The following is a 72,089-nucleotide window of genomic DNA, read 5'->3' as shown; positions in this document are numbered from 1 at the left end:
TGACTGTCCATATTCTAATCCTCCTCTATCTACTTGCAGTCATTTGCTTCTTGCTAGGTCATTTACCTTATTTGTTGTACTGAATATTTTTCTATACTGCATTCATTAATTTAATGCTATGGAGTAATTTCCTGCTGTATTACCTAGAAATATGTCCTATTATTCTCCAGCTGCTCATGTACATATTCTGTCTTATCACTTTTAATGTAAACTACATACTGGCAGAAGCCAGGGCTATCATTATATCCTTGCTACCCATTTAGTACATGAGGCTGCCATGGGCCCACTTGGAACCATTGGTCAAGCTTACCAGACAATGATAGGTGCTTTCACCTGTGCCTCCAAATTGCCCTGGGCTGTTAGCTGCTACCTGCCTTTTATTTTTTACTTCTATTTATTTATTAGACAGAGAGAGAGAGAGAGAGAGAGAGAGAGAGAGAGAGAGAGGGAGGGGGAGAGCATGGGTGTTCCAAGTCCTCCAGCCACTGCAAACAAACTCCAGATACATGCGGTACCTTGTGCATCTGGCTTACATGGGACCTGGGGAATCTAACTTGGGTTCTTTGGCTTTGTAGTCAAGTGCCCTAACTGCCACACCATCTCTCCATCCCATACCTGCCTTTTAGAATACTATTCTACTTGCACATTTTTCTTTGGAATAGAATAGAAGAATAATTCTTGTAAATTTCTATTAATTTTCAATTTAGGAGTGAATATATTAAGATTTTAGCACAATGTCAGTAGAGTGAGGGGATCCAATTAAGCATGGTACTATACAAAGTTTGTTATTCTTGAACTAATTCAATAATTAGCTACAAAGGACCTTCTACCAACATTTCTGATCACCAGTGATAATGAAATTAAGTTTTTCTAAATATTAACAACATGAACAAAAAGAAACACACTGCCTTTTACTGGAAAGCAGGTGGGAAGAATGAGGTGGTTCTCCTTGTCCTATAGCTGTAGGAGGTGATAGAAAGGAACACAGGGGTAGGGAAGCTGACCCAAAGTAAAGGAGGACTTTGTGGGAAATAATTTCACTAGAGGGTGAGTGAAGCCACCCAGAAAAAAAGGAGGGCAGGGCATTCCAGGAAGAAGAAACAAAAGAACAAAGCTGTGTTCCAGAATTATTTCTGTTTGACATGATCTATATCTGGTTTTGCCAAAATATAAGGCAAGGGCTAGGTGGGAAAACTAATTCTAGCACATATGACATTCTTATATGTTGCACTAGTGAGTTAGATCTCTGGTATGATCTAGAGACATTAAAATATATGCTAAAGATTAAAGTAGTCATTCCTAAATATATACCTTAGCTAATGTAAGTCAGCATACTGAAGACATCCTTGTATAGCCATGTTTATTATGGCACTATTCACAATATGTGAAAATGCAGATATAAGGAATCAGCCTAGATGATTAAGTAAAGAAAACATGTACAGTGAAAACAAATGAAATCACGTTCTTTGCAGGAAAATGGATGTAACTGGAAGTCATCTATTTAGCAAAATGAGCCAAACTCACAGAGACAAATATCACATGTCTTTCCTTATATGTGTAATATAGATTTAAAAATATGGAATCTAGAATATATATGAGAATAGAAAGGGAGCCAGTGGGAGAGAAATGAGGGAATGAATAAGAACATATATTTGCATGCATAAAGACATCATAATGAAACCCATAATTTTATATGTTAACTTAAGAAAAACAAAGAAAATAACAACCAGCATAGTAAACTGTAGTCAGACTAAATGCAATAGAGATAAGAACAAATACAAATGTTATCTGTAGAAAAATAGATTGTCATAAAAAGTGGTATTTTAAACACATTGGAAGTATTATCCATGCAATAAATAATGTACAAAAATTAGTTTTTACTTCAGAAAAAAAATAGTAAACTATTTTCTATCAACCATAAAAATAAATTTCAGTCAAGCTGAGCAGCTGAATACAAGAGAAACTTAAAAATGCTTTGAGATGATTTGGTGGCCATTTTTATTTTTATGAAAGTGGAAGAGAAAAGGCCTCTCTGAATAAGGCACATGTTCCTTGTAAAATTAAGAAATCATCTCTGTACAATATAAAGCAAGAAAAAGTTAAAAGATTGTTATATATGCCAAGGAAACCCTTTGCAGCATATTTAATGGATGGATGACTATTGTGTAGAGCATATATTGAGCTTCTATAAATTGTTCAAATATGTAAGTATGAGTAGAAATTATAAATACTAGGTAACATACAGGCGGAATACCAAAGGCCAATAAGCACATGAAATGATGCTTATCAAACTAAATTTGCTAGCAAAATAAAATATAAACATTAAAAATATTGCTGGGAATATTAGGAAATCACCATTTTCCCTCAGGTTTGGTGGTAGTGTAAATTAGTGCATCTTTCTATAAGGTAATTTTGGTGTTGCCCTATTGAGATAAATAGTGCATGCTGGTGGACATTCATATCAGGCATCTGTGATTTCTGTTTGGGAATCAAAGCACTTATAGGCAGGCAAGCTCTGCTCACAGCTTCTCAGGACAAGCATATAGCTGGTCAATGAGGAGAGGCCATCCCTCTGGACAGTTCTGAGAAGTGAGGAGAGTACACACAATCCCAACTCATCAAGTCTGGCCTGTCAGAGAAACCTCAGGACTTTGGATTAGAAGTCAGGGACAAAGCAATCTCTCCATCCTTGTGCATATGAATGAGATGACGTGCTACTCTAGAAGCTGTTCTCTGTGATTATTGAAACGAATTATTAGGGAAGGCAGAAGAGAAGCTGGGGAATAAAGGGCCCATTGAAGTACACCTTTCCTAAATCAAAATCCTCCCCTGAGTTTGCATCAAATTTGTCCAATTTATCTTCTCATTTACATTGGCCTGGATTAAGTGAGCAATTTTCTTACAGCCTAGAGATTCCTAATTGATATTTGTACATATGTGATTTAGTTGACTAATTTTATTTCTATGAATCTACTATAAGAAAGCACTTGTTTATATGCACACATATGTTTATTGAAGTATTGTTTATAGTAGTGAAAAACTGGACATAAACATCTGTTAACTGAGTAGTCAGTAAATAGATGAGCATAGAATCACACAGCAAACACCATAGAGCCATGTAATAGAATGAAGTTGACCTTAAATTTTAGCATATACACATTACAAGTAGATATAAGTATATATAGATATATGTAAATAAACAGAGTGCTTGCCAACTACCGACATAAGCCATCCTCAGAGAGAGGAATGAAAGCTAGATTGAGAAGGTGGACTGTTACTGTTTTTGATATATATGTGTAATAGATTATTCAAGTAATAAGCATACTGTCCAGATATTTTTATTTATTTATTTATTTGAAAGAGAAAGAGGGAGAGAATGAGAGAGAGAGATTGAGAGAGAGAGAGAGAGAGAGAGAGAGAGAGAGAGAGAGAGAGAGAGAAAACAGGCACACCAGGGGCTTCCAGTCACTGCAAATGAACTCCAGATGCATGTGCCCCCTTGTGCACCTGGATAACATGGGTCCTGGGGAATCAAACCTGGGTCCTTTGGCTCTGCAAGCAAACACTTTAACTGCTAAGCCATCCCTCCAGTTCTGCCCAAATATTTGTAAGTATATACTTTTTTTCAGAAATAGAATGCTGTGCTGCATCTGAAATTATGCTTTTATTTTTGCCAACTACTGCTTTTAAACTTTAGTCTGTGCAATGACTGTCAGCCCCATGCTGCTGGGATGAACTTCCAAACCAGATACAGTTTATAGGAGGAAGGGTTTGTTTGAAGTTTACAGATTCAGGGAAGTTCCATAATGGTGAAAGAAGGTGGCCCGCTTTACCGATCCGTGCAGAGAGAAAAGCCACCACCAGCACCACAAGCAAGCACACTCTGAGTATCCCATGCAGAGCTCAAGCACTCTTCATACCTTAGTCTGGAATTCAGATCCACCTCCAGTAACACCTTAGGGTGGGACCCCAGGATCCACCCACTCTTCCAGACAGGTGACTGGAAATACAAGTTACAATTGTAATAAAATATTTGTGGCTATTAGGGTACATAAATTCAAACTACCACAATGACCTTTCATGATTTCCTTAAAAATGAAGTTTCCTGCCCTTCCCTCAGTGCACAACATGGCTCCATATTTCCAAAGTATGACTCAGATCCTGTGTCATGATTAGTAGAGATCTGAGGGGGATGAAACCAAGATGGGAAATGAATTCAGAAATACGGTAATAGTTTAGGGAAAAGATAATGGCTTAAAGAAGGGTACTACAAGTGGAATAAGGAAATGTCCCAGCAAAGGACAGTGAATATTATCTGCCACATAGTAGACACTAAATAAATTTCATCATCCACCTTCATCATTCTGCTAGTGTTGCTTCTACAAAGCATTCCATAGACATTTGAAAATAAAATTCAGCAAATAAGAATATAGAAGACTTAATAAAATATTAAGTAGTCCTAATTACCATTCATATATTAAAGTTAATGTTGATGTAGATTTCCTTGTTTTGTATCTGCACACACACACATTTATGTAGGAATCTACAACATGAATATAGAGCACATATTTTTTTACAACTGCCCAGGAACCAGTGTGAAAAGTTGATAAACTAACAAAGACAATCATAATAAATTGAAAATGTGGGATATACTGAGGTCCAGCAAATGTATATGTGTACATACATTATACAACATTCATTGATCACAATATAGTAAAGCTAAAATTTATGCAAATGCAAAAAAACCAAAATCAAACCAACAGCCAAAGTCTTTTTCTCTTAGAAATTAAGATACTAAAAAATAATCCTTTAAACACACCTTTAATCCCAGCACTCGGGAGGCAGAGGTAGGATGATCGCCATGAGTTGAGTTCAAGGCCATCCTGAGACTACATAGTGAATTCCAGGTTGGCCTGAGCTAGAGTGAAACCCCACCTCAAAAAAAAAAAAAAAAATCCTTGGTTCAAAGAAAAGATATGAACCACAATTGCACAATGCCCAAAAATGATGTCAATGAAAACTTTATATCAATATTTATTCATAATATTTAACATTTATATGTTCTATATAAGCAGTATTTAGATATCTTTTTAGAATAGAGTGAAATAAAGTTCAATTCAACATTCAACTCAAATAGTTTCAAAAAGGTAATAAGACAAAAAGGAAGTACACACAAAAGTTCATAAATACACAAGAATTAAAGAATTAAAAACTATACAGATATAAGAATGAATAAATATAATCAAAAGCTTATTCTTTGAAATGAAAAATAAGTTAGATTTATTAAAAGCTACTTAAACTAAACAAACAAGGAAGGTACAATAGAGAAGCAAGAAATGATTAAGGAGCAAATAATTATGAAAATCAAAGTAAATTAAAAGACTTTAGAGTATGTTGTTAAAATTTGCAAATTAGAATATGAAATGACCAAGGAAAACTATGAAGTAAGTATAAATTACTTTGCATAATCCTGATATAGATTATAATTGTTTATATATGGTGTGTGTGTGTGTGTGTGTGTTCATGTGTGTGAGTGTGGCTATGTACATGCCACAGTGCATGTGTGGAAGTCATAGGACATTTAGTAGTTGATCCTCACCTTCTACTTTATGTGAGATAAGGTGTCTCATCTCATTGTTCAGTGCTGAATTAGCCAGATGAGCTAGTCCATAATCTTCTGGGAATTCTCCTGTCTTCACTTCCCTTCTTGCTCTCAGTATACTGGGATTTCAAAGCCTTTCAGCTTTTGGCTTTTATGTGGGGGCTGGAGATCTGAACTCAGATATTCGTGGTTATATGACAAATGATTTATCCACTGAGCTATCTTCCCAGCCCCTATGTTTCTTAATAGATTAATTATTATTGAAAATAGAAAAAAAAAAGAAAATAGAAAGTTGTCAAAGGGCCCTCTCTTGCAAAAACATCAAGAGAAATCAGCCATTTGAAATGTACCAGCTCAAAGAAAAACAATTGTATTAAGTACAGAAAATCTTGTCAAACAAAATTTAGGATTAGATTCATTCAAAAATATTATAACAGAATGCCACATAAGATCTCACAAAGAGAATTACACTGAATTTTAAGATAATGAGATAGCACCATGTAGTATCGCTATTTTCTATGAACTGAAACTTTCCTTTCTGCAGGAAGAGAGGGAGGCTTCTAAGGCTCGGGAGACAATTACTCAGGACATAAATCAGACTTACATTTTCAACAAGCAAACACATCTTACAAGGCACAGGAAGCTCCTGAAACAAGATTTATGAGGGGCTTCCCAAGGTTACAATTGCTGAGGAAAGGACACTTATGTTATTAGGGCTGCAGGGAGCTCCAGGGATGCAGCATTTGTGGGGCATCTCCCATCCTGGGCTGGACTTCTCAGTAATGCAGCTATCTTTGCATCATTCATGCTCCTGTAAATAACCCAAATAAGCTCCCTGGTTCATTAAGCTAGATAAGGGTAGAATTGTGTCTTTGATATGTCACAGGTGCTTTACCTTGTATAAGTAGGTGTTTGTTTACCTCTGTCCTGGAGAGGTCAGACAACACATAAGCAAATCATGCTTATTCCAGGGACATGCAAGTGGTAAACTTGAAAAAAGTCATATGATCTTTGCCATCTTTGCCTATAATGAAAAGGCATTGGACAAAATTCAACATCTATTCTGGTTTAAGAAAAATAAAATGAGTTTTACTGTGGAAAGTTCAGAAGTTGATACAAATCTATAGTAGCAAATGCTAAAGATGACATCTCAAATTAGAGAGGAACAATAAATGGTATTGAGACAATTGGAACAAAAGTACTGTTATTTAAATTATTATGTATATGAGCTATTCATTCTCTATGATATGCTCATAAACACTAGCATGCAAATTGTAGCAATCCTGCTGGAGAAGATTAAGGAGTCTTTAAGCCATTACAAAGATTCCTTTATCTTTGAATATGTGAGCTTTTATTTTAATATACAATCAATTATTTAAAAAAACTCAGGCAATCCATTAGACAGGATCCAACTGATACAAATAAGCTATTTGTGGAGGAGATGTTAACTGTTGCTGCCCATCCTTAGGCTGCAGGAGCTCAATATGGCATCTCCATGTAACTTGTCCTCCAGCACACTGGATTCCAGGAACAGAGGAAGTGAAGAGACATTCCATCTGACACATAGTGACCAAGGTTCTGAGCATCTTGTGTGCTAGCACACAGAAGAAGAACGTCTAAGAATAATATTTTTTCCGAGTCTAACAAATAAACTTTGTGTACTATGCCAATGATTAATTCTCCCTATCTGGTAATGCTGCAATAAAAGCAAGAACTCACTGCTCCCTACAGTCTGAATCCTGATTTCAGTTCCCCTGTCCTCCAGAGCTCAAACTGCAATTTAGACTCCAAGTCTTTCTTCATGTGGCTCCTAATATCAGGGAAAGGCATTCACTGCTGAAGCTGGTCAGTAGCAGTGAATGACTAGCAACTTATGAAAAATATATGTTCTTACCATTAATCAGAGAATTTAAAAATAATACAGGACTATTACTTGCTTGGCAAAGTGTAGGAAGTTATAAAACACCAAGTGCTGGTAGAGGGCGGTGTAAACAGTGAATCTTTCATTAGCCTAGAGTTCACCAAGTAGGCTAGACTGCCTGGCCAGGAAGCCCCAGGGACATGGCTGTCTCTTCAGCACTGATATTACAAGCATGTGCCACACTGGACATCTTTCCACAGGTTATGGAGATCAAACTCAGGCCTTCATTCTTATGAGGCAAGCACTTTACTGATTGAGCTATCTCTCCAGCCTTCGGCTTTTAATTTTTGGAGATTATCTATGCTATTTCCCATAATGGCTATGCAAATTACATTCCCATAAGTAGTATGGAAGGGTTACCTTTTCCTCAGTTTTTGCCAACTTTAGCTATATTTTGAGAGATATAAACTGATATGTTTTTAACATTTTATTGACAGCTTCTATAAGTATAGATAATAAACTATAAATGATAATTCCCACATCCATCCCCATTTTCCCCCTCTCAAATCTCCTCCATTCAATCCCTTCTTTCCATTTAGTCCCTTTTATAATGATATTTTCCTTCTGTTATGAGGGTCTTGTGTAGGGAGTGTCAGACACTGTGAGGTCATGGATATCAAGGTCATTTTGTGTCTGGAAGACTGTATTGTAGGCAGTCATACCATTCCTTTTGCTTTTAAATTCTTTCTGCCATCTCTTTCCCAATGGACTCTGAGCTTTGGAGGGTGGATAGAGATGTCTTAGTGCTGAACACTCCACTGTAACTTCTCAGAACTATAGTGACTTTTGACTCATCCTAGTGGTCACCACCATCTGAAAAGAGAAGCTTCTCTAACCAAAAGTAAGAGTAGCATTACTATTTGGGTATAAACAAAAAAAAAAGTGTTAGATGGTAGTTTGGTGGGCATAACAAATACATTTAGTGAGACAACAGCAGGCATTACTCTGTAGGGTTCATGATCTCCCAGCCACAGGCTTTTGACTAGGTTTTCTATACCAGTCATATATTCCCTTTCATCAAGCAGGCCTCCAGTCTGATCAGAGAGCAGTTGGATTCCCTCATAACAGACATGGCACTACTGAACCAATTAGCACATTTGTCCTGGCTGGCTAATCTTAAGGTTTGCATGGTCCGCTGTTGTTTAACACTGTTGATGACCTCTCTCCCAGAAGGGTGCATGTAACATAGCTCTTTCCAGCTTTCTGAAAGCTAGTCAACAGGGAGGAGGTTTCCAGTTCATCTTCAGTTTGATTTTTCTGTCACCTGTCACCCTAGCATTTGGACTCTTCAGCACTAGGGTTTTATCATCTAGTTCTTGCAGGCAACCAAGAATCTTGGCAGTGGCCTGTAATGGCAAGCTGATACTCCATTGTAATATGCATTTGCATTTATCTGTTGATTAGTATATGGAACATTGTTTCAAATGCCTGATGGCTATTTGTGTATCTTTTGAGAAATGTTTATCCAAGCCCTTAATTTTTTTTTGTACTATTGGGTTGAGTTCCTTTTATATTTTGGATATTAACCTCTTATTTGATGCATGGTTCATGAATATTTTATTCACTGTCAAATGGCACATATTTGGTAGGAAATAAATGACAGGAATTTGAAAAATCCAGTCTTTGGAAACAGTGAGAATGCAGACAGGCTGGTGACCATAACTGTAGCCAAAGTCACACTCTGGGTTGCTAAAGGTTCTGTTATTTCCAGCTCTATGGTCTCTGCTTCTGGTGCTATATGCACTGCCCTATGGTTGCAACTAAAACTATGTCCTGTAGTTCTGTGCACTCCTCCATGATCTCAGCTGCCTGGTCTCAGCTCCAGTGCTCTGTGCACTGCTGCATGGTGTCAGCTCCAGTGTCTGTGCAATGCTGCATGGTGTCAGCTCCAGTGTTATGTGCTCATTGTTTTCAGCTCCCATGTTCTGTGTACTCTCCATGGTGTCAGCTGCATGGTCCAGGCTCCAGTGTTCTGTGTACTCTCCATGGTGTCAGCTGCATGGTCTTAGCTCCAGTGTTCTGTGTACTCTCCCTGGTGTCAGCTGCATGGTCTTAGCTCCAGTGTTCTGTGTACTCTCCATGGTGTCAGCTGCATAGTCTCAGCTCCAGTGTTCTTTGTACTCTCCATGGTGTCAGCTGCATGGTCTTAGCTCCAGTGTTCTGTGTACTCTCCATGGTGTCAGCTGCATGGTCTCAGCTCCAGTGTTCTGTGTACTCTCCATGGTGTCAACTGCATGGTCTTAGCTCCAGTGTTCTGTGTACTCTCCATGGTGTCAGCTGCATGGTCTTAGCTCCAGTGCTCTGTGTACTCTCCATGGTGTCAACTGCATGGTCTTAGCTCCAGTGTTTTGTGTACTCTCCCTGGTGTCAGCTGCATGGTCTCAGCTCCAGTGTTCTGTGTACTCTCCCTGGTGTCAGCTGCATGGTCTCAGCTCCAGTGTTCTGTGTACTCTCCATGGTGTCAGCTGCATGGTCTTAGCTCCAGTGTTCTGTGTACTCTCCATGGTGTCAGCTGCATGGTCCAGGCTCCAGTGTTCTGTGTACTCTCCATGGTGTCAGCTGCATGGTCTCAGCTCCCATGTTCTGTGTACTCTCCATGGTGTCAGCTGCATGGTCTCAGCTCCAGTGTTCTGTGTACTCTCCATGGTGTCAGCTGCATGGTCCAGGCTCCAGTGTTCTGTGTACTCTCCATGGTGTCAGCTGCATGGTCTCAGCTCCAGTGTTCTGTGTACTCTCCATGGTGTCAGCTGCATGGTCCAGGCTCCAGTGTTCTGTGTACTCTCCATGGTGTCAGCTGCATGGTCTTAGCTCCAGTGTTCTGTGTACTCTCCCTGGTGTCAGCTGCATGGTCTCAGCTCCAGTGTTCTGTGTACTCACCATGGTGTCAGCTGCATGGTCTCAGCTCCAGTGTTCTGTGTACTCTCCATGGTGTCAGCTGCATGGTCTCAGCTCCAGTGTTCTGTGTACTCTCCCTGGTGTCAGCTGCATGGTCTCAGCTCCAGTGTTCTGTGTACTCTCCCTGGTGTCAGCTGCATGGTCTTAGCTCCAGTGTTCTGTGTACTCTCCCTGGTGTCAGCTGCATGGTCTCAGCTCCAGTGTTCTGTGTACTCTCCCTGGTGTCAGCTGCATGGTCTCAGCTCCAGTGTTCTGTGTACTCTCCCTGGTGTCAGCTGCATGGTCTCAGCTCCAGTGTTCTGTGTACTCTCCCTGGTGTCAGCTGCATGGTCTCAGCTCCAGTGTTCTGTGTACTCTCCCTGGTGTCAGCTGCATGGTCTCAGCTCCAGTGTTCTGTGTACTCTCCATGGTGTCAGCTGCATGGTCTTAGCTCCAGTGTTCTGTGTACTCTCCATGGTGTCAGCTGCATGGTCTTAGCTCCAGTGTTCTGTGTACTCTCCATGGTGTCAGCTGCATGGTCCAGGCTCCAGTGTTCTGTGTACTCTCCATGGTGTCAGCTGCATGGTCTCAGCTCCCATGTTCTGTGTACTCTCCATGGTGTCAGCTGCATGGTCTCAGCTCCAGTGTTCTGTGTACTCTCCATGGTGTCAGCTGCATGGTCCAGGCTCCAGTGTTCTGTGTACTCTCCATGGTGTCAGCTGCATGGTCTCAGCTCCAGTGTTCTGTGTACTCACCATGGTGTCAGCTGCATGGTCTCAGCTCCAGTGTTCTGTGTACTCTCCCTGGTGTCAGCTGCATGGTCTCAGCTCCAGTGTTCTGTGTACTCTCCCTGGTGTCAGCTGCATGGTCTTAGCTCCAGTGTTCTGTGTACTCTCCCTGGTGTCAGCTGCATGGTCTCAGCTCCAGTGTTCTGTGTACTCACCATGGTGTCAGCTGCATGGTCTCAGCTCCAGTGTTCTGTGTACTCTCCCTGGTGTCAGCTGCATGGTCTCAGCTCCAGTGTTCTGTGTACTCTCCCTGGTGTCAGCTGCATGGTCTTAGCTCCAGTGTTCTGTGTACTCTCCCTGGTGTCAGCTGCATGGTCTCAGCTCCAGTGTTCTGTGTACTCTCCCTGGTGTCAGCTGCATGGTCTCAGCTCCAGTGTTCTGTGTACTCTCCCTGGTGTCAGCTGCATGGTCTCAGCTCCAGTGTTCTGTGTACTCTCCATGGTGTCAGCTGCATGGTCTCAGCTCCAGTGTTCTGTGTACTCTCCCTGGTGTCAGCTGCATGGTCTCAGCTCCAGTGTTCTGTGTACTCTCCATGGTGTCAGCTGCATGGTCTCAGCTCCAGTGTTCTGTGTACTCTCCATGGTGTCAGCTGCATGGTCCAGGCTCCAGTGTTCTGTGTACTCTCCATGGTGTCAGCTGCATGGTCTCAGCTCCAGTGTTCTGTGTACTCTCCCTGGTGTCAGCTGCATGGTCTCAGCTCCAGTGTTCTGTGTACTCTCCCTGGTGTCAGCTGCATGGTCTCAGCTCCAGTGTTCTGTGTACTCTCCATGGTGTCAGCTGCATGGTCTTAGCTCCAGTGTTCTGTGTACTCTCCCTGGTGTCAGCTCCATGGTCTTAGCTCCAGTGTTCTGTGTACTCTCCATGGTGTCAGCTGCATGGTCTTAGCTCCAGTGTTCTGTGTACTCTCCATGGTGTCAGCTCCATGGTCTTAGCTCCAGTGTTCTGTGTACTCACCATGGTGTCAGCTGCATGGTCTTAGCTCCAGTGCTCTGTGTACTCTCCATGGTGTCAGCTGCATGGTCTTAGCTCCGGTGTTCTGTGTATTCTCCCTGGTGTCAGCTGCATGGTCTTAGCTCCAGTGTTCTGTGTACTCTCCATGGTGTCAGCTGCATGTTCTCAGCTCCAGTGTTCTGTGTACTCTACTCTCCATGGTGTCAGCTGCATGATTTCTGCCCAGTGGTCTGTGCAAATTTCTATGGTCTCAGCTTTAGATCTCTGCTCTGGTGTTCTATACACTTCCTTCTTCTTTGTGTAATCAGATCAATTGTTATAGACATGTTAGTAAGATGGGTAGGCATAGGAAAGACACTGTTTTAGGAATAGAAAAGACAAGATTTGAGATTGAGGCTCATATAAATTGTTCAAATGTTCTAATTGGAAGTAAGAAGTTAAATATCTGTACATGAAACCTGAGAAAGGCCATGCTTACATTTTATGCCCAAATCCTATTTGTATAAAAGCAACCTTTTGGGAGGATATTCAGCTTACCTCTTACAGTTCCTTGTCCTTCAGTTCTTGTTCTTTCCTTTATTCATCAAACAATCATATCTCCCACAGTGGTGGTTGGAAATATGCTAAAAAATTAAATAGATTGTACTCAGTACTAGATAATAGCAATGGAGATGATATGCATCCTAAGCAGGGGTTTGGTTAGCATGCAGCCTTATCTATAGGCTGTAGTCTATAACTGTCCTGGAGCCCAGGTTGGCCCTGTGTCTCTTCATCTCTCTGTCACTGAGCTGTTTCTCCTTTTTTCCTAAAAGGAGATCCTTTGCAAAATTAAACTTGTCTAGGCTAACAAGCCTAGACATATGTAGAGATCATCATACCATATGTTCTGTTCTAAGTTTCTTTTATGTCAACTATAAGTCCTCAGCTAGTCCTATAAGGAGACAGACTATTATCCAGTTTCACAGATGAGGAACTGAAGCCAAAGAGATTCACATAATGTGGTGATGTCACCCAGCCAGACAGTATGACTGCTGGGTTTGAGTGTATCACAACTGAACTCATACAAAGATCCTTGTTGCAGTTACCTTCTCATTACTGGCATAAAGCACCTGACCAAAGGAATATTATGGGAGGAAAGGATTTGCTTTGGCTTATAGACTGGAGGAATCTCCATGATGGCAGGAAATAAAAACATGGCATGAGCAGAGGGTGGATATCACCTTCTGACAACATCAGTTAGACAATAGCAGCAGCAATATGTGTCAAACACTGGCAAAGGAAAGCTTGCTATAACACCTATAAGCCCAACCCCAACACCACATACCCTGTAGCAAGGCTCCAATTCCAAAATTGCCACTGGCTGGGGACATAGCATTCAGAACACAAGTTTATGGAGATACATGAATCAAACCACCACAATCCTCATTGCAGAAGCTATCCAGAGCAGTTGGCCAGGCTGAGTTTGTAATAACGGACCTCAAATACACTGTTTTAATCCAACATTTTTCCCACAACCAAGACATTCATTACAAGGATCAATTTAATAACTATCTAATTTCATGTATCATGAGACAAGGTTTTACTTTATATTCTGAACTAGCCTTGAATTTACTATACTTCTGCCTGAGTACTGGAGTTATAGGTGTAAACCACCATACCTGGCAGGATTTAAAAAAAGATTATAACTATTCTTCACAGTAAAGGAGAAACATTGCTTACATATTTAAAAAGTAAAAGCTTCCAAGCCAATAAGCTTTCAAGGAAAAGCTTTCAAGCAAATAATACATCTCCTCCAACAGTCCCATCACCCTGCTAAGCAGCTTGAGTTTTTCTGAAAATGTTAAATACAAAAGTCTAGAACACGGGCAGCACCATTAGATGGCAATAAGTCAAGGAAGAGAAAAGACATGACCTATTTCACTAAAATTCTTTTATTTATTTGAAGGACAAATGTTTCTGTCTGACATTCTCCTTTTATGTCAGTACTGATTGCTAGAAACTTCACGCTAAAGCCCACTCATGAGCTTGCATTAAAATCATGCTCACTTTAGTGACTTATGCCTTCATAAACCAATACACGCATACAATTTATCAATTTGAAATCACCATGCTGTCTTTTCAGTATGCCATGTAGTTATATTATCAAAGTAGAGCTAGCAGGAAAAGATGTTCTTTGAGCTGGTGAAGAAAGCCAGGGAGTCGGGATAGGCAAGTTTCTCTTTTAAGCCTTTAGTGAACAGACAATGAGCTGCATGTGAGGCTGTTTAAGATTCATCATTCTGCTTAAATTGTGAGAAGAGGCTTTTCTCTTGCTCTTATCAGCCCCTCTTTGTTGATGGGTTACTTGGACCAACTCTTGCGTTGGTGTGATTGTGACCCTGGCCTCTTTGAAATCTTCTGATTATAACGTTCATGTGTGCCTGTAACTGAAAGCTTTTCAGAGGCAACAGTGGCTTCTTATTAATCCCACACAGACCCATCCCTCTCAGTCACCAGATAGTGCCTGGAGGGAGGCTGGCATTAAAGGCAGAGGTCATCACACTTCTCCAACCTGATAAGGAACTCTGAATTGCAGAGACGAGCTCGGCATCATGGTGATGACTCTTGCAGTACAGTGGCAGTAAAACAGATGAAGAGGCTGGTACTTCCTAGTAACTGGGTGTTGCAGTCCGGTTCGCATTGCTGGTAGAAATCACCCAACCAAGAGCAGCTTCTGGGAAAAAGAGATTTATTTTGGCTTACAGGCTCAAGGGGAAGCTCCATGATGGCAGGGAAAAACGATGGCATGAGCAGAGGGTGGAAATCACCCCCTGGCCAACATAAGGTGGAACACAGCAACAGGAGGGTGTGCCAAACACTGGCATGGGGAAACTGGCTATAAAGCCCATAAGCCCGCCCCCAACAATATACTCCCTCCAGGAGGCATTAATTCCCAAATATCCATCAGCTGGGAACCTAGCATTCAGAACACCTAAGTTTATGGGGGACACCTGAATCAAACCACCACACTGGGAGTGGAACTCTTCACCTTAGTGATCATACACATTATTTGTTTTGAGATGAAGGTTGTAAGTCATTGTTGATGGTGTTTTGGTGGCTCCTGGGATTAGCATTATTGGGAGGCCCTGAGTCTAATTCTGTGTTTGGAACTGGGTTCAATGCCATTAATATTCAATAAATGCTTGTGATTACTGCAGTTACTCTGAGGACTGTAAAACTGGTAGAGGTTAGCAGGATTCCCAACTTATCTTTAGGTCCCACATTGCCAAGTTCTGTGTGGGTAGCAGCAAAAGTAGAATATGAAACTTTGCAGTGGGACTGTTTGTGAGCCCTAAGGAGCTATTGGGTCCTGGTTCCATAACCTCCTCCGAGCTTCTAGAACACTTGTTTTTGGTCTCACTTTTGGAGCCAACTTTGTGCTTCCTTCTTCCCTACCCTTTATTATTGTGTTTTGGATAGGAGGAATTCTTCCACAATGGCTCAGGTGTTGAAGGTACCAAGTCTGATTCCACTGCTTGGCTATTTAGAGTAGCACCATGACATGCAGGTATCTTTAGTGTATGTTGACTTTTATTGCTTTGGAAACATGCCCAGAAGAAACACACTTATTTTTTATCTTGTTGGTATTGAATGAACAGCAACTTAGTGTGCATATTTTCAAAACCAGACACTGTTTGTAGGAATTTGTCATTTAGTGATGAAGAATTAGCCTATATTTTTCCATCATTGAAACACATGTTTTTCTATGGAGGATTCAGAATCAAATAGATTTCAAACTTTGGAATGAGGTTGCATTGATTTTAGCAGTTGAGCCCAGATAGTTCTTTCATATTTACATATGCTGATAGAAATATTTTATCATATAAAAAATATCCATGTATCTCTATTTTTTTAGGTAGTAGGCTATATAAATTAAGAATATGAATTAAGAAATCATAAGCATCAGATTTTAGGAGGATAAAAATCATAGCTTTGGCTTGTCTTTTCCTCACATTCAGTTTCATTAAATCAACCACTTATTTCACTAAACATGAAGCAGAGGGAAATTACAAGATGATCCCAGGCTGATGCACCTATACATCAGTAATGCTGTCTTTAATCTTTGGCAATGAGATGGGAAATGAGGCAGAAACTCAAGAAACATCAGAAGCTTAGGCTTACTTACTCATCAGAAATGTATCCATCTGAGAGTAGTATTGTTGAGACCTCCTAGTCACACTATCACATTAAAAACAACACATACTTTGAGATACCACATGGCCCAAACACAAAGGCCCTGAAAGAATTTTTCCACCTGTTTCCATCCCAGTGAATTTCCCCTGACATGTGTGTAAGAGCCACCTAGAATATCTCCTCACAGACAGAGGAACACATGGGGAAGTAGAGAGAATTTCCCAAAGGCCTGGGGATAGTCCCGTTCTCTATCTTAGATCTTCCTTCCCTAGAGAAGTTCCTATTCTCTTTTTTCTCTTCAGTAGCTCAGTTCCGGATAGTCTCGACAGACTGAGTCATACTGTCATGTCTTGAAATCACACCAATCCAGAGAATGATTGTCCTTCGTGAAGAGGGTGAGAATAAGAAAGTAGAGAGCTTTGGGCTTTTCCCTAAGGCCAGGCAGTTAACAGTGGAACAGAGGGTAAGAATAATGACTAATAACACTTTCTAAAAAGTCCCCACATGGTCTTGCCCAATAACTTCAAAAATATAGGCTGAAAACTATTTATGGGGTTACAGGATCAATTTAGTGGGTCATTGCCTACAATCAAAAAGAAAGATATAAAATAAAGCTGGGGGTGGTGGTACATGTCTTTAATCCCAGCACTTGGGAGGCAGAGGTAGGAGGATTGCTGTGAGTTCAAGGCTACCCTGAGAATACAGAGTGAATTCCAGGAAAGCTGAGACTAGAGTGAAACCCTACTTTGAAAAACAAAAACAAGAAAAAAAAAAAAAAGAAAAGGAAAAAGATATAAAATAAATCTCTCCTTATTGGTTGTATAAAACATGACTTGGGGGGGGGCACTGGAGAGATGGCTTAGTGGTTAAGTACTTGCCTCAGAAGCCCAAGGACCCATGTTCCACTTTCCAGATCTCACCTTAGCCAGATGCAGAAAGGTGAGGCGACCACAAAGTCACACATGCTCACTAGGTGGTGCAAGCATCTGGAGTTCAATTCAGTGGCTGAGGCCCTGGCATGCCAATTCTTTCTCTCTCTCTTTCTATCTCTTTTCTCTGAAATCAAAAAAAAAACAAAAAATTGACTTTGGGGCTGGAGAGATTGTTCAGTGGTTAAAGGTGCTTGCTTGTAAACCCTGATGACCAGGGTTCAATTCCCCAGTGCCCTCATAGACCAGATCACAAAGTGGAAGATGTATCTGGAGTTTGTTAACAGTGGCAAGAGGCCATGGCGTGCCCTTCCCTCTTTCTCTTCCTCCCCCCTCTCTGTTTCTCTCTTTCTGCATGCAATAAAATAAAATAATTAATTTGAATAAACAGCTTTGAAAATAATTATTTTCATCTATATGGGCACCTGGAAGTAGTGATAGATGTGAGCTATAGGTAAGAACCACTTTGGTTGCTGTTTCCTCTTATCTTGTTTAATATAAGTCCAAGGGAAGTGGGACCTTTCTGAAGTTGTATGACTGAAACCAAGGTTTCCATTACATGGGATCATCTCCACTTGTCTTTCTTCATTATGTTGCTAGTATTGAGGAAATCCCACCAGTCATGGTCAAATACCTCAGCCAACCCAAGAAGATAGCTGGCATGACCAAATATCAGAAGTTTTTTCACAGCTTGCACGGACTGTAAACCAAAACAAGAGTGAACATGACTCCCATACCCTGCTCCACACCAACACTGTCTGGACTGAGCCAGTTTGGGGATTAGGTTCATACCAACTGCACAACAAAACATGGCCACTGCATCTGAAGCCCCTGCCTTATTTTAATTTTTAAAAAGTTTTATTTTTATTTATTTATGAGAGAGAGAGAGAGAGAGAGAGAGAGAGAGAGAGAGAGAGAGAGAGAGAGAATGAATGAGAATGGGAATGCCAGGGCCTCTAGCCAGTGCAAACAGACTCCAGATGCATGTGCTACCATGTGTATCTGGCTTATGTGGGACCTGGAGAATAGAACCTGGGTCCTTAGGCTTTGAGGCATGCATCTTAACTGCTAAGTCTTCTTTCCAGCCCATTTTTAATTTTTTTTTTTTTGTGTATATGTCTATGTTGAGGTCAGAGAACAACTTTGGATGTCATTCCTCAGGAATGTGATCCATATTTTTTATGTTTTTATTTTTTATTAATTTATTTGAGATAGAGACAGAGGGAAAGAGTGGGGGAGAGAGAGGAGACAGAGAGAGACAATGAGAATGGGAGCACCAGGGCCTTCATCTTCTGTAAATGAACTCCAAATGTATGTCCCACCTTATGCATCTGTCTTATGTGGTTCCTGGGTAATCAAATTATGGTTCAAACTATGGCTGTGCAGGCAAGTGCCTTAACCCCTGAATCATCTTTCCAGCCCCATATTTTTTTTGAGACAGTGTCTCTGATTGGCATCCAGTTCACTAAGTAGACTGGTCTGGTTAGTCAATGAGCTCTAGGGATCCTCCGGTTTCTGTCTTCTTGGTGCTGGTAATGCAGCCATGTGCCACCACAACTTGCTTTAAAAAATTGGGGTTCTGGGGATTAAACTCAGGTTCTCATGTACTTTACAAATTGAGCTATCGGGGCTGGAGAGATGGCTTAGCGGTTAAGCACTTGCCTGTGAAGCCTAAGGACCCTGGTTCGAGGCTCGGTTCTCCAGGTCCCACGTTAGCCAGATGCACAAGGGGGCGCACGCGTCTGGAGTTCGTTTGCAGAGGCTGGAAGCCCTGGCGCACCCATTCTCTCTCTCCCTCTATCTGTCTTTCTCTCTGTGTCTGTCGCTCTCAAATAAATAAATAAATAAAATTAAAAAAAAAAAACAAATTGAGCTATCTACCCAGCCTCATTTCTATATGTAAAATTAGAGTTTAGAAGTGTTGAAATAATTATATGAACCAATTTTATCACAATTGGAATAATACATTTGTTTTTAATTTTTATTATTCTTACTTTCCTAACTTTATAAGTGAGGGAACTGGGATCTGAATGGGATGAGACAGGCAGGAAGGAAAGATTAACCTTAGCCCCAAGGAATAGCTCAGAACCTATCAGATTACTGAGGGCACTATTATAAAATCTGATACTGGCTGCTCAAAGTAGAGAAAATGGACATGAAATAAAAATCAGTTATCACTGCTTGGATTGATTGCTGGGAAGACGCTGCTATTGGTCTTGTGGTCTTTTCCTCTGTTCTCTATCCACTGCTTATTTGTGTGAGCTTTCTGACAATAAAGGGAAGGGTCATTGACTTTGTACCTCTATCCTCATACTGACTGTTTCCCATTCTGACTTCCAATCATATTCTCTTTCCACTTCTATATTTCTGAACAAAGCCTATGATCTCTTCTGTACCTTACTTTCCCTAAATTCTGAGTTGTCTTTTATTTTCCAGTTTGGGTCACTAAATTGCTATATGATTCCTAGTACCCAGGTGGTATTTTTGTCTTCTCTACACCCCTTGTGTATTAATTACGTTCCTTGTTACTGTGACCAAATACATGACAAGAAACATGTTAAGGGCAGAAGGGCTTATTTTGGCTCACAGTTTGAAGATACCATAACAGAAATACGTGGTGGAAGGAACATGAAGCAACTGGTCCCATTAACTCTGCAATCAGGAAGCTGAAAGTTAAGAATGATCTCCTGCTTACTCAGTCAGGGTCCCCAGTTGATGAAATGGCGCCACTTACAGTTAGGGTAGGTCTTTGTGAATCTAAGGTAGAAACTCTCTCACAGACAATATTTTGTCTTTCAGGTGGCTCGAGATACAATTAAGTTGACAATGTAGATTAAGCACCACATAATTGTTAGGAATTTGAGTTGAGATAGCCCCTACTGTTTTCTCAATATATTTTTCCCTACACAAAGCAGCTGAGGGAAGGTGATTTCAGATTCATGGAGCTCCTTAGTAAAGAAGTTGGGACATCAGAAGTACATACTGGATTGGCTTCTAACATTGGCAGTGGAGTATTCTGTTGTTGTAGCTGGACATATTATGATATTTAAGTCACAACAAGATATACATAACTTGAACACAGCAACCCCCATTGGTGTATGGTCATTGTATATGTTATTGGCATGAGGATATTTTCATGCAAGTATGTGATGTCCTTTGAGCACATTCTCCCACACTTCTTTCCTCAAATACAGATATTTGTCTTCTGAGACTGACAGTATGAACACTTTCATTTTCCTTTCATCCATATTCTCACAAACAATATAATTTCATTTTTCTTTATGACTGGCAAAATATCCATTATAAAGATATATATTATTTAATATATAATTGCTTATATTTAACACATATTTATTATTAATATATATTTATGTTACATGTATATTTCATTTAATATATGTGTTATTCCTATGTGTTTGGACACCAAGTTTGGTTCTATTACTTAGCTATTGTGAATAGTGATGTAACATCTCTGTGATATGTTGCTATGAAGTTCTTTGGATAAAAACTCATGAGTAACATAGCTGGTCATAGGACAGTCCTATTTTTGTTTTTTTTTTTGGTGAATCACCATCTGATTTCCATAGTGGCTCAACAAGTTTGCATTTCCTGTAGCAGTATATAAAGATTATTTCTGTCCTCCCCTTTTCCAGAATTTGTTTTCGATTATTTAAGTTTAAAAAAAATATTTAATTCATTTATTTGAGAGAAGGAGTGTGTGTGTGTGTGTGTGTGTGTGTGTGAGAGAGAGAGAGAGAGAGAGGGAGAATGGGCATGCCAGGGACTCTAGCTACTCCAGAGGTTTACATGTATACCAGGGAATTGAACCTGGGTCCTCTGACTTTTCTAGCAAGGGCCTTAACCACTAAGCATTCTCTCCAGACCATGGTTTTCCTTTTATTTATGACTGTCATTTTGACTAGAATAAGATAGAATCTCTATGTAGTATATGCAGTATTAATTTACATTTCTATGATGGCTAGTGATGTTGAACATTTTTGTCATAGGCCTATTGGCCATTTGTGCTTGATCTTTTCAATTTTACTTTATTTTTAAATTTGTGTATATGTTTGTGTATATGTGTGTGGGCATGTATAAGTACAGGCTGCATGTTGAGGTCAGAGGGAAAGTTGAAGTGTCAATTCTTGTCTTTCAACTTATTTGAGGAAAAGTCTGTTGTTATTTGCCACTGCATATGCCATGCTAACTGGCCCATGAGCTTCCAGGGATTTTCCTCTATTCACTTGCTATCTTGCTGTAAAAGGGTTGGCATGACAGGTTGGGGCGACCAAGTCTGACTTTATGTGAATTCTGAAGACCCAAACTCAGGTCCTCATGTTTGTGTGGCAAGCGCTTTGCTGGCTGAGCCATCTTCCCAGACTGTTCTTCATCTTTTGATAACCGAGTAACTTAATTATGGATTGAGTTGTTTGATTTCTTGTTATTTCATTTTTAGTTGCTTGTATAGTAGCCTTTTCTGTTTGTATTGAGACAAACATGTGATTTATGTCTTGGAATACATTTATATGATATATTATATTTATTTGCATGGACCATCCATGCATTTCTGTAATGAAGCTAACTTGATTATGGTGAATGATTTTTATGACATGTTCTTGGACTCAGTTTGTAAATATTTTATTGAGAACTTTTACATCTATAGTTACCATGGGGATTGGCCTATGAGTTTTCTTTGTTTTTGTTTCTTGTGTAACCTTTTTTTTTGTATCAAGGTAATACTGGCTTCACCCAAGAGAGATTTTTTTTATTACTTCCATTTGCATTTTGTGAAATACTTTGAGAAGCATTTGTGTTAATTTTTCTTTAAGCATCTCGTAGAATTCAATCATAAAATGAAATCATCTGGGCTTGGATATTTTTCTAGTTGGAAGATATTTTTATTACTGCTTTGACTTCATAGCTTGTTGTACACATGTTTGTTTATGTCATCTTGGCTTGATTATGATAGGTCACATGCCTCTAGAAATTAATTTATTTCTTTAGATTTTCCATTTTGTTGGGATGTAATTTTTATGGTGTGTCACAGTGACTTTTTAAAATTTCATTGGTATTTGTTCTGTCTCCAATTTTATAAACTTAGGTCCTTTTTCTCTTTTGGATAACTTGGCTAAGAGTTTTTTTGATATTGTTTATTTTTTCAAAGAACCAAGTCTTTTTTATTGATTATTTATGGTTTTTCTTTCCATTCCATTCATTTTTACCTTGTTCTTAATTATTTCTTTCTATCTATTGATTTGGGGTTTGGTATGTTTTTCTTTTCCAAGTTCTTAAGATTCTTATTAAAGGTTTTTTTTTTTTTTTGAGACATCTGTGATTTTTTTTTTAATCTAGGCACTTGTAGCTAGTTAAAGTTTGCTTCTTTATTTGTCTTTATTGAATCCTGTAGGTTATGGCATGCTGTGTTTTCATGTGTATTTGATTCTAGAAGAATTTTTATTGCTGTCATGATTTTTTTTGATGATCCATTCATCATTCTATGTGTGTGTTTCAGTTTCCAAGAGTTTTGTGTATACTTTGTAGCTTCTCTTCCTGTGCATTTCTAGCTTTATTCTCTTGGGGTCAGGGAGAATATGAAAACATTATTTAAAGTTTTGTATATGTTGATTGGTTTTTTTCCTATTATATGTTCCTTTTTTTAAAAAATTTTTATTGTTTATTTATTTGAGAGCAACAGACAGAGAGAGAAAGAGGCAAACAGAGAGAGAGAGAGAGAGAGAGAGAGAGAGAGAGAGAGAGAGAGAGAGAGAGAATGGGCGCGCCAGGGCCTCCAGCCACTGCAAACGAACTCCAGACGCGTGCACCCCCTTGTGCATCTGGCTAACATGGGTCCTGGGGAGTTGAGCCTCGAACCAGTGTCCTTAGGCTTCACAGGCAAGTGCTTAACCGCTAAGCCATCTCTCCAGCCCTATATGTTCCTTTTTAGAGTAAATTTTTGTGGGCTGCTGGGAAGAATGTATATTCTGCAGTCATTGGATGGAATTTTTTCTAGATGTCTATTCTCTGTTTGATCTATATCATTTAATTTAGATTTTTCCTAATTTTTGTTGTGATGACTTGTGTACTTGGTTAGGGTTGGGATATTGAAGCTACTCATTATCATTTTGTTGTGTCATTATATCTACTAGTGTTTTGTTTTATGGAATTGGGTACATCAGTGTTCAGTGTGTACATTCTTAGAATCTTAATGGGTTGTTCCCTTAATCGGTATGAAGTGACCTTCTTTAACTCTTCTGAAACTCTTGGCTTAAAGTCTATTTTGTCAGGTATTAACACAGGGAACCCTGCTTCATTGCTTGGAATGCCTTTTTCCTTCCTTTTAAACAAGGATTGTATTTAATGGTTAGGTATGTTTCTTGGAGGCAACAAGTAGATGGTTCCTGGTTTTAATATTCATTGTTGTTGAAAGGTGTGTATTCATCTCTCTCACTTCATTGGTTTTGTAGTTTGGTGTCTTCCTGTTCCAGTGTGGTTTGTTCTTCACTCGTGGATACATTTACTTTCTCTTTATCCTGTAGGATTCCCTAAAGTATGTTCTCTAGTTCTAGCTCCGTGGTCATGGAATATTTTGCCTTCAATTATAAATTACAGTTTTGCTGGATATAGCAGTTTGGGTTGGCTTTTATTGTCTTTCAGAGCTTGAAGAGCATCATTCTAAGCCCTCCTGACTTTTAAAAACTTGGGTGAAAAATATGTTATTCTTAGGGTTCTATATTCATGCGTGACTTCGGATTTCACTCATGCAGATTTCAATACACTTTCTCTGGTCTCTATCTTTTGTGCTTTAACTCTAATAGGATGTAGGGAGTTCTTTTTTTTGGTATCATTTGCTTGGTGTTGTAAGTGCTTCCTTTATTTTGATGGATATCTCTTCCTTTATATTTTGGAAATTCTGTTATAATTTTATTAATAATGTTTTCTATTCCTTTCACATGAAATTTCCCTTCATTATACCCATGATTTGTACATTTGATCTTTTCATTGTGTCTCACGGTTCTCCTGTGCTCTGTTCTTGCTTTCTTATGAACTTATCTTTGCCACTGTTGGATTGCTCCTATTCGTTCACCTTGTGTTCCAGCCCTGAAATTCTGTCCTCCCCTGTTCTCTTTCCATTGAGTTTTTTTTTTTTTAGCTTAACTTAATAAGTTTCTCATTAATAATGCCTCAGGATAATTTTTTCAATATTTTTATCTCTTTATTGAATTCCACTTTCAGACCACGTGCCATCCATCTGTTTGTGTTCTCTTTGAATTCATTTAAGAGTTCATTTTTGTTCTCTTTCATTTCTTTGCACATGCATGTAACCATTCTTTTCAAATCTTTGGGATTTCATCCAATGCACTGCTTTTGGAGGCTATTACTGTAGAGTTAGTAATTTTTGGAGGAGTCATTCTGCTTGACTGTCAACATGACTGGACCTAGACACGCTTTGCTTAGATTAATTGAGGAAGGAAGAACCAGCCAAACTGTGGAAGGTACGATTCCCCAGGTGCAGCTCCTGCGGCCCTGCCTTCCCTGCCATGAGGAACTGTGACCTGGAGCTGTGAGCTGAAGTAAACTCTTCCTTTCCTAAACTGATCTTTGTCAGGTATTTTGTAGTTTTTCTATTTGTTTTGCTTTGCAATAGGACTTTCATATTTGAGATTTCTTGGTTGCCCTCATGGTTTTAGTGAAAGTGTTTGCAGTGTCCAAGAGGCACTAAGTTTTAGTAAAGTTGTGCTTTCTTTTTCCTACTGGACTGGGATCGTAGCTCAGTAATTAGACACTCAGTCCATGTGCTTGCAGTATGAGGCTCAGAACCACATATGGTCCTCAGCTGCCTGTAAAATACAGTCTGAAAACAAATCATTATCCAAGGATAGGTCCACTATGAAAATACAGAAAAAGTAAATTACAAAAAATAATCATCCCTTTAGCTCTAATGGCATTAGGAAATTTAAAAAGAAAACACTGAGAGTACTGACATTAGCTTCTGGGGGTATAAGTGGAAAAGTGCAGAGTAAGACAATATTGGGAAGATACAGGAAAGATAGAGGCAGCCTCTTGTGGAAAGAGCTGCTAACATGATATTAGGGAAGCAGTGCAGAAACAAGGTGTTTTTGTTAGTAAAATATGGTGGAAACCCCAGGGAAGAGGAGTTTCCTTTGGCAAAGACTTTAGCAACAGACTCATAAAGAAGCTTGAGGACAATGTTATCAGCTTTCAAAAGAAAATCAAGGTAGTCAAGCTGTTGGGAGGAGGGAGCTGGATAATCAGAAGAAAGACAGTCATGCCACTGGAGTTAGAGCTTAGAGAGCAGCAGGATTGGCAATGGGGGCTGACAAGTAGCTGCGTGGGGGAGAGGCCGTCTTCAGAGAGAGAGTGAGAGGGTCCAGGCAGGCAGGCCTATGATTTTAGCTGGTATTCAAAGAAGTTTTAGAAAGAGGAGAAAAGGAAAAGTGATGCTTTTGAATTAGAACTCCGAACAGTGAGGAGCCTTAGCAGAGATGACCTGCAACAACTGTCCTAAGCAGCTCCACTAATGACCCCTCTGTGAGTCAGTGCACAAATCAACTAAGCACAGCTTCCATGCCACTTCTGAAAGCACTGATTAGAGCACAGCAGTCCCTGAATGAGTGAGTGTAGCAGCTCAGTCTGTTGTCATGAAGTAGGTTTTTGGAGGTTGTGAAGCTATAAATGACATATTTACCATGGTGTAAAGGAAGACAGGGCCTGAGGGCAAACCATAGTATCATGTGGAAAAAAATGATACTGAACATAATTGTAATCAGCCTCCTGCCTAGGTATATAAGATCCAGAGAGAACATTGTTTAGTAATACATGACATGCCACCATTTAAATCACATCTTTTGATATACAGAAACATCAACTAGTGAAACTTTATCAAATCATAACAATGCCCTTTCTAACCGAATTTCCTGCCTCAAGTCTCTATACTGCCAAGCCCGAGCCCTAACACTCCCACAGCAAACCAGGCTTGATCCAAGTTATAACATGGCTGGGTGGGAGGGAAAGAGAGGAAAATAGGAGGAGGGACCTCACATTTTTCAGTCTTTTTGTTTACATAAAAAACAGAGAGAGAAGTTTTGGAAGGGGATAGGGTAAGGAGAAATCTCATGGGTGCTAGATGAGATTGCAGTTGGCTTTGCATTGTTGGCAGAAAATGCACAGCAAAGGAGAAGCTGGGTATAACACCTATAAGTCCACCTCCAACAATACACTGCCCCCAGCAGGCTCTAATTCCTAATTGTCACCAGCTGGGACCTAGCATTCAGAACACATAAGTTTATGGGGGACACCTGAATCAAACCACCACATTATTCCCCTGGCCCCCATAAACTGGTAACCATCCATGATGTAAAATGCAGTGCATTCAGTACAACTTTAAAAGTCCCCATAGTTAAAAAAATATTTTTATTAATTATAAAAATAGTTTTGTGCTCAGCAAATACAGTCAATTGGGTACCATTGTTAGGCTCACCCATGTCCTACCCCTTCCCCCTGTCCCCTCCTTGTTGGGGTATATGGGTCATGCATTGTGGAGTTAGCCCACAGTTATGGGTAGGATAAATGTCTGCATATCATGACCCAACATGTGGCTCTGACATTCTTCCCACCCCCTCTTCTGCAAAATTTCCCTGAGCCATGTTGGGTTCATTTTTGGTCTGCATCAGTGATGAGGTGTTGGGAGCCTCTGGGGATCCAGATTGATTTGGTAGGAGTTGATTTTTCTCTGTGTTGATCTCCTTCACCCTTGTGCTGGTACCCAGTTCGCCAAGAAAACAGCACCCTTGCTTGTTTTGCCAATTTTTCTTAGTTTCAGCCGGGGCCCTTTTGAGGTATGATGAGGTGGCTCTCTCATTAGATCTACATCAGTCTGAAAAAGAGAAGCAGATTCTCCAATGGAGAGTAAAGTTAGCACCCAACAAATGAGATAACCCTTACTTTTTTATAGAGAATTTAATAGGTGTAGGCCCTCTTGTAGCTCACGTTTTATGGTAGCTTGATAATGGAGAGCAGGCTTATGTTTGAATATGGTTATGACTTGTTTCCCACTTCCAGCTATGGGCCCCTACCACTGAGGGGATCAGTTAGCCGAATCAAGAGCAGTTGGTTGGGCTGGATAGATGGCTTAGCGGTTAAGCACTTGCCTTTGAAGCCTAAGGATCCCAGTTCAAAGCTCAATTCTCCAGGACCCATGTTAGCCAGATGCACAGGGGGGCACACACCTCTGGAGTTTGTTTGCAGTGGCTGGAAGCCCTGGTGTGCCCATTCTCTCCCTCACTCTCTGCCTCTTTCTCTGTCACTCTCAAATAAATAAAAATAAACAAACAAAACAATTTAAAAAATACAGAATATCAATATACTAAAAAAAAAAAAAAAAAAGGAGCAGTTGGTTTCCCACCATGGCTGTGCACCACTATTGTGCTTGTGTGGGCATCACAACAGGTTATTTGCCGCTAAGTAGGTTAGACCATGAATTGCTTGGACAGATATTGGACTTTTTCCCCCAGTCGCCCATGTAGTACCTTCTAGCAGTAGATAAACTGACTGTCTGGGGTCTGACTCTCTTCCAGTTTCCAGCCATGCTATTCCATCTTACTTGTCAACTGCATAAGGCGTCTTCAGCAGTAGGGTCTTACCACTAACCTTTGGTGGGTCATCAAGTACTCTGACAAAAATCTGTGTTTCTTTTAGGAAACCTTGTAGGTCTCTCTGATCAAAAGCTCATTGTGGATGATAGTCATATGCTGGTACTGGGAGTTACAGGTCAGTGCCCACTAAGAAAGGGAAGAAAACGATAACTAATATAAAAGAGTTAGACAGGAGAGAGAGAGAGAGAGAGAAGGAGAGAGAGAGAAAGAGAGAGAGGAGCTATAGAAGATTAAGGTCAGTCTTAACATGCCCTTTCCAGTGTATTGTGGCTCAGGTATTCCCAATCCCAGTGATGTTCAAACATCCCCATAGTCCAAGGTCTTTTAACTGAGCTAAAATACAAAAAAAAAAAAAAAAAGAAAGAAAAAAAGAAAGAACCATAATGGCACAAAATAAACAATCACACAGCAAAAGATGGCATTGGGCATAGCAAATAAATATTGAACCAATACAAAATTTAAAACAAACAGGGCAAACATCAAACTCAAACTCTGTAGTTCCAAGTCTGACAAGTCTAACCAGTGCAAGTCTCCAATTGCTATAATTTTAATCAGTGACAAGTCTCTGGAGTTCCAATTCTGCCCCTTCAGCTAGCCTACCCACACTCCCAGAAAAGTTCATCCAGTGCCAGCAGATCATGTTGGTAGCCATCCCACAGTCCTGGCATCCCCACTAGGTCTCCACTGCAACCCACAGTTCATCCTCATGGCTCCACACGGGTAATTAAACAAACCTGCTTCACAATGCCCATGGACATTTCCAAAACAACAGTGACCTTCTCTTTTCTGCATTTGCTATACTCCATAGTACCAGATGGGCTATCAATTTGTTAATCCAGGGGTAAAATAAACCTGACTTTGAAGAGGAGGACATTTCTTCAGAATTCAGATTCCTTACTTCAAAAGAGTATACATTCTTCCTCTTGCCCCAATGTAGAACAGGTGGCCCAATCTCAATGGCTGTGATCTCTCAAATAATTGCAGCTGAAAGGGCAGCAATTTTGGGCCAAAGATTTTCTTTCTTTCTTTCTTTCTTTCTTTCTTTCTTTCTTTCTTTCTTTCTTTCTTTCTTTCTTTCTTTCTTTTTTTTTTCTGTTCCATATCCTTCTGCTCACACCAGTCCATTTCTATGCAGTGAAACCCTGCACATGTTCACAGGACACAGGTAGGAAGAATGCAGTAAGCCTCTCACACAAAGTACTTCTAGACTAGTGCCAACAAAGTCCTTTCTCACCCTCATAGGCCAAACTTCATAGTCCATAATTTTTACTGCATTCATGTCTTTATAGTGTGATCAGAATAGTCAATCAAGGTGTAGTTACAGCACTGCAAGGTGTGTCTTAGGCCAAGGTCTAAAATTCTCCCAATCAACTTTTGTCAATTAGCTCCAAAAGGCCAAGAGCTACACAGTTAAGTTTCTAGCATCTTATCTGAAAGTCCTCAAGAAATGAGAAGTTCCTAAGATTTAAATTGTACCAGGCCCTCAAATATTTTGAGTAATCACTTGTGACTTTGTTTTTCTTGATATCACATAAGAATCTAAAAGTAAAAGGTTTGACTCCCTCAAATTTTTGTCAAGCTGCATTGTTGCAGGGTGGAGCTCTTAATTACAAGGACAGAACAGATCTTAGGTTGTCTGTTGATAAGCGTGAGAGCAAAACCTTCCCTCTTCAGATATATCAGATAGGATTCTCAAATGATCAGGTGGCCCAAGTCACAAAACATTTCTAAAGCCTTTAAAATAGTGATGCTTAATGATATTTTTTCTTTACATTTTCCTCTGCAAAGCAAGGGAATGCTTAGAAGAAATTGGATTGTCAGCCTAACTGTTAAGTTATAGTCAGTGCAATCAATAATTATATTCAACCATATCACAACAGAAATTATTTTAAATTCTTAATCATGAATTTTTATTAATTTACTACCATTAAGTATCTATGCTTACTAAGCACCCCACATTCAATAAGTAGCAAATCCAACCCTTCTTTGTCTCTTTTCCATGAATTTTCCCTATAGTTTTACATGCACTCTTCTTCTTCCCTCACTTCTTATCTTGAGGCACAATTGGCCTTCCTTTATACTTGTTTCTACCATAACATGGATTTAGCTTTCCTATGAATCCTGTTCCAATTTTTTCCTTCAGAGGTCATGATGCTCCAAATACCCATAGTATTTTCTGCTTTAGTCTCTCACTAATGTCATTACTCATGTGAAAAGATTCCCCTGAACCTCCTCTGTCCTCATTGACAATAAGGATTATATTACATTCAGTTTACTAGAGTAATGCACAAATGTGTCCATTGTGAATATAGGGAGCATGGCTCTTTTAGTCATTTGCTCATCCAATTAATCAAATTTTATCAAGGAGATATTGTATTCTGAGCTATGTTAAGGTTTATGGGCAAAACATTATACAGCGTAAGACATAGTATAGCCAGCTAAAAGGTGATACCCTTTACCCTGGCCATGAGTTGTACATACCTTTAACCTCATGGTGTAATTTTATTTGAATTTGAATTTGAAATTAACATAAGTATCTTGAGATGAAGGCTTCCATGATTAGAGTTAATCCCAAGCTCAAAAGCTTATATCCTCATAAGAGACTGAAAGTGAGAAAATGGGCTGGAGAGATGGCTCAGCCATTAAGGTGTTTGCTTGCAAAACTTAAAAACCTGGGTTTAATATCTCAGTAGCCACATAAAGGCAGACGAATAGTGGACATGCATCTGAGGTTTGTTTGAACTAGCTGGAGGCCCTGAAATGCCTATTCTACCTCTGTCTTCTTTCTCTGCTTGCAAATAAATAGATAAAAAGAAAAGAAAAGAAAAGAAAAAGAGAAGACAAAGAAACACAGAGAAGAACACCTTCTAAAGCAAAAAATCTAAAGCAAAGATTGGATTTATGCTGCCATAAACCAAATAATACCAGAAACCACCAGGCATATCAGGAAAAATTTGCCACTCGAATTCTTTAGGCAAGCTGTGTCCTGATGATGCTATCATTTTAGGCATGGGAGTAAAGTTTTTATTGTTTAAAGCTGTCAACTTCTTGGTATTATGCAATCTTAGGAATCTAATATAGTACTTGTATGTTATGGGTGGTATAAGTTCCATAAGTAGAGATATAATAATGTTGTGAAGCCAGTGGTCATAATTGATCACAATCCATAATTGAGTGAAATTCACTGAGTGTCTATTATGTATTATGGTATTATGGCTCAGTTAAAAGATCTTGGACTATAAGGATGTATGAACATCACTGGAATTGATAAAAACTATGGAGACTTTTAAAGTTGGATGAATGCATTTTATTTTATATCAAGGATGGTTATCAGTTTATGGGGTCAGGGGCAGAATTTTGTTGCTTGATTCAGGTGTCCCCCATAAAATTAGTTGTTCTGAATGCTATGTTCCCAGCTGATGGAGATTTAGGAATTAACACCTCTAGGAGGCAGTGTTTTTTTTGAGGGCAGGCTTATGGGTGTTGTAGCCAGCTTCCTCTTGCTAGTGTTTGGCATGCTCTCCTGTTCCTGTTGTCTACCTTATATTGGCCAGGGGGTGATTTCCATCCTCATTTCATGCCATCGTTTTCTCTGCCATCATGGAGGTTCCCTCAAGCTTGTAAGCCAAAATAAATCTCTTTTTCCCACAAGCTGTTCTCGGTTGGGTGATTTCTACTAGCAGTGTGAACCTGACTGTAACAGTTGCTTTTGTCACAGTACTGAGAAAAGTAACTAAATACAGAATATGGGCACCAAGAAATTGGGTTGTTTCTGTGACAAACCCAACACTGCCTTGTAGGGTTTTGGAACTGATTTGTGAGGAATAGGGGAGAGTTTGGAGATTCAGGCTTCAGAAGCTCTAGAATGTTGTAAGGTGAGCTTGTGAATAAAGTCAGGCAGTGGAGAGCTGGCTATGAGCTTTCAGAGGAGAAGAAGTACTCTCTAGGAATTTGGCTAAAAGTCATTCATGTTATATTCTGGCAGAGAATCTGGCTTCATTCTGCTGATGTTATCATTGTTTTTTAATATTTACTTGGGGGGGAGAGAGAAAGTACATGTGCCACTTTGTGCATCTGGGTTTATGTGGGTATTGAGGAACCAAACCTGGGCTGTCAAGTTTTGCAAACAAGTGCCTTCAAGTACTGAAACGTCTCTCCAGCCACTCAGTCTGCTCTGCTGATGTTCTAAGAATTTATATGAGGTTTAATCTGAAAGTACTGGACTAGCTAGCCATCGTGGCACATACCTGTAATCCAAGCACTTAGATGATAGTGACAGGAGGATCATAAGTTCAAGGTCATCCTTGGCTACTTAGTTAGCTCAAGTCTGGGATACATGACAACCCATCTCAAAACAATAACAAAATGTAAAGGACTGTTACACTATTAACCTTCCAGGCAAAATGTACCCAGTAGTATAATATAGCATTACTCTTATAGGGTAACCAAATACTTTCTGACTGGATTTTAGGCTTACTCCACAGAAATGAATTCATGTCTGCTCCTGCATCTGTACAAAAGCCAATGTTGGGGAGGTGTTGGGCTCTACTGGGGAAACTACTACTGTTGCTTTGCTAAATAGCTATGATATGCCCATTAAATTACTTTATAAATATTAATGTTTACTGTCATAGATTAGTGCTTCTTTCAGCTTTGATCAGGGAAACTGTTTTTTCAGTAGGCCACAGTTATTGAAGACTTATAACTGGTCAAGGTACTGAGAATAAGTGACTATGAATGCTCAGTTATAATTTGGATATCTATATCACTCCCTCCAAAGTTCAATAACTGTTTCAGGAAAGGGAGTGGGAAAGAATATAAGACCTGGAGGAGGGAGTAAAGTGTTGTTGAATGTTGTCTTCTGGGTATGGCATGAACTTACAACAGCTGTGATTATCTACATAAGACCTACACAAGATTGAGTCCATCCACATTCCTTGGTGGATAAGGGAGAGGCTCATGGTGACCCACTCCTTCCTGTGTATCTACTGGAAGTTAGTGGATACTGGAAGATGGAGAAACATTTTCATCAGTAATGTAACCACCGTTCAATTGCTCATGATCCTATAAATTATACCTCACTCACGTTTCTGTAAGTAACATTAGTTGAACTTTTTGGGTTGCAAAAGAAAAGGCAATTTGTTTGGTGGAGTATTCAGATCTAGAGTGAGGGAAAGTAGCATGTAAAGCTGACAGTAAACTGTGCAGTTTAAAGGTGTGGACCAGAAGGGTGCTGAGAAAGCAGCTACAGCTGTTAAGGAGATGAGCCCTATTAATGAGAAGTCTCATCCTTTAGACACTGAGCCAATAGGAAAGGGGCCTGAGGGTAACGTCCCAAGCATTGAGTGCTCTTCCTTGTAACAGTACAAGTACATTTGAAAGGAGAGACCCAGAAGTGAGAATCCCACTGATGTGATCTTTGCTGGAAAACTGCCTAGGAGAGCATTTTCTTAGATTCAGCCACCCAGGTTTATGGAGGCCACTACAGCTGTTATGGAGGGAGGCTAGATTGTATCCTAAGCTGACAGTCATCTTGATAGTGTTGTTTGTTCACATGGTGCTGGTTTTGCATGCATATGAAAGGCAAGAATAAGGGATCTTAGGAGGTTCCAGAAATTTTCTGAAGCCAAAAAGTTTGTGGCAGGGTCAGATTCCCTGAAAGCAAAACCCAAGTTGTAATGGAGACCTCCAAGATGCTGACAATGACAGGACCACGGTGTCAGTCTCTGAGCTCCCTCTGCTTCCCAAACTGGTATGTTTAAAGGGTCTGCTCTCCACATGGGCCCAGACAACCTGGCTTCTTGAGCTCATACCTATTTTATTCTCCTCCCACTGGTCAGTTCACCAAGACCCAAAGGGCATAAACACTCTACCAGTATAAGCTTTTCTCTCTTTTCTGTCCTCTGACCCATCCTCTTCATCATAGGTGTTACATTCCCTTTCTCTTCTTGCTTTTCCCTCAACTCACAGATGTCTGTCTACCTCTGCTTTCCCCACTCACATGCATACCTCCTCTGTCTCTCACTTTTCGCTATCTTTCTCTTTCACTCTCTCTCTCCCCCATTCCACTCCTCCCTCAGCTTGTACCATGTGTGTATATTCCCTTCTCCATTCACAGCCACCTACAGTTAAAGCTCCCAGGCCTGCCTCCCACCATGTGTCAGGAAGCCCTGGAAGGAACTCTGCCACTGTCAGGCATCTCTGCTCCAGTTGTAACCATCTTAACTCATGCACACTGGCACCCACAGGTGCCTCCCAGACCATGAATCACACATGTTCACATTGTCTTCCTCTCCATCTCATCTCTCTAGACTCCTTGCCTCCACTCTTAAAGCTATAACCACCATAATCACAGCAGTTGAAATATCTCAGTATGAAATGGTTCCCTCTCACTTCTTTTCTTTGTCTCAAAGTTACAGCTGCCCCAACTTGGGCTTGATTAATAAAGTACTTTGATTAACATTCATGTTTCTTGTCTCATACTCTCCTCCTCAGTGCTTCTCTCAAAACACTTGACACAATGGGATGTCTGACAATGAAAGCTGAATACACAGATTGGATTTGGCCCAAGTGAGAGACTATCTGTGATCATGTTGCTGAGCTTGAGGTTCATGGCTTCCCAAACTCATTGAATCCTAGTAGATTCCATCTTGAATACTATATGCCAGACAGTAAGTTGTTATTTACATTACTGAGTTTGTATCTTGCTTTGGTTTGCCCTTTCCTTGCTGTCCCTGTTCTTGCCTTTTAGAAGTGTTTATCACGTATTTTCTTTGATTTTATAGGGGCTCCCTGTTAAGAAATTTCCTTGAGTCTCAGAAGAGACTTTGTACTTTTGAATAGCAATGGGACAATTAAAGACTATGGGATTTTTAGATGCATTGTATTTGAGATGAAAATCAGACTTTAGCAGAAAGGGCTGGACTATTATGATTTAAAGTGACATGTTTGGGTGTCAAGTTGACAAGGGCTGGAGTTGTGATGGTTAATATTCACTTTTAGTCTGGCAGGAATTAGAATCACCATGGAAACACATCCCTGGATTTGTAAGAAGGTGTTTCCAGACAGTTTAATGGAGGAAGGAAGACTGAATATGGGTGGTATAATATGGCTAGCCACCTCACACCCTGGCCCCCATGCCTTCGCTGTTATGGTGGAATTGTACTTTCAAACCACAAGCCAAAATAAACTTTTCCTTCCTTAAGTTACTTTTGCCAGAGATTTTTGTCACAACAATGAGAAAAGTAAGTATTCCAATGGGAAATTAAAAGGCAGTCTATTCTATTATAAAAAACCAAAAATCAAAAAAAGACAAAAGCAAGTCTGGCATAGGGGAATTGTTTTGGCAATGTATTTTGTCACAGTGGTGAAAAAAGTAACTAACACATTCAGAAAATAATTTCCCAGTATGACTGTACCTACCAATACTTAAGAGTTTCAGCTTTTCCTCATGATTGCCAAAATGAGCTATTGTCTACTGTATCTTTTTTTTTTTTTTAATATTGTGAGGGTTATGTAGTGCTTTTTCACTGAATTTTTATCTTTCACTTCCCTGATAATGAATTGTGTTTATCACTCTTTCATACACATATGGATCCCTTAAATATATTCTTTAGTGATGAGTAGTATAATTTAAAAATATATCTCTACAGACCTTGTGCTGAAATGATTTGTACTGGGCACATGTAAAAGTTAGGAGGCCGTTCTAGTAGTTAGGGTGGAATTTGAACATAGCCCCATAGTCCTAGTGCTGCCTTGCGCTCGGCTAGCAGTGGTGGAGGTTTTACATGTGGGCAGATGCAGAATATATGTGAAGGTAGAATAGACCACTAATCTTGGTGACACTCATGACCTGCCAGGGTCTTGTAATAATATGAAGATTAAGATAATAATTTTGATATCATACGATAATAAAGTAAAACACCAAGGTGATAATAGCTCATATTTCACATGCTGCAGGGAGAGGTTGAATGAGTTAGTGTCTTTATACTTACCATATAGTAAGCGCTTAATACAAATAATCTATTATTGGGCTGGAGAGATGGCTTAGCAGTTAAGCGCTTGCCTATGAAGCCTAAGGACCCCGGTTCGAGGCTCGGTTCCCCAGGTCCCACGTTAGCCAGATGCACAAGGGGGTGCACGCATCTGGAGTTCGTTTGCAGAGGCTGGAGGCCCTGGCGCGCCCATTCTCTCTCTCCCTCTATCTGTCTTTCTCTCTGTGCCTGTCGCTCTCAAATAAATAAATAAATAAATAAAATTTAAATAATCTATTATTATGATTGAACTAAGTTTGGCTTCTAAGACAAATCCTACTGGTATGTATCCACTGGTAACCACAACTCAGCCAGCTCTCATGAACATTTCTCACAGACTCCCCATATCTGAAATTATGTTGGTCTGAGCTATCAGCTACCCTGATCTCGGTTTTCTTTTCCTTGCCTAGACTAGGCTCTGTCCTAGAGATCTCTCACAGCTGCACAAACCCAGTTTTACTTTTGCCATGTTGTGGGCATGGAAATGGGTGTTTTTCTTCTTTATATTTCTGCCCCTCATTTTCACATATATGTCAATTTATCATCTCTAAGAGTTTTGTCATTACTGCCTTGTTTTCCTGCCATGCCATTTCAGTCTGTTTTTCTTTTGTTGTTGTGATAAAATACTTGAGAAAATGACTTTAAGGAGGAAGTAAGTTTTAGTCCATGTATCTTGCCTTCCATTGTTTCAGGATTATGTGACCTAGAATATCCTGTCAGAGAAAGTATGGTGGGGCAAAGCTACTTACTTCATGGTGATTGGAAGCAGGGGGTAGAAGAGGGAGAAAGGACAGAGGATTTGGGAATAAGATTTTCCTTCAAAAGCATGCCCCTTCTTCCTTCAACTAGGCCCATTTCTCTTTTTATTTATTTATTTTTATTTGCAAGTAGAGACAGGGAGAAGAGAGACAGAGGGAATGGGCATGCTAGGACCTCTAACATCTTCACACAAACTCCAGATACATGTGCCACTGTGCATCTGGCTTTATGTTGGTACTGGGGAACAGAACCTGGGTTGTTAGGCTTTGTAGGTAAGTGCCTTAGCCAGTAAACCATCTCCCCAGCCCAAATGCCCGCTTATTTTTTTTTAATTATTTATTGATTTTTACTGAAAATTAGCTTTTTAAAAATTTTATTTTATTTTTTTTTGTAGTCAGTGAATAGTCAAGTTGGTACCATTGTTAGCCTCCTCCCTGTCCTCCCTGTTCCACAGGGACCCTCCTTGTTGGGGTATATGGGTCATGCATTGTGGGGTTAGCCTTTAGTTTCAGGAAGGAGGAAATGTCTCTGCATGTCATGACCCAATGTGTGGCTCTGACATTCTTTCTGCCCCTTCTTCCGCAAATTTCCCTGAATCATGTTGGATTCATATTAGGTCTGCTTCCATGTTGAGATATTGGGTGCCTCTGTATCTCTGTATATCTGGTTTGGTAGGGGTTGATTGTTTTTTATGTCATCCCCTTCCCCTTTGTGTTGGTTCCCGGTTCGACAAGAAAACAGCATTCTTGCATGTTTCCTTAATTATTATTAGTTTCAGTTGGGGCCCTTTTAAGGTATGATGGGAAGGTTCTCTCCTTAGGATCTGCATATATCTGTAAAAGAGAAGCAGATTTTCCAACAGAGAGTAAAGTTAGCACCAAGTAAATGTGATAATCATTGTTTTTTAGAGAGAGTTTAGTGGAGAGCAGGTTCATGTTGGATATGGTTCTGATTTGTTTCCCAGCTCCAGCTGTGGGTTCTGTTCCACTGAACAGATCAGTTAGCCAAATTGAGAACAGTTGGTTTCCCACCATGGCTATGTACCACTATTGCACTTGTATTAGTATCTTGTCAGGTTGTTTGTTGCTAAGTAAGTTAGACCATGTGTTGCTTGGTCAGATAGTGTCCTTTATCCCCCAGTTGCTCATGTAGCACCTTCCAGCACTAAATGCGCTAACTGTCTGGGGACTGATTCTCTTCCAGCCATTTTGCTCCATGGTACATATCAACAGTGTATCGTGTCTTCAGCAGTAGGGTCTTACCACTAACCTATGGTGGGTCCTCAAGCGCTCTGACATAAATCTGTCTTCTTTTGGGAGACCGTGTAGGTCTCTGTGATCAAAAGCTCATTGTGGATGATTACCATCTGCTGGTACTGGGAGTTACAGGTCAGTGGCCAAGAAGAGAAGGAAGAACTGGATAAGTGTCATCAAAGAGATAGAAAGGTAAGAGAGAAGAGGGAGAGAGAGAGAGAGAGGAGAGAGACAGAGGGACAGAGAAGCAGGAATAGGAGGAGATAATGAATATTTTTTTGTTGTACCCTTTCCAGAGCCTTGTGAATCTGGTGTTCTCTCAAAGGGCCTGGTGGAGGTTCAGCCATTTGGTCTGGCTTTTAGGATGTAGAGTTTTATGGTATCATTGCCTTTTGGGTCCAGTTTTTTGTCCTCCCCTCCCTTTCTTACCCACCCCTCCTTCCTCACCCTCCCTATTGTCTGGTCCTTGAGATTCTTGGTAGGTATGTTGGCAACTTGGGTAGATTCAGGTTAGGAGCTGTAGATGAATGAGACTATGAGGCGATTATCTTTCTGTGATTGGGTGAGTTCACTGAGAATAAGCTGTTCCAGGCTCAACCATTTTTCTTCAAATTTCATTGTGTCATTTTCTCTTATTGCTGTGTGGAATTCCATCATTTAGATATACCACATCTTAGTTATCCATTCATCTAGTGATGGACATCTGGGTTGATTCCAGCTCTTGGCTATTACGAATTAAGAGCTATAAACATGGTTGAGCAAAACTCTCTGAACTGAGGCATGGAGGTTTTGGGGCACATGCCCAGTAAGGGAATAACTGCATCTGTTGGTAACTCTAGAGTCAGTTTTTTTAGGAGCCTCCATATTGCTTTCCAAAGTGGTTGTACCATCTTACACTCCCACCAACAGTGGATGAGGATTCCTATTTCTCCACATCCTCATCATCATTATTTTCATTTGAGTTTTTTGATGTTTGCTATCCTTAATGGGGTAAGGTGGAATCTCATAATTGTTTTAATTTGCATTTCCCTGATGAATAAGGATGATGAACATTTCTGTAAGTATGTGTTTGCCATTTGTATTTCTTCCTCTGTGAACTGCCTGTTCAGTTCCAAGACCCATTTTGTGAATGGGTTGTTTGGCTTTTTATTGTTTAGGTTTTTGAGTTCTTTGTAGATTCTAGAAATTAGGCCTCTGTCAGTTGGATATTTAGCAAATATTTTCTCCCATTCTGTGGGTAATCTATTGGCTCTGCTTATTGTATGTTTGTCTGTGAAGAAAATTTTCAGCTTCATAATATCCCATTGGTTGAATGATTATTTAAGATCCTGTGCTACCGGGGTTTTGTTTGGGAAGTCTTCTCATTCCTACATCATGAAATGTTCCTCCTAACTTTCCTTCCAGCAGTAGTTGAGTTTATGGTGTTATATCTTTGATCTATTTGGACTTGATTGTTGTGCATGGAAAGATGTGTAGAGCAAGTTTCAATTTCTTGCATATGGTTATCCAGTTTGTCTAGTACTATTTGTTGAAGATGCTATCTTTTTTCCAGCCTATATTGTTAGGGCCTTTGTTGAATATCAAGTAGCTATAGTTACTTAACCTGAAGTCTGTGTCCTCAATTCTATTTTGTTGGTCTATACTACTGTTTTTATGCCAGTATCATGCTGTTTTTTATTACTGTGGCTTTTAATACAGTTTTAGATCAGGTATGGTGATGCCTCCAGAGGTGTTTCTTTTGCTGAGGTTATGCTTGGATAATCAAGAAGGCCTTTTGCTTTTCCATATGAATGTGGTGATCAATTTTTCTATCTCTGTTAAGAACAATGTTGGGATTTTGATGGGAATTGCATTAACTCTGTAGATTGCCTTTGGAAGGATTGCCACTTTCACAATGTTAATTCTGCCTATCCAGGAGCATGGGAGGTCTTTCCATTTTCTTAAGACCTCCTCAATTTGTTTTTGAGTGCTTATATGTTTTCATTTCATAGATTTTTCACTTCCTTGGTTAATGTTATTCCAAGGTGTTTTCTTTTATTTTTTGTTGCTATTGAAAATAGGATAATGTCATTTATTTCTTTCTCTGTATCTTTGTCATTTGCATATAGAAAATTTACTGATTTTTGTGCCTTGATTTTGTATCCTGCTACTTTTCTGAAGGAGTTTATTACCTTTAAGAGTTTTGGAATGGAGGCTCTCAAGTCTCTTACATATAGAATCATGTCGTCTGCGAATAGCGCTAACTTGACTTCTTCCTTTCCAAATTGTATCCCCTTTATTTCTTTCTCCTGTCTTATTGCTTGAGCTAGGATTCCAGTACTATATTAAAGAGCAGAGGTGAGATTGGACATCCCTGTCTTTTATTAATTCATTTTTTATTTATTTATTTATTTTTTTTGGTTTTTCGTGGTAGGGTCTCACTCTGGCTCAGGCTGTCCTGGAATTTACTATGTAATCTCTGGGTAGCCTCGAACTCTTGGCGATCCTCCTGCCTCTGCCTCCCGAGTGCTGGGATTAAATATTAATTCATTTTTTTATTAACAACTTCCACTATTGTAAACAATATCCCATGATAATGTCCTTCCTCCGCCCACTTTCCCCTTTTAAATTCCACTCTCCATAATATCCCCTCCCTGTCTCAATCAGTCTCTCTTTTATTTTGATGTCATGATCTTTCTCCTCCTATTATGGTGGTCTTGTATATGTAGTGTCAGACATTGTGAGGTCATGGGTATCCAGGCCATTTTGTGTCTGGAAGAGCATGTCATAAGGAGTTCTTCCCTTCCTTTGGCTCTGACATTCTTTCTGCTGCCTCTTCCGCAATGGATCCTCAGCCTTGGAAGGTGTGATAGAGATATTGCAGTGCTGAGCACTCCTCTGTCAGTTCTTCCCAGCACTATGATGCTTTCTGAGTCATTCAAAGGTTACTGCCATCTGAAAAGTGAAGGTTCTCTACCAAAAGTGAGAGTAACATTAATATATGAGTATGAACCTTAAGAGAAGTGCTTACTGGGCAGTTTGATGAGCATAGTATCTACATTCATCCAGACAGCAGCAGATGTTATACCCCTAGGGCTCATGACTACCCCTGTTGCAGGTTTTCAGTATCAGAGATGTATTCCCTCCCATGGAGCAGGCCTCTAGTCATAATTGAGGGTGGTTGGTTTCCCCCATAACAGATATGCCACTATTGCATCCTTTGGCACTTTTGGCCTGGCTGGCCAAATACAAGGCTTACAGTGTCCACTTTTGAGTTACTGGTGATTTCTCTCTCTCCCATTTAACTGCAAGCATCATGGCTTTTTCCAGCTTTCTGTCAGCTGGTCTACATGGAGGAGGTTATCAGCTCAGCTCCAGCCCAATTTCTCAGTGACTTGTAGCCCAAGCACGTGGAGTCTTCAGCAATAGGGTCTTGCCATCTATTCTTGGTGAGAAACCAAGGACCAAAGGCCCACTTCTTAATATCCTACCAAGCTGTGAACTGATCAATGGATTAATTCATAGATCAAGTTGGAGTCCTTGCAGTCCAGTCACCTTTCAATAGCATCTCCAGCCAGGGACCAAGACCTCAACACACAAGCTATTTTGGTGGGAGGGGAGGCACTTCATATCCAAACCAAAAACCTGTTATTGACTATTATGCTTTAGAGGCTTACTAATCTTGTGGTTGGAATTATGAAATCTGAGCCAAACAGGATTCTGATATTGGTTTCTTTATGTTTTATTCTCTCACATTATAGCTCTTGTAGCTTTATACCAAGTGAAATGAACAGATTTAGATGTGTGATCTTTATATGAAATTAAGAGAGGAAGGTTTTTTAAAGACCTAGTGAGCCTTCCGCAAAGTGAACTGAACATGTGCTGCTAAAGGCAAACCCTAATGCACCCATGGATATTCTCTGAGGAGGAACCTTGACCTTTAAGGGAAGGCTGTTTGGAAAATTAGCTGAAAGGCCTTTCCTCTCCCCAGCTAACCTCCTGTCTCTCAGTCTGTTTGTTTTTCTCCTTTCTTTTTTATTTCTACCTGGCCTATTAATTAAAATAAAACAATTTCATACTTAACCACAGGTTGTTTACAATAATTCTAGCAGTGTTTAATGAGTTTAATTTATATAGTTAAATACAAAATATATAGCTATTTGGCATAATATATTTTGGAGGTATTAATATATAATGCTCAAGGAAATTTGATTTTATACATTTTCCCTCTTGCCATTAGAAATTTGTTTATGGAAAATGTTCCATATGCCACTGCCTCTCAATGTATCTAGAACATAGTGGTTTTTGACCAGTTATTTATATAATCATGCCATGGGGCTAAGTGTCAGTGTTATTATTAAGCTTCTCAAATAAATATATTAGTTGGGATTAAAAATATATTCTTGGGGCTTAGTGGTTAAGGTGCTTGCCTGCTAAGCCTATGGACCCAGGTTTGACTCCTCAGGGGACCCACATAAGCCAGATGCACAAGGTGGTATATGCATCTGAAGTTCATCTGCAGTGGCTAGATGCCCTGGCATGCATATGCTCTCTCTCCCTCCTTCCTCTCTTGCCTCTCTCTCAAATAAATAATAAAATATTTTAAAAATATCTTCTTAATTTTAAAGGCCTTGGTATGTTAGTGGAATAATCAAATGTTAACATGATGGCATATTAGTTTTCTTTTGGTGGTGTAAGAAGTTATTACACATTCAGTGACTTAGATTCACTCACTGTAAAGGAACCCATATCTGGGATTGGGAACCAGGTCAGAATCCTATGGAGATGATTATATTCTTCAGTGTGAAGCTCTCACTAATCTTGCTAAGAGAGGATTACATACATCAAATTCTCCCTAAATCAATAATACTTATCCCATTTAAACTATTCTCACTCCACTCTCCATTGGAGAATCTCTTTCTCTTTTGCAGAAGATATTGAGACCTGAGCAGATAAAGTACCCCTCACACTTTAGCCAAGCCACAGCTGAAGCTACAGAGGAATTGGGAAGACGAGCAAGAGTGATGCTTCAATGATACACCTGATAATCAGCACCAGGGTGTAGGAGACAGATTCCAAGGATATTCAACACCTACCAAAGCAGAGATCCAGTGGCTCCTGAGAGCTCATAACTTAAATTTCTTTAAAACGTATCCACCATGGCTCAGGGAATTTTGTAAAAGATGAGGTGGAAAGACTATAAGAGCCACAGGTTGAGACATCATGCCCAGAGACATTCCTTCCTTTCAAAAATAACTGACTGATGCTCCTACAATGAATAAACCACAACCCCATAGGGAATACCACTGAGGAGGGTCCTTAATGGAATGAAGCAGGGATGAGGGAAAAGAGGAGACCAACACATGATGTATCCATACAAAATATGTTGTTAATAATAATAATAATTTTAAAAGAAAAAATACAGATTTATTTTCCTAGAGTTATGAATGTCAATGTATGAAATTCATTGGGCTAAAATTAAGGCATTAAAGGGGCAGGTTCTTCTTAGAAGCCCAGAGAGAAGAGTTGCCTGTTTCAGTAACTAGTGGAGACCAATACACTTGTTTCATGGTTCCTTCCTCTATCTTTAGGCCCCTGCTGCTGCTTTCCCACCACCTTCTCTGTGGTAGAAGTATCTTTCCTGTGGCAAGGAGCCTTGTGGTTTTAGCTTTGTGCCACCTGGATAAGCCAGGCTTCATCTCATGGTTTTTAATCACATCTGCAACTGTTTTCCCATGTGAGCAAAGTGTTCACTGAGCATACGTGTTAGGATGGATGCATCTTGAAGGGGACATTATTTTTAGCTTATCATTCATGTTTAGAATTAACCCTAACAAAAAGGTGAAACTTGCTTTCCTTTTGAGCACATGCCTATGAGCTCAGAACCCAGCAAGCAGAAGCCAGCCCACCCTGAGAAATGTATTAAACAGTGAGATCCTGTCACAACCAACCCACCAACCCATCAACCCACAAAACAAACACAAAGCTGAAAAAAAGTAAAAAGTAAAAATCAGTCAGCTGTACAATTCATGAAAGGACTAATGAATCTATAGATGAACAACTGGGGGAAACCACGAAGGTTGCAGAGGTTTGTACCATAGGAGTGAGAAGAGCTTGGTGATGTATAACAATTAATTATACCTGCAAGCTGCCCCAGTTAGAAAGATCTCATAGGTCAAACATGGATTCTGTGGTTTGTAGGTTTCCTTAAAAGGATGTGGCCTAATTTTCTAAAAAACTGAATTACCAAGGTCATTTAAAAGAGAGTTTAAGGGTTGAGAGCATTGTTCAGTGGTTAAGGGCTCTTGCTTGTAAAGCCTGCTGTTCCAGTTCAATTCCCAAGCCATCTATGTAAGCTGAACCCAAAAAGTGGCACAGGCATCTGGTGTTCCTTCAGAGGAGCAAGAGGCCCTTGCATGTGAGTGTGTGCATATGCACACACGTGCATGAACACACACACAGAGGCAAATGAATTTTAAAAAGAATGCAGGATCTTTAATCCTAGCACTTGGTAGGTAGAAGTAGAAGGATCATAGGGAATTCAAGGCCAGTCTGGGACTGCAGAGTGAGTTCCAGGACAACCTGGGCTAGAATGAGACTCGAGCTCAAAGAGAGAGAGAGAGAGAGAGAGGGGGAGGGGGGAAACTCAGTTCAGATGTGTACTCTGAGTAGAAGGTAAATCAGGGAAAACAATCTATTCAGATTCAAAGTTAATTTTCCCTACATAGGAACTCTAAGGGGTGGGGCCAAAATAGTAGAACTTGTTAGAACAGGCAAGTGTGGGAGAATCAGTTTCTACACCATTCTTGATAACAAAACACTTAGAGGAGGAATGCCACAGATGAAACCTGTTCACTCATTGCTGCTGTGGAGAAGGGGTTGCTTAGGTTGCTGCTTCCTGAGACTGCAAAGGTTGACAACTGAGGAGGACTGGTGACTTTGGGAAAGAGTCTGGAGATGGGTAGTGAATAAAGGTGGAGGGTGACACAGAGGCACTGAACATGAAGGCCATCCAGTGTCCAGCCCAGTGCAGGCAGTAACTGATAGGATGGCTGTGAAGGGGAGGGCCATAAGCCTGCCAGTACCCTGCAAGTCTGCATAACCTTCAATACAGGTTTCTGGTGCATCAGTTCCCCAGAGTTTTACACGTATTTATTCTCATCCAGTAAAAGTGACTGAAGAGAAATCTCTATGTAGCTTAAACTTGTTCTAGCTGCGTTTCCTATGCATGAGTGATCCACATCGTTCTTTCTACCCCTCTCCTCATATCCCTGTCAGAAAGCCTATTAATGTATGTACATTCCTATTTCTTTAGCTATCTGAGTGATTCAGAAACAAATTGAAATGTCAAGTTCTCTATGGCTTCCTGGTAGTATTAAAATCTACCAGTTCTTATTACATTTCCATCAAGTAGTATCAGAGATAGAAGATCAATTAATTCCTGTTCTCCTTCCAAAAAATAGTGATCATGCAAGACCCAGATCTGTGAGCTCTGTAATCAGTGAAGTAAGTGGAGCACAGAAACTGCTCTTATCAACTCTGCATAGAAGATGAGAAAAAGAAATTCAGAGGTTGAATGGCAATCATTCAAATGTACTATTTTATAACAAAAAGGAAGTTACTGCCAGGTTGGAGTGAACAGCTTTGGGAAAAAAGGTATGTGCCTTTAATGTCTGTGACACAGTCCACCTATCTAGAAAGAGTCACCAGCCCTTTACAGCAGGACTAATGCAGAAGCAAAAGACTCGTTCATCATTACTTCCAACTACTCCCTTGGCACTTTTACAAGGAGAGCTGGGCAGTTATTGTTTCTGTCTCAAGATAAACGTAAGGGCAAGTATCAATAAAAAAGTAATTATCATAATAATAATTATAATAACCCAAACCAAAATAATAACAATCCAAGTAATAATCATAAAAACATTATTACATCTTTCTTCTTTAGTTCTGTCACCCACCGAATCTTTTTTATGTGGAGGAGCTGTGAGTTTTCATCTATTCTGCCTTAAGCAGTAATTGCGTTTGATTCAGCTGGCACAATTTTACCCATAATATTAGAAAGAGAGGAGTCATGCAGTGTGCTTATTATTGGTTCTTATTAAAGATGGGGATCAGTGCCTTATCATGGGGAGCCATACGCCTGTCACAAACAACTTCCTTTCACTCACTTTCACACTGCTGTGATATTCAACTATCATTTAATCCTAATGTCTGGTTATTTTTAACTGGAAAAAATACTTATTGGTCTCTTTCTCTCTCACTCTCTGTTTTGGGTTTTGATTTGTGCTTCTTTTGTCACTTATTCTTTTAGCTTTGTGCTTAGCATTCTGTAAGTGTCACAGCAGAAGATATGTGTTTGTAATAGATCTCAACAGTGTGCTCCTCTTTGGATTTGCCTCAGGAAGCCTGTACCTTGGAACATTGCTGCTGATGGCTGTGGTTCGTTGGCATTTCATGTTGAAACCAGAGGAGAGCCCTTCTCTAGCTGTGATAGTCATGGGAGCACTGGGTTGGCATGTCCTCTATAGCATGGAAGAAGCCAGTTCCTGGAGAGAGGCCAATAAGACTGAAGCAAGGGCACTCTAGGCAACAATCAAGTCCTCTTTGAATTCCAGTTTTACTCTGCCTTTCCTGGATTCCTGAGATTCCTCAATACCTTTTCCTTCTTTTCCCCCTACCCTCCTCCCCCGCTTATCATCCCATTTCTGACAAAGCTCCAGGTTGGGCTGGAGCCCTGCTATATCATCAAATTTGCTCTTGAACTTGTGATCTTCTTGTCTCAGTCTCCAAAATACTGGGATTAAAGGTATGTGTCACTGTGTTTGGGTCCACCAAACATGTTGAACAAAGCCCCTTTTCTTCTCAAGTTGGTACAATTTGGACTTTTGTCCTTAGAAAGCTGATGAATTTTGATGAGTTCAGTTGTATTCCAACAGTGGTTCTCACTGGCAGGGAGTGTGTGGTGAACTGAGTGGCAATGACATTTGTGAATGTTCCATTACTTTAACACATTGGAACACAGTTAAAGGTACATTTGTAAGTAAACATCTTTTATCTCATATATGCTTTTAAAAACTTATTAATTTTTATTTATTTATTAGAGAAAGTAGAGGGAGATATATATAGAGAGAATGGGTGTGCCAGAGCCTCTAGCCACTGCAAACGAACTCCAGATGCATGAGCCACCTTGTGCATCTGACTTATGTGGGGCCTGGAGAATCAAACCTGGGTCCTTAGGCTTCACAGGTATGTGCCTTAACTGCTAAGCCATCTCTCCAGCACCTCATATATTTTTAAATTTTTAATCATTTTACAAAATTTGAGCCTGGGTTATCTCACTCAGGATATTTTCCAGTTCTATTCATGTTTTTGCAAATTTCATGGTTCCATTTTTTCTTTCCAGCTTAATTAAATAACACTGTATATATGTACCATTTCTTCATTACCCATTCATTAGTACACCTTGGCTGATTACATTCATAGATATTGCAAATATACCAGCAATAAATACAGATAAGCAAGTACTTCTGTAGTAGACTCTAGCGTTCTTTGACTATGTGTCCATGAGTGGTATACTTGAGTTACATGGTAGCCTTATTATTAGGCTTTTGAGAACCTCTTCACTGATTTCCATAGTGGCTGACTGGGGTACACTGACAGGGTTCTACTTTCTTCCAAATCTTGCCAGCACTAGTTTTCCTTCTTTTGTCAAAATGTTTGACACTTTTATAGATGTATATAAGGTATTTTGAACTTGTTGCTCCCATCCCCCATTATTAACCTCTCTTATCCTCTTTCCCCTCCTAAACTTTTCTTCTTTTCCAAGTAATTCCCATCCAACTTTCACTTAGTAAATTACCAGTGAAAATACTCCCAGCAACTACTAGTTACCATTTGACACTCTGGGAGGTGTGGGGTCTTATGAACCCTTTTCCCTGTCCATGGTGAGGTACTGACAGGTTCAATTTTGTGCATGAAGTATTAATTGACCATAGCTGATATGAGTTCATGAGCATAACAGCTATGTGCTATCCAGAAAATAGTATTCCACATCCCTGTTTCCCATCCTCCTGCCTTATATTCTTTGTGACCCCTCTTCCACAATGTTCCCTAAGCCTTAGAGAAGGTAGTTTAGATGTCCTCCTTAGGGCTGAGCATACAATAGCTATTTTCAGAAAATTTGTCACCTATGCACCTCTTTGTTAACTTTGCCCATTGCCAATAAAATTCTATGGTCGAGGCTACAAGCAGGATTAATCTATGGGGAACAAATGTGGATATTTAAAAGATAGTTTGACACGTTGTCCATCTAGCATAGCAACAATAGCAGGTTTTCCACTAGAGGAGTGAAAAGAGTAGGCAACCTTGTTCCTAATCCTAATGAGACTGCTTTGAGTTTCTCTCCATTTAGCATGATGTTGGTTATGGATTTGCAATATATAGTATGGAGACATACACTGAGGATACTCAAAATGTACCAAAGCAGGAACCCAGAAGCTGCTGAGAAATAAACATTAAAGTAGAATTTAAGCACATCCACCAAGGCTCAGGGAAGTTTGCAGACGAGGAGGGGAAATAATATAAGAAACCATTAGATAGAAGGGAATATACAGAGACATAGCCCTCCACACAATGACAGACTTCTGCTTTCATGTCATGTAACCCACAACCCCATGGTGAACACCAGCAATCCCACTAAGGTGGGCCCTCAGTGGAGTGGGGTCAGGGATGAGGGAAATAGTGGTACCAACATATGATGTGTCCATACAAAGTTTCCACATACTAATAATAATAATGAAATAAGATAAGGTTGTGAGTAGCTTGAGAAGATGGGCTGAGCTCCAAATTGTATGGTAGACTTGTCCCCATGACTTTTTGTTTACTGAGTGGTTCTCCCATTAGAAAGAAGGAAAGAAAAAATATGATGCCTAAATATCCCAAGATGTGAGTATCCCCCAAATCTACAAGGTATTGTTATACAGGGGAGGGTTCCTTTTTTTCCTCCTAATATCCAAAAGGAAATTCCCGAGGATCATTCTGCCTTCTGTCATGAGACACACACGTTTTGCAGATTCCAGAGGGTGTGTGAAGCTGCACTTTATATTTGTGTTAAAGATGTTGTAGTCTATTTGACCTTAGCTGGGTGAATACTATGATTGTAAAGAGATGGGATATTTTAAATCAGTAGATAAAACATCTTGGTCCAACCTAGCCCTTTTGATAATTATTTATTTTTAACCTCTATAGCCAAGCTAATGTTCTCATTGTGTCTATTATGTATAAATCATGGACTGTATTGCCAAGTTTAGCTGACTTATAGCTTCTGTCATCCTGAAGCTAAAATTCAATAAGACAACTGAAATCTACAGAAAAGCCTTCTTTGCTATAGCCTGCCTACTAATACCCCTGTTAATGTATTTTGTAAATGTATTAATTTGTGATCTTTGTTCTGTGGCTATGAAACCTCATTTCCCTCATCCATTTTTTTTAAAAAAAATACTTTTTAAACATTTTTAATTTTAATTTTTAAAATTTTTTATTATTAGATATGGACATATTTTGTATGTAAACATCACATGCTGTTACCATCCTTTCCCTCCTCCCTGCCCCTTTTCTGAAGAGGTCTTTCTCATTGGGGATGCAGGTCAACCCCATGAGTATTGTGGGTCATGCATTATGAGGCAGCAGTCAGCTATGGGGGAGAAGCAAAATGTCCCAACTTGTGGCTCTAACAATCTTTCTACCCCCTCTTCCACAAGATTCCCTGAGCCATTATGGGAATGTTTTAAGTCACTTCAGTGATGGGCACTTAGGAGCATCTAGATGTCTGGTTTGGTAGGTGTTGAGTGTCCTCAGTATCTTTCTCCCTCACCCTTGTGCTGCTATCAGCTTAACTAAGAGAGCAGCATTCTTGTTCATTTCCCCAATTCTGTGGTTTCAGCTGGGCTGGGCTGGAGTGTGCTGGGCTGTTTATCTCCTCAAATCTAGTTCCCATCTGAGAAAGAGAAGCAGATTCTCCAATGGAGAATGAAGTCAGTGCCAGTTAAATAGGATAACCATTATTAATTTAGAGATGATTATAAGTGTTTAGATACCTTTATAGTGTAAGGTTAGTGGGAGCTTGACAATGGAAAGCAGAATCATTATCTGGATATGATTCTGACTAGTTTCCCAGTTACAGATATGGTTTCCTTTTCACTGAGAAGATCTGTTAGCCAATCCAAGAGCAGCTGGTTACCCACTATGGCTGTGTGCCACTATTGCACCTGTGTGAGAATCATGTCAGGTTGTTTGCTTCTGAGTTGCTTAGACTTTGAGTTGCTTGGACAGATGTTGGCCACTTTCCCCTGGTAGCTCATGTAGTGCCTTCCAGTACTAGATGAGCTAATTATCTGAGGACTGGCTCTCCTCTGGATTCCAATACTTATAAAATTTTTGATATTTACACACACACACACACACACACACATATACATACATACATATATATATATATATATATATATATATATATATATATATATGATGTATTTTGATCTTGTTCCCCTAATTTCCCTGTCTTGTCCCCCTTCCCTCCCATTAACACTCTTCTTCCCCATTAATCCTCATCTTACTTTTATTTTTTTTATTTATTTATTTTTTTTTATTTGCTCACATTTAATTTTTATTTTGATTTTTTTAATGCTGCACAACACAATATTTATTTCATTTGTTTCATTTATTTCATTTATTTCACTTGTTTCATTTATTTCTTTATTTCTGTTTGCTGCTTTTATTTTATTTACTGAAAGTGAGAGGGAACTTTTGTGGCCTTTTTCTTTTTCTTTTTCTTCTGTAGGCCGCCTTAAGCTTACTAAATTTGGAACATCTAAGCAAGCTGAAGGGAAGAGGGGGTTTCGCAAAATCACTTGGGGGAAAGGGAAGGTTGCGTTGTTAACCATGCCCTATGGTGGGTGATTAACTGCTTGTAGAATTACGTTTCACTTTTAATTAATTGTGCTTAAGGCTTTAGTTAAATTTGGGAGTTCCCTTCTTAGAGCAGCTCGTACTGGCGAAGGTGCATGCGCTGGATGATGTCACGGCAGTCGTTGAACACACGGCGGATGTTCTCAGTGTCCACAGCGCAGGTGAAGTGAGGATAGCAATAGTGGCGCCCATCTCCACTAGCAGTGCTGATTCTCAGAAACTCATCGCGGATGAAGTACTTGGCCCGGGTCACGCGTGGATCCTCTCCAGGCTCGGGAGTCGCATCCTCAGGAGTAGTGTAGCGCGCAAACTCTGGGAAGTAGTCCTCGATCTTCGATTTCCCAGCGAGGACTTTCTCAGCAAGCAGGTCCTGCTTGTTGAGGAACAGGATCACAGAGATGGTGCGCAGCCATCTGTTGTTCCAGATGCTCTTGAAGAGGTTCAGAGCCTCCTGCAGGCGGTTGGTCTGGTTGTTACTTTTATACCTTATCAAAACCTACTGGGTTAAATTAGCGGTACCTGCATGATCATGAGTGGAAGGTTATTTACTGTGGAATGGGAAACACTGATGAACTTGAGGCCCCCCCCTCCCCCGCCCAGCAACCATTGGCTGCTATTGGCTAGTCTGAGAGGCCTGGGGTCTCAAAGATACTTCCTCCATCAATGGTGAAATATTGATAGGCTCAGGTGTGTGTTGGAAACCACAGTTGCTGTAGGTTCATGAGTGTAATTGTCATGTAATCTCCAGATGACAACATTAAGAATAACTTCTTCCCCATCCTTATGTTCCCTCTTCTTAATATTCTTTCCATACCCTCTTCTCTGAGGTTCCCTAAGCATGGGTGGGAGGGTTATATGTGCTGTTTGAAGCTAAATACACAGTAGTCACTTATTCTCAGCAATTTTTCCAGCTGTGCATCTCTGCATTAACTACTTCCCATAGTAGTGAGAATCTTCTGTGGTAGAGGTTTCAAGTAGTACCAATCTATGGGAATAAATATAGGTGTCTACAAGGTAGTTTGTCATCCTGTCCATTTGGTACAAATTAGATGCTATCTAAGGTTTGTGTCCCTAGCTATAGGCTTTTGGCAAGGTTTACAGTGCTAGGCATGAAACCCATACCGTTTATTGGGCCTCAAATTAAATCAGAAAGCAGTTGGTTACTCTCATAACATTAATATCACTATTGCACCAGTGGGCCTATCTTACCTGACAAGTCCGTTGTAGAATGTACAGCTGGGTAGAACTATTGATGGATTTTCTCCCCCAGCAGCTTATATAGCACCATCTGATATGAAAAAAAGCTAGCTGGCAGGGAGGAAGCTTCCAGCTCAGTTCATATAATGTACCACTTTCATGAAGAATACAGTATTCATGATCATGCAAATTTGTGTTTCAAGCCATGGTCACTCATATTGGGTACAGAATAAGATCTTTCTTATTCTTTTAAAGCAGAGTCATTAGATTCTATTCACACAAGTACACGGTGCATCAGACTATGATGTTCCCATGTCTCAGAAGACCATGAGATTCTCTTTACAGCAGCAGACCCCAGATATCCTCTGGATGTCAGGCAAGGCTGGGAAAAATCCTGAAGGTGATTGGAAATCATTCAGAATGGGACAGTTAGCTCTTTGAAGTGGAAGAAATGGCTAATATTTTACTGAGTGCCTATTATGCACTCAGATGATTTGTGTTTAATTACTTCCTATTCTCCATAGTGCATATTCACATGTTAGGGGATTGAAGTTTTGTTTCTCTTCTTTGCTTAGCCCATGTCTTTAAATGAGAATGGAATAATGATCCTCTCCTTTTCAAAAAAGAGGGAAGATAGTGAGTGGGAGCGTAGGTGAAAGGTAAATTAGGGAATAGAGGAAACTCTCGGCTTAGGACTCAGGAAAGTGGACATTCCTTTGTAGCCCAGACTCTCCATGGATGTCAAAATGGCGACCAGTTTACTCTTTGATTTAGGAATGCTAGCCACTCATTGATATGTCATCTCTATATTTAGTCCAAATAAGATACCAGCTATCAGGTAGTGACAAACTGAACCTCAGATTGAGATTTTTTGGGTTGCAGTTAGACTCTTAGAACTCCCCACGTAGAAGTTACTTTGGCTTGCCCTGTCTGTATATGACTTTTATTTAAAAAATATTTATTTATTTATTTGAGAGAGAGAGAGAGAGAGAGAGAGAGAGAGAGAGAGAGAGAGAACGAGTACATTAGGGCCTCTAGCCACTGCAAACAAACTCCAGATCCATGCAACACCATGTTCATCTGGCTTATGTGGGTTCTGGGGAGTTTAACCTAGGTTCATAAGCTTTTCAGGCAAGGAGGGCCTTAACCATTATGCCATCTCTCCAGTAACTTATTACTTCTTAAATGGGATTTTTATGTATATGTAATTGTGTCTAGGGGATTTAAAAAGTTTACATAATGCTTGTTTAATGCCTACAGTTTTATAGAGTAGGTAACTGCTTTTAGTCTCATTTTATGAATGAAATTTTTAGAGTAAGTCTGCTCAATAATCATACAGCTAACAAGTGTGAACTCTTGAAAATCCTATGATGTGCTCTTAAAACTAACTCTTTGGGGGCTGGAGAGATGACTTAGAAATTAAGGTGCTTGCCTGCAAAGTTAAAGGACCCAGGTTCAATTCCCTAGGACCCATGTGCCATATGCACAAGCTGGTGCATGCATGTAGAGATCATTCACAATGGCTGGAATCCCTGGCGTGTCCATTCTGTCTCTCTCTCTCTCTCTCTCTCAAATAAATATATAAATATAAAAATAAACTAACTATTGCTGTGTAACACTTACATAGTAAAGTGTTCCTATCTTCAGTGTACAAATTGATAGATGTCAAAACTGAACAATCGCATGTGAGCAGCACCCAATGAAGACAGAGCCTCCTCAGCAGTAGAGGTGCCTTTCCAAATCTTAGTCACTATCCCTGTCAGGGGCAACTATGCTTTTGACTTGCATTGGTAATTTTGTCTTATACTCTGGCTTCTATTGCTCAACACTCTGTGTGTGAGATTCCTCCGTGATGTTATACGTGTTAACTGAATCTATGTTACCACAGTTCATTCAGTGCTTCATAGCATCTGACCTAACAGTCTAATGATTGTCCAACATACTCTGTTCTGTAACATATGTGTACTTTTCAGGCTTGGATATTGATGACATTACTGTTGTGAATATCCTAGTACATGTCTTTAGTAAATATATTTACACATTTATGTGTTTATTTACTTAAAAACAGAGTTCCTGTACGCTTGATCTGGGGTCTGTTCTCTCCTTGGATTTTCCCATTAGTTTTCCAAAGTGTCAGAACTGTTCATTTTCCTAGCAGCATGTCTGAGAATTATGGTTTCTTCAGACTGTCAACTGGTATTTTATGTCCTTTTCATTCCAGTTAATTTGATGGACAAAGTCTGACAACCATCAAACTGTGGTTGGTCTTAATTTTCTCTTCCTTGTACATTTTCATATGTTTATTATTTTACATCTTCTTTTATGAAGTCACTGTTCAAGTCCTTTGTTCATTTTCTATTATATTAGCTGTCTTTTTTATTACCATAGTGAAGTAGCTTACATAGGGTAGATATGAATAATTTATTGGACATGTATTGTGAGTATATTCTATCTTTTTTGAATTGTCTTTAACCTTACTCTGGTGTTATGTAAATATACCATGAAGAAAAGAAACATTCTTAGCTTTGCATGGTTCAGCTTATTAATTACTTTTACATGGCTAGTAATTTTGCATTCTCTTTCAGAAATCTTTGCCTCACAAAGAACTGTCTACCTTTTATAGTTTGATCTGTAATCTTTCTGGGCTTCATTGACTATGTGGTGAGGTTGGGAGTGGTAGAACCTTCCCTCATTCCAAATAGCCGGTCAGTTCAGCATCATCTTTTCTTTTAGAACTATAGTGTAATCATTGTAATAAACAGATGACTGGATATATGAGAATGAGAATCACTTTTTGATTTTTTGTTTTGGCATTTTTCTGTGTGTCACATAGCCTCCTTGCCTGAAGGCATATATGAACCAATTTATGTTTTCAGGTCGTACGACCTGCAGAATTATGGGTTACTATAGTTTCTTAAATACTGTGTTATAAAGTTTTGTTACACTCATTTCACCACCATTAAAAGATGAGTTCTACTAGTTTTATACCACAGAGGGAAACTTCCATAACTTAAACCATTATGTTTTTTTACCACTTAGAAAGTTTATTTTTTTATTTATTGAACAAAATCTTCTTGGCATATTTTATCTTTACTCAATGTTTCTCATCCATATTTTGAAATATGAACCAAACAAATAGTGAAGGTGTTACTGGAATTTGTTAATGTTTGAGTCTTGATCTCTGAATTAACCTTTTGGCTCAGCTGTCAATGTTTGGATTTCTATAACCTGTTTTTTTCTGAGCCATGAGGGGCAACTTTATTTACTAAATTTTATTTCTCTAGATTTCTTTTTCCTGTCAAATATCTTATACCCACTGGCATGTTTGTTACAGAACCAGAGCAATAATGAGAAACAGACTCAATTTCAGAGATATTAAAATCTGTAACAATAATGTAAGATATTCAGAATCCATTGGATATGTAAAAGAAGGAGGTAGACTCTTTAACTTAAAATGTTAGTATTTTTAACATGCTAAAAAGGAGATCCTTTGTAACTATGACAAGTTATCCTGAAAATTTTAATTTTTTTGAGGTAGAGTCTCACTTTATCCCAGGCTAACCTGGAATTCACCATGTGGTCTCAGCCTGGCCTCAAATTCAGAGATTCTCCTTCCTATGCTTCCTGAGTGCTGGGATTAAAGGCATGTCCCACCACAACCCAAAATATTAATTTTTAACCAACTCATGAGTAAGGGATGAGTCAGGAAACAACAACCACAACAATAAAAAGCAGAAGTGAAGGACACTGGAAAATCCCAACAAAGAAGGTGAGTAGAGGAGATCCATGTAATAAAAGGAAACTAAAAACTAGGTTGCACATAATTTTGTTTAAATATTATTTAGATATTTTGGTTTTTATTTTTGGCTGAAGAATTAGAGCTTAAGATGAGTTATTAGTTTGTACCATTCAGGACAAAAACCTCTTCACAGGTTCCACTAAATTTCTTTTCCCTGCATTTCTCTCAGATATCTATCTTGCTTTCCAGGTGCTTCTGACAAGTTTCTTCCATTAGTTATTCAGACATCAGCATGCACCTGTCCATTGTTTAGTATATTCAGCAGTTATCTCAGTACTGGGTAGGGGGATGCTGGATTTCTGTTAAGATTCAGTCACTCATCATTTTGAATCAGTAAATGGGTCACTAATTACAGTTGCACAGCTCTGAGCACCGAAACACATCCTTGCTCAGTGCAGCAGTGGCTAGGATCTGTAACAGTACATTTGAAGGAATTTTCTTGACAGATTGATATTTTAATATCCTTGGAATGTAATTACCAAGAAATAATACAGATGAGAAGATATACACAGATATCCGATAAAGAGAATGTAAATAATTGAAACCAACTTCTGGTTAAGATGGCAGCGTAGGTACCATACCAAAGCAGCCCAGGGGGGAAAACGACCAAAAACAAAACAAAACAAAACTCAGCAAAATATACACTTTTACTAAAAAGTGAGGTGTATAGGAAATTGAAGCAGCAGCAGAGAAGTAGAAGAGATCCAGAGCATCCAGAGCCCGCACAGGCTGGCAAAAGTGGCCTCAGCAGCTCCGCCAACTGAGGCGGCGGTGGCAGCACACCAGAAAGCCACCAGACTCGGCTCCAGCAACAGGAAAAGCCAGGTGCAGGGAGCTTCCACTCACACCGGAGCTCTACACAACTCAAGAAACGTGAAGGGAGAGCGGCAGTGAGCAACGGAGGAGCAGACCATGAGGTAGAAGAACACTTGGAACAGCGAGAGAACTAGAGCAGCTCTGGCTCCCTCCCATCCCCCACCGCCTGTGCCCAGCTTCAGCAAAAAGAGCAGCGGTCCCAGGACCCGGCCACGCCAACTTGAGCCAATAGCAGGACCCAAGCAGGAGGAGAGTCTGGCAGCAACATCAGTGGCTCCAGCACCGGTAACAGCAGCCCCAGGAGCAGCAGATCCAGTAGTGACAGCAGCGGCAGACCCAGCAGCAGCAGCTTCAGTGGCAGCAGCGGCGGTGGACCCACAAGCAGCAGCTTCAGCAGCAGCGGCGACAGACCCAGAAGAGGCAGCTTTAACAGCAGCAGTTCCAGCAGCGGGTGTGCTGAGCTGCAGGGCTACAGTTGCCAGGCTTGGTTTGCCCCACAGGGAAAGCCAGTGCCCAGCTCCAGAAATCAGAACAGCAGCCTGATGACCCAGGCAGCAACTTGACTGAGACCAAAATAATCCAAGGTAACTGGGATTGCACCAGGGAAGGGTCTCACTTGGTCACAAGCTGACTTGGATCCCTCAACAGACCAGAAATCTTAACCTCTTTGTTGATAGAGGATCTGGTTGTTATAATAACTACTCTTGCATACATACTTGGGGATGTTTTTGATTGAATGTGTACAGTATTTAGTTAACTTTTAGAATCTACCTACCTGTATTTTATTCCACTAAGCCTACTTGAATACTCCCATAGCAGGGAAACTCAACCCCTAGGAGCACCTTTGTAGATACTCTGAGAGTCTTAAGAGCCACACCTAATACCTTAAGCTCCTACCCTGAAAATATGTAACATCAAATCAATTGATACAGCTAAGAATACCCAGATAGCTATAAAATCCAAGCATTAACTTAATCCAAGATGCAAAAATATATACACTATAACACAAAAATCACTAAAAAGCAAGATGATATAAATCCACCTAAAAGTATTAATGCATCAGAAATGACCTCCAGTGAGAATGAGTTAGAGGAAATGCCTGAGAAATATTTCAAAAGAATGATAGTAAATATGTTCAAAGAAGTCACAGAACAAATCAAAGGAGTCAAAGAGGAACTCAAAGAGGAAATCAAAGGACTCAAAGAAGACGCAGGACACCAATTTCATGAAATAAAGAAGGCAATACAAGACAAAAATAAGGAAACAGAAATAATAAAGAAAAACCAGTCAGAATTACTAGCAATGAAGTACACAGTTAATGAAACAAAAAACTCTGTAGAAAATCTCACCAGTAGAATGGATGAAGGAGAGGTCAGAATATCTAAACTAGAAGACCAGGTGGCAGATCTAATACAGTCCAACAAAAAGAAAGACAAACTTATTGAAAAGTATGAGTGGGAATTTCAAGATATTCGGGACACTATGGAAAGATCAAATATAAGAATTCAGGGCATAGTAGAAGGAGAAGAATTCCACTCCAAAAGCATAGTACGTGTCTTCAACAAAATCATAGAAGAAAATTTCCTCTAAATTGGGAAAGAGGTGCCAATGCAGATACAGGAAGCCTTTAGAACCCTAGCCAGAAAAAACCTGGAAAGAACTCCTCGCCATATTATAATCAAACTTCCAAACACACAAACCAAAGAAAAAATATTGAAAGTAGTTAGAGAGAAAAATCAAATTACCTACAAAAGCAAACCCATCAGGATTACAGCAGATTATTCAACACAAACTTTAAAACCCAGAAGGGCTTGGAGTGATATATTCCAAGTTCTGAAAGATAACAACTGTCAACCAAGGTTACTTTATCCTGCAAAGCTATCCATTCAAATAGAAAAATAAGGGCATTCCACAACAAAAGCAGGATAAAGAAATATATGAAAACCAAACTAGCTCTACAGAAAATACTTGATAGGATCCTCCATGCTGAACAAAAGGAAAAGCACACATATAAGGAACCTAGAAAAAACAAGCAATACTCAAATACTAGTTAACACAAGAAAGCACAGGTAGAACCGGAACCACAAAAAAAAAAAAAAAAAAAAAAGGCAAACATAAATACACACCTTTCAATAATATCTCTTAATATCAACGGCCTCAATGCCCCAACAAAAAGACATAGATTTGCAGACTGGGTTAAAAAGCAGGATCCTACAATTTATTGTCTCCAAGAAACTCACCTTTCTACAAAGGATAGACAGTATCTTAGGGTGAAAGGTTGGAAGACGGTGTTTCAAGCAAATGGGCCTAGAAAACAAGCAGGGGTTGCTATCTTAATATCTGACAAGGTAGACTTTAGTCCAATGTTAGTCAAGAAAGATAAGGAAGGTCACTTTATATTGATTAAGGGCACACTCCAACAGGAGGACATTACAATTCTAAACATATATGCACCTAACATGGGGGCTCCCAAATTTGTCAAACAAACACTATTAGAATTAAGGTCACAGATAACACCAAACACAGTGGTGGTGGGTGACTTTAACACCCCACTCTCATCAACTGACAGGTCATCTTGGGAAAAAATAAATAGAGAGGCATCTGGACTAAATGAGGTCATAGAAGGAATGGACCTAATAGATATATACAGGACATTTCATCCAAAGGCTGCAGAATATACATTCTTGTCAGCAGCACATAGAAGATTCTCTAAAATAGACCATATATTAAGACACAAAGAAAATCTTAACAAATTCAGGAAAATTGAAATAATTCCTTGCATTCTATCTGACCACAATGGAATTAAACTACAAATCAGTAGCTAGAAAGTCTATAGAGCATACGCAAAATCATAGAAACTAAACAATACACTACTAAATGATGAATGGGTCAATGAAGAAATCAAGAAGGAAATCAAAAAATTTATAGAGTCAAACGATAATGAGAAAACAACATATCAAAATCTCTGGGACACAATGAAGGCAGTTCTAAGAGGTAAATTTATAGCCTTAAGTGCCTATATTAAGAAATTAGAAAGCTTGCAATTGAACAACCTAATGCTTCACCTTAAAGCCTTGGAAAAAGAAGAACAAGGCAAACCAAAAATCAGTAGATGGGAAGAAATAATAAAGATTAGGGCAGAAATTAATGAAATAGAAACAAACAAACAAACAAACAAAAAAAACAATCCAAAGAATGAATGAAACAAAGAGTTGTTTCTTTGAAAGGATAAACAAGGTTGATAAACCCTTAGCAAATCTGCCCAAAAGAAAGAGAGAAGAGATACAAATTAATAAAATCAGAGATGAAACAGTAACCTCACATCAGATTCCAGAGAAATTCAAAAAATCATAGGGGCATACTGCCTCCGACCTGCGGGGCCAATGTTATGCGGGGTGGTCGAGGAGGGCTGCAACCTGAAAGAACGGGCGGGAAAGAAGAAGGAGACCAAGCGGAGGTTTTGTCAAGGTCTCATTTAATGTTGGATTTTTTAGCTCTTTTATAATCAACCAGCAGATAGGGCAATAAGGGGGGAAAAAGGGGGAGGGGGTACAAGGAAGGAGGAAGTAGGGTCACCTGGCCGTAATCTTCTGGAGCATCTTCTCGGAATCTCTCTTGTGACGTCTCCCAGAGCAGCTGTTTGTTCTCGAGGGAGGGGCTGCATGAGGGCTGCTAGTTCTCTTTTGTCCTCAGGGCAGTGAGGGGCCATATGAAGGCTGTTAGTTCTTCTTTTTTCCTAGGGCGGTCAGGTCATGGTCTCTGACAACATACTATAAAAGCATATACTCCACAGAGTATGAAAATCTGAAAGAAATGGATGATTTCCTTGATTTATATGACCTACCTAAATTAAACCAAAATGAGATTAATCACTTAAATAGACCTATAACAAACATGGAGATTCTAACAGTTATCAATAATCTCCCAACTAAAAACAGCCCAGGCCCAGATGGATTCACTGCTGAATTTTACCAGACCTTTAAGGAAGAGCTAACACCATTGCTTCTTAAGCTTTTCCAGGAAATAGAAAATGAAGGAATTAAATAATTGAAACCTTTTCACTTAATATTAGATGACTTTAAAATATTTTATTTTTATTTATTTATTTATTTGAGAGTGAGAAAGAGAGAGAGAGAAAGAGAGAGAGAGAGAGAGAGAGAGAGAGAGAGAGAGAGAGAGAGAGAGAATGGATGCTCTAGGGCTTCCAGCCACTGCAAAGGAACTCCAGACACTTGCACCCTATTGTGGATCTGGCTCACGTGGGTCCTGGGGAATTGAACCTGGGTCCTTTGACTTTGCAGGCAAAGGCCTCAACTGCTAAGCCATCCCTCCAGCCCTAGATGACTTTTAAGTAAAGGTAAATGTTGGAAGCTTTGACTTAATATGATACTGTCTTTGAACTTCTAAGTGGTCTTGTATTGAACTATAGCTTTGGCCGAATTTTCAAAATTCTTGCATCTCAGAAAACAAGGCTTTTTATTATTATTGTTTTAGTAGATGGTAATGAACAATTGATTTTTAGGGATGATGCCTTATCGCATATTGGCTAATAAAATCATTTTTATTGCTTAGTCAAATGAAGGATTTCTATTTAAAGGTCTATTTAACTTCTATCTTTAAAACTTGCAAACACATAAAAAACCCAAAACAAATTTTTTTAAATCAAATTGTGTTTAGAAACCTGATCTTGAATATTTTAACTTCACAAAAAAGGGAAAATGTCTTTTACTTTTCATAAGTGAGATTGATGGTCTTGTAAATCATGTTGAGTTTTTATAAGTACAGAAGAAAAAAATTCATTCTTCATTGGAATGAGAACTGAGTAATGTGGAAGTGGATAGTGCCTGGTGACAAAAAGCACTGTGCCTCTTCCACCTCCATCCTATTTCACCATCTGGACTGGGAATTTGTTGCTTCAGAGAGGTGTCCTCTGAGGTTGTGGCGGGGGGTGGGGGCACTCTCAGGACATCTGTGGTTTCATGTCCCCTCTTGTGCATAGACTCCTTGTGTTCCTGGCTGTGTCTGCACAGTTGGTGACTGAGAGTATCTCATTAGTCATTGATGTGTGCCATAAGATTTGTAAAACTCTGTTATTTACTACCAGTAATCTTAGGTGTAGTTACCAATTATAATCCTGTTACTAAGGAGTTACTAAGAGGTGTCTCAAAAAAATTTCTATGAGTTCAGTCTATGCCACCAATAATGTGTAACAGTTACTCAATATGCTTTGTTTATAAAGAATAATTACTCAGGCGAGTAAAATAGTCCCATCCCATTTTGACTGTTGAAACAGAGTCTATAGAGGCCAGAAAAGACTGGCAATATTCAGTGGGGCAATTGTATTCCTTTTTACAAATACTGCTTAACATAGAGATGTGAAGAAAACATTTTATTGATGAACCTGCAATTTCAAGAGGCTTATGTGGGGAAAGCTCATCTCTTTTCCACTTGGTGTAACTGGTGTTGGAAAATAGCAGTTGACTAGGCAGGCTGAAGTAGCTTTGGCTGAAGCTGGAGCACAGCCTTTTCACATGGATGCTTGACTTTCTCACCCAGTAGTGGCTGGATTCCCAGGGTGAGCATCATAGGTGAAAGAGAACCAAGTGGGATTGTGGCACCTTGTGTATCTAGCTTTACATGGATCATGGGGAATTGAACCTGGGTCCTTTGGCTTCTCAGGCAAGTACCTTAACCAGTAAGTCATCTCTCCTGCCAGAATTTTCAATTTTTATTTAGCCTTATCTATTGACCTTATTTTTATTATCTTTTCTAAGAAAAATTCAAGTTTATCTTCTAAATCATTTGTTCATTTTTTAACTGTTTACTTTTCATTTCTTTTACTGTGGCTTTAAATTTATAGTCATTCTTCATTTTGGGTGGTTCTACTTCGTCAAGTTTTCAAATGCACCATTTTCTTGACTGAAACACTATTATGCACATAATTAATAAAATATTTTTATGCCTTAATACTCCTCCCAAGCCAACACTCCTTTGTCATTCTTATGAAGAAGGGTTGTAATCTCCACATTCATCTTTGGGGACCCCACCTCCAACCATGATGTCTTCATGTGTTCCATGACTCTCCTTATTTGGCTTATTCTTTTACAGGTTTTTTTTTTTTTTTTTTATAAAAAGACGCCATGTTGCTCTATAATTTGTGAAATCATGTAAGATTCAACTCCACTGTCAATCAAGTGTATCAGAGATGTGTCCCCTCTGTGCCCCCAGCAGAGGGGTAAAAAGTGAGGGCAGCACAGCTGTGATCATCGCTGACCTAAAGGCTCTGCCAGCTTCCACTGGCGCATCTGCGTACTGGAGGGGTGGGAGGAAGAAAGGTAGAAGAGCTTGTCTCTGAGCTACCACTATGAGTCAGGAAGCCTTTTACCCACTCCTTGTCCAACACTGTATCTGTTTCCATGTTGGCTATGGTTTTTGTGCATACAGCAAGCTGCACTTGTCTGGCATGACAAAAATAGCATAAAATAAAACATTAGCAAAGTGAACTATATGTCATTGGACAACGTTGACTTCAAGAGAGTTTGGTGAAGTCAATATTAGTGCTTGGCTATCAATGAAGGAAAGAAATGGTAACCACTCCTCTCCTCAGGTCTACAGTACTGTATGGAAAATCCCTCTAAATTCTGGTAGTATGAGGAACACTAGTCAAATGCCAAAGACATAATAGGCGCAAATATAGGAAGACAGATGGAGAAAGATAAATATTTATATTTTAAAAAGTGAGCCGATAATATTCTTAGCTAATTTTGTCCGTACTTACTTATTATTCAAAGGTTAACATAAAAGTGTGAAAATTTTTAAAGCTTAAAAATCATTATATATAGTTTATTTGAGCACTAATCCCCTCAGAATTGGTTATTACCACTATTAATGACTTGCTAGTTAGAGTGTTAATGGCCCATAGCAAAAAACTGCTGGTAATGACTGATTTCAAAGGGATTATTGCCTAATTAATGGCACTCTACCTATCCTTAGTCATTTTTGTATCATTTTTATTGCCTATTTCAAGATTCTGAGCCTCAGTTTATTACTTTTGAAAGAATAACACCAAGACAGATAAAATAGATAATAATTTTCTGATTGTGGCTAGCTTTGCAATATATAAGCCTATCACAAAATTATTTCAATATCTCTTTGTTACTTATTTATAAAATGTTACCTCTGGCTTATGGGTATGCTACAGTAATCTAACTTACAATTGGCATTTATTTTAGGATGATAAAATGTCTACATTTTTTCTGAATTAATGAACATAGTTTTACACTTCTCCACTTAGAACAGGGCAATAAATAGGAAATATAAGTAAGATGAGATATATTCTTTTGGGAAACTTTATAGTCTATAGGAAATGTTGGGGAAACTGTTACATGGGTTTTTGTTACTTGCCTCAGAGCGCTTGTTCAGTTTTGCTTTTCTGCTTTTCACTTTCATCATTTGACAAACGAGGTAAATGGGATGCATGGACTCTTTGTTATTCGTTGATATTAAAATTTATAATCAAAAGTCACAATTTAAAAAGAGAGGAATTACGTATTAGTTCAATAGAAAATCCTTTTTCAGTAGACTTGATAGGATATATAAATTTTCTTTTACTAAACAGAGATTATGGAATATGGCTTCAAAAATAAGTGAACTTATATGGGTTTAAGAAATAAAAATAGTTTTTTTAAATTTAATTTATTAGTTTTCTTTTCAGCAAATACAGGCAGTTTGGTACCATTATTTAGGCTTATCCATGATCTACCCCCTCCCATTGGACCCTCCTTGTTGATGTAAATGGGTCCTGCATTGTGGAGTTAGCCCACAGTTATTGGTATGATAAATGTCTCTGCATATCATGACCCAACATGTGACTCTAACATTCTTTCCACCCCCTCTTCCACAAAATTTCCCTGAGGCATGTTGGGTTCACTTTTAGTCTGCTTCAGTGATGAGGTGTTGGGGGCCTCTGAGGCTCTGGATCTCTGATTTGGTAGGAATTGATTTTTCTCTGTGTTGGTCTCCTTCCCCTTTGTGCTGGTATCTGGTTCATCAGGAAAACATCACCCTTGCTTGTTTCACCAATTGTCCTTAGTTTCAGCCAGGCCGCTTTTGAGGTATATTGGGGCAGCTCTCTCCTTCGGATCTGCATCTATCTGAAAAAGAGAAGCAGATTCTCCAATGGAGAGTAAGTTAACACCTGGAAAATTGAGATAACAATTACTTTTTTGATAGAGACTTTGATAGATGTAGGCCCCCTTGTACCCCATGATTGATGGTAGCTTGATATTGGAGAGTGGGCTGATGTTTGGTTGTGGTTCTGACTTGTTTCCCAGCTCCAGCTATGGGTCTCGTACCACTGAGGGGATCAGTTAGCCAAATCAAGAGTAGTTGGTTCCCCACCATGGCTGTGTGCCACTATTGCACTTGTGTGGGCATCACAACTGGTTATTTGTTGCTAAGTAGGTTAGACCATGAGTTGCTTGGACAGATATTGGTCATTTCCCCCAGTCGCCCATGTAGCACCTTCTGGCACTAGACACGCTGACTGTCTGGGGACTGACTCTCTGGCTTCCAGCCATGCCATTCCATTTTACGTGTCAGCTGCGTATGGAGTCTTCAGCAATAGGGTCTTACCACTGGCCTTTGGTGGGTCATCAAGTACTCTGACAGAAGTCTGTCATTGTTTTGGGAAACCTTGTAGGTTTCTCTGATCAAAAGCTCATTGTGGATGGTAGCCCCAAGCTGGAAGTGGGGGTTACAGGTCAGTGCCCACTAAGAAATTGAGGAAAAACATAACTAATATACAAGAGTTAGAGAGGAAAGAGAGAGAGGGGAGAGGGGGAGAAGGAGGGAGGGAAGATATAGAAGATTTAGGTTAGTCTTGATCCTACCCTCTCCAGTGTCTTGTGGTTCAGGTGTTTCCTGTAAGGGTCTAGTGAAGGTTCAGCCATTTGGTCTGCCTTTTAGGAAGTAGAATTTTATGGTACCATTGCCATTTGGGTCCAGCTTACTGTTTTCCACCCTTCGATGCCCTCCCCGCCCTTCCCATCCATCCTATTGTCTAGTCCATGAGGTGCTTGCTGGGTATGTAAGGTATCTTGGGTAGATTCAGGTTAGGTGTTGTGGATGAGTGAGACTATGTCGACTTTTTTCTGTGACTGGGTAAGTTCACTGAGAATGGTCTGTTCTAGGTTCAACCATTTTTCCTCAAATTTCTTTGTGTCGTTTTTTCTTACTGCTGTATAGAATTCCATGGTGTAGATATACCACATCTTAGTTATACATTCTTCTACTGATGGACATAAGGGTTGATTCCAGCTTTTAGCTATTACGAATTGAGCTGCTACAAACATGGTTCAGCAAATCTCTCTGGTCTGTGGTTTGGAGGTTTTAGGGTAGATGCCCAGTAAGGGTATAACTGGGTCTGTTGGTATTTCTATAGTCAGCTTTTTCAGGAATCTCCATATTGCTTTCCAAAGTGGTTGTACCATCCTACATTCCCACCAATACTGAATAAGTATTCCTGCTTCTCCACATCCTCGCCAGCATTTATTTTCATTTGAATTTTTGATGTTGGCTATCCTTATTGAGGTAAGGTGGAATCTCATAGTTGTTTTAATATGCATTTCTCTGATGATTAGGGATGATGAACATTTTCTTAAGTGTGTGTTTTCCATTTGTATATCTTCCTCTGTGAATTGCCTGTTCAACTCTGTGCTCCATTTTGTGAGTGGGGTCTTTGTCTTCTTATTGTTTAGACTTTTGAGTTCTTTGTAGATTCTAGAGATTAGGCCTCTATCAGTTGGATAACCTGCAAATATTTTCTCCCATTTTGTGGGTATTCTACTGGCTTTGCTTATTGTATGCTTGTCTGTAAAGAAACTCTTCAGCTTCATATGATCCCATTGTTGAGTGACTGTTTAAGAATTTGAGCCACTGGAGTTTTGTTCAGGAAGTCTTTTTCCATTCCTATATCATGGAAAGTACTTCCTACATTTTCTTCCAGTAGTATTCAAGTTTCTGGTCTTATGTTGAGGCCTTTGATCCATTTGGATTTGAGTGTAGTGCATGGTGAAATGTGTGGATCAAGTTTTAGTTTCCTGCATGTGGTTATCCAGTTTGTCTAGCACCATTTGTTGAAGATGCTATCTTTTTTCCAGCCTATATTGTTTGGGCCTTTGTCAAGTATCAAGTAGCTATAGTTGCTTGACCCAAAATCTGGGTCCTCAAGTCTATTCCATTGGTCTATACTCCTGTTTTTATGCCAGTACCATGCTGCTTTTATTACTATGGCTTTGTAGTATAGCTTTAGATCAGGTATAGTGATGCCACCAGAGGTATTTCTTTTGCTGAGGATATGTTTGTATATGCGAGGCCTTCTTCCTTTCCATATGAAATTTGAGATCATTTTTTCTATCTCTGTGAAGAACACTGTAGGGATTTTAATTGGAATTACGTTAAATCTATATATTGCCTTTGGTAGGATTGTCATCTTCACAATGTTAATTCTGCCTATCCAGGAGCATGGGAGGTCTTTCCATCTTCTCAAGTCCTCCTCAATTTCTTTTTTGAGAGTTTTTATATTTTCATTTTTGATTGACATTACTGTCTTATCAGTTTTGACCCAAAGCAGTTTCTAATGGGTTGTATGATTTGGGGTACCCCCGTATCCTCTGGTGTGTAACCTCTCTGAACTGTCTTGTATTTGATTTTAGTAAAAACACATGAAAACAGAAAAAAAAATAATCTTTCCACAAAAACATTTAAGTAACTGAGATGACTAAACTCCCAAGCTGCATTTTTCATGCTACTTCATTTGTAAGCCCAATGAGTGGACACTGAAAGATCTTTGTCCTCCAATAGTGCTCAACACATGCCTGGTGACTCTGAGGGTCCTTAAAGTCAAGAGTTCTCCATCTTTCTCCATCCCACTCATCCTCTCCTTTTCTTTCCCCTTCTTTTCTTATCCTTGATAATTATAAGATATTACATTCCCTATACACTCTCAGCCTCACAAGAGTGCAATGGAGTTCTCCAGAGGTTTTATTGTATATGATACTGTTATATAATATTATAAAATATGTCAGGATTTGGAAGATTTGCACATATAAGTGAACCAATATTCTCCAAATTACATATTAAAAATTATGCATGAATAAATGATTGCTTAAAGTGGAAGGCAGGCCAACAGATTTTAATGTAGCAAAGTGTGAAAAGCTTGATTTGAATTATACTTTGCAGTAAGCCATCAATAAACTACTATTATCTGAAAAGACTTAGGATAATCCTTTTTCAGTTACAAATTTGTATAAGCCCAGATTTCCTTCTTGTACTTCAATTAAAGTAACACTGGAAAAGAGGATGACATTGCAACAGACTGAAAGTTGCTCACAAAATCCAGGAGAGCAGTGGTTTACAAAAAATGTGAACAGTGTCACCTTCTTTGATTTGGAAAAAGGAATAATGTTTTCATAAAGATATTTACATTAACATAAGCTGCTTATCATTATTATAAAATAAATTAATATCTTTTATATTTCTGTTTTCTTTCCTGATATAGTAATAGTGATATTCAGTTTATAACCCTGAGAACATCAATGACTTTTACATGTGTAAAAGGGCCCTGAGATGTTTTTTTAATTGAACACAGCTACTGTAAGTCAATTACATTGTCCAAGAATTATGAGCTTTAAAAAAAACTACTCTAGGACCTGAAGGCAGTTTACAGGGAACATTTCTACAGATGTTAAGAGACATGGAAACCCACAGAATGTTGTAGCATCCCAAGGCTATTGACTGGACTTAGTCTGAGTTTATCGTACAAGACTTCATATGTTGAAATTCTACCCATATTATGATGCATTAAGAGGGTGGAAACTTAATGAGGTTGTGGTGTTTAGAGTTAGGCTTTGAAGAAATGATTAAAAGTAGATAAGTGTTAGGTGCGACCATGCTCAGAATAAAGGACCTAACATGACTGTCATGCCCTCCAATAACATCACCACCCACATTCCTGGGCATAAACAGGACCAGCAGTTTCAAGATACGCCCAAGAAGAGGCAGGTGAGTCCTCCCAACAGGCTCAGATGCAACAGAAGGCAACCATACAAACCCAAGCCTTGATAGCTGCCCTGAGGCCATTGGTCTTCCCCCAGAGGGGACAAGGCAGTTCTAAGCCCCATCCCACCAGGGCACAATCACAGTCCACCCCACCAGGAACATGCTTCAAATATGGCCAGGAAGGCCACTGGGCCTGTAAGTGCCCTAATCCAATGCCACCCACCAAGCCATGGCTTATATGTTGACAATCAGGTCACTGGAAGTCAGACTGCCCACCTGTGGGCTCATCCTCTGAGCTGGGCTGTGGAAGTCCAGCCTCACAAAATGAGGCTCTACAAACTCTCTTGGCACTAGAGCTGCTCAGATTGGCAGAGGACTGATGATGCTCAGACTTGGAGACTCCCATTACCTTGGCCAAGCCCAGGGTAAAGCTCCAGGTACTTTCCCGGTGGACATGGGGACTACCTTTTCTGTTTTGCCTGCCCACTTGGGCCCAACCATCCCCTCATCCATCTCTGTTACAGGAGTTAATGGGGCTCCCTCTTTCCCACCAGAGACCCTACCTCTCCCTGCTCATTGGCCAGATGCTTTTTCTCATGTTCATTTTTAGTCATGCCTAGTTGCCCATTTCCCTTATTGGGCCAGGACATTCTCAGCTACTTTGGGGCCACACTCTCACTAGCCCTCTCTTCCTACCTGGAAACTCATTTCCTTCTAACCTTTAGTAGCTTTTCTTTTTTTAATTAACTAATTATTTTTTTATTAGTTTTATATTCAGCGAATACAGGCGGTTTGGTACCCTTATTGGACTCATCCGTGACCTACCCCCTCAACATTGGCCCCTCCTTGTTGAGGTATATGGGTTGTGCATTGTGGAGTTAGCCCACAGTTATTGATATGATAAATGTCTCTGCATATCATGACCCAACAAGTGGCTCTGACATTCTTTCTGCCCCCTCTTCAGCAAAATTTCCCTGAGCCATGTTGGGTTCATTTTTAGTCTGCTTCAGTGATGAGGTGTTGGGGGCCTCTGAGGCTCTGGCTATCTTATTTGGTAGGAGTTGATTTTTCTCTGTGTTGGTCTCCTTCCCCTTTGTGCTGGTATCCAGTTCATCAGGAAAACAGCACCCTTGCTTGTTACACCAATTTTCCTTAGTTTCAGCGAGGGCCCTTTTGAGGTATTGGGTGTCTCTCTCCTTAGGATCTGCATCTATCTGAAAAAGAGAAGCAGATTCTCCAACAGAGAATAAGTAAGCACCAGGACAAATGAGATGACCCTTACTTTTTTTTTATAGAGAGTTTAATAGGTATAGGCCCTCTTGGAGCCCATGATTGATGGTAGCTTGATACTGCAGATCTGGATATGGTTCTGACTTATTTCCCAGCTTCAGCTATGGGTTCCATACCACTGAGGGGATCAGTTAGCCAAATCAAGAGCAGTTGGTCCCCCCTCCCCCATGGCTGTGTGCCACTATTGCACTTGTGTGGGCATCACAATAGGTTATTTGCTGCTAAGTAGGTTTGACCATGAGTTGCATGGATAGATACTGGTCATTTCCCCCAGTCACCTATGTAGCACCTTCTGGCGCTAGACCCACTGACTGTCTGAGGACCAACTGTCTCCTGGCTTCTAGCCATGCTGTTTCATTTTACGTCTCAGCTGTATTGGTGTCTTCAGCAATAGGGTCTTACCACTAACCTTTGGTGGGTCATCAAGTACTCTGACAGAAATCTGTCATTCTTTTAGGAAACCTTGTAGGTTTCTCTGATCAAAAGCTCATTGTGGATGGTAGCCCCATGTTGGTACTGGGAGTTACAGGTCAGTGCCCAGTAAGAAAATGAGGAAAAAGATAACTAATATACAAGAGTTGGGAGAGAGAGAGGGAGAGGAAGAGGGAGAGGAAGAGGGAGAGGAAGAGGGAGAGGGAGGGAGGGAAGGTGTAGAAGATTTAGGTTAGACTTGATCCTACCCTCTCCAGTGTCTTGTGGTTCAGGTGTTTCCTGTAAGGGCCTGATGAAGGTTCAGCCATTTGGTCTGCTGTTTAGGAAATAGAATTTTATGGTACCATTGCCATTTGGGTCTAGATTAGTGTTTCCCATCCCTTCGATGCCCTCCCCTCCTCCCCATCCATCTTAGTGTCTAGTCCATGAGGTGCTTGCTGGGTATGTAAGGTATCATGGGTAGATTCAGGTTAGGTGCTGTAGATGAGTGAGACTATATGGTGATTTTTTTTTCTTCTGTGATTGGGTAAATTCACTGAGAATGATCTGTTCCAGGTTCAAACATTTTTCCTCAAATTTCGTTGTGTCATTTTTTTTCTTACTGCTGTATAGAATTCCATTGTGTAGATATACCACATCTTAGTTATACATTCTCCTAGTGATGGACATCTGGATGGATTCCAGATCTTAGCTATTATGAATTGAGCCACTATAAACATGGTTGAGAAAATCTCTCTGGCCTGTGGTTTGAAGGTGTTAGGGTAGATGCCCAGTAAGGGAATAACTGGGTCTGTTGGTATCTCTATATTCAGCTTTTTCAGGAGTCTCCATATTGCTTTACAAAGTGGTTGTACCATCCTACATTTCCACCAACAGTGGATGAGTGTTCCTACTTCTCCACATCCTTGCCAGCATTTATTTTCATTTGAATTTTTGATGCTGGCTATCCTTATTGAGGTAAGGGGGAATTTCATAGTTGTTTTAATATGCATTTCTCTGATGATTAGGGATGATGAACATTTTCTTAAGTGTGTGTTTGCCATTTGTGTTTCTTCCTCTGAGAACTGCCTGTTCAGTTCTTTGCCCCATTTTGTGAGTGGGGTGATTGACTTCTTACTATTTAGATTTTTGAGTTCTTTGTAGATTCTATAGATTAGGCCTCTATCAGTTGGATAACCCACAAATATTTTCTCCCATTCTGTGGATAATCTATTGGCTTTGCTTATTGTATGCTTGTCTGTAAAGAAACTCTTCAGCTTCATGTGATCCCATTGGTTGAGTGACTAAGATCGTGAGCTACTGAGGTTTTGTTTAGGAGGTCTTTTTCCATTCCTATATCATGGAAAGTACTTCCTAAATTTTCTTCCAGTAGTATTCAAGTTTCTGGTCTTATATTGAAGTCTTTAATCCATTTGGATTTGAGTGTAGTGCATGGTGAAATGTGTGGATCAAATTTCAGTTTCCTGCATGTGGTTATCCAGTTTGTCCAGCACAATTTGTTGAAGATGCTGTCTTTTGTCTACCCTATATTGTTTGATCCTTTGTCGAATATCAAGTAGCTATAGTTGCTTGACCCAAAGTCTGGGTCCTCTAG

General features: G+C 39.7%; 1 protein-coding gene across 1 annotated transcript; it reads right to left on the bottom strand.

The window, feature by feature from the left end:
* Positions 1-50,691: 50,691 nt before the first annotated feature.
* Positions 50,692-63,131, bottom strand: LOC101605247 (guanine nucleotide-binding protein G(s) subunit alpha-like). The gene is made up of 2 exons (XM_004662152.3): positions 63,099-63,131; positions 50,692-51,397 (listed from the first exon to the last, which is right to left on the bottom strand). The coding sequence occupies exons 1-2, from the start codon at positions 63,129-63,131 to the stop codon at positions 50,969-50,971; spliced, it is 462 nt and encodes a 153-aa protein (XP_004662209.1). The 3' UTR covers positions 50,692-50,968.
* Between the last annotated feature and the right edge of the window lie 8,958 nt (positions 63,132-72,089).

Source organism: Jaculus jaculus, chromosome 6, assembly GCF_020740685.1.
Source record: "Jaculus jaculus isolate mJacJac1 chromosome 6, mJacJac1.mat.Y.cur, whole genome shotgun sequence".
Lineage (NCBI taxonomy): Eukaryota > Metazoa > Chordata > Mammalia > Rodentia > Dipodidae > Jaculus > Jaculus jaculus.
The sequence above is the reverse complement of the archived record's forward strand: the minus strand, read 5'-3'. Positions and strand labels throughout refer to the sequence as shown.

Coding starts and splice junctions, on each gene's coding strand:
- LOC101605247 (XM_004662152.3), bottom strand. CDS start 63,131: ATGGAAACAGATACAGTGTTGGACAAGGAGTGG. Junction 51,398..63,098: donor CAGTGTTGGACAAGGAGTGG/GTAAAAGGCTTC, acceptor TTAACCCAGTAG/GTTTTGATAAGGTATAAAAG.